At 38.8% G+C, this 72,089-nt stretch overlaps 2 protein-coding genes and 3 pseudogenes across 2 annotated transcripts; 1 reads left to right on the forward strand and 4 right to left on the reverse strand.

Moving 5' to 3' along the window:
- Positions 1–12,476: 12,476 nt before the first annotated feature.
- On the reverse strand, positions 12,477–14,133 carry LOC109114256 (mitochondrial arginine transporter BAC1-like; annotated as a pseudogene).
- Positions 14,134–25,126: 10,993 nt separating this feature from the next.
- On the reverse strand, positions 25,127–26,974 carry LOC148802567 (putative inactive purple acid phosphatase 29). Its single transcript, XM_088899305.1, has 2 exons — positions 26,630–26,974; positions 25,127–26,479 (listed from the first exon to the last, which is right to left on the reverse strand). Exons 1-2 carry the CDS (start codon positions 26,919–26,921, stop codon positions 26,025–26,027), a joined length of 747 nt encoding a protein of 248 aa, XP_088755431.1. The 5' UTR covers positions 26,922–26,974; the 3' UTR covers positions 25,127–26,024.
- A 14,307-nt stretch (positions 26,975–41,281) lies between these two features.
- LOC104589252 (pathogen-related protein-like) lies at positions 41,282–42,781 on the reverse strand. The gene is made up of 4 exons (XM_010247504.3): positions 42,512–42,781; positions 42,240–42,372; positions 41,822–42,120; positions 41,282–41,647 (listed from the first exon to the last, which is right to left on the reverse strand). The coding sequence occupies exons 1-4, from the start codon at positions 42,668–42,670 to the stop codon at positions 41,492–41,494; spliced, it is 747 nt and encodes a 248-aa protein (XP_010245806.2). The 5' UTR covers positions 42,671–42,781; the 3' UTR covers positions 41,282–41,491.
- A 6,323-nt stretch (positions 42,782–49,104) lies between these two features.
- On the forward strand, positions 49,105–50,725 carry LOC148802568 (uncharacterized; annotated as a pseudogene).
- A 20,891-nt stretch (positions 50,726–71,616) lies between these two features.
- The window catches only part of LOC148802569 (cytochrome P450 89A9 pseudogene), a 3,160-nt pseudogene continuing 2,687 nt past the window's right edge, over positions 71,617–72,089 (reverse strand).

Below are 72,089 nucleotides of genomic sequence, written 5' to 3' on the forward strand. Positions count from 1 at the left end.
CAAAACACAAAAATAAAATTAAAAATCCAGAAAATATATAAAAAGACTACAAACACCTACTACAATCCAATCTAGTCCAATTAAAATGCAAATGGACTAGATTGGGTCCAATTCAATCCAAAGTGAATGAATAAAAGCACTTCTGTAAAAGTACTTCAATAAAAGTGATTTTGTAAAACTAGTTTTGTAAAAGTGCTTTCATAAAAGAACTTTTATAAAAGTACTTTCACAAAAGTACTTTGGTAAAAATACTTTCATAGTCCAATTAAAATGCAAATGGACTAGATTGGGTCCAATTCAATCCAAAGTGAATGAATAAAAGCACTTCTGTAAAAGTACTTCAATAAAAGTGATTTTGTAAAACTAGTTTCGTAAAAGTGCTTTCATAAAAGAACTTTTATAAAAGTACTTTCACAAAAGTACTTTGGTAAAAATACTTTCATAAAAGTGCTTTTGTAAAGCAAATTTGTAAAAGTATTTTCGCAAAAGAGCTTTTGTAAAAGTGCTTTCATAAAAGTATTTTATATAAGTGTTTTCATAAAAGTACTTTTGTAAATTTGATTTCATAAAAGTACTTTTGTAAAAATATTTTCGTAAAAGTACTTCTCATAAAATTACTTTTACAAAAGTGCTTTTGTAAAAGTGCTTTCATGTAAAATGTACTTTTATAAAAGTTCATCTCATAAAAGTACTTTACTTTCATAAAAGTAATTTTCATAAAATTACTTTTATAAAAGTGCTTTTGAGAAAATGTTTTCATAGAGGTGTTTTTATGTTGGTGGTTTCTAAGCATTGGCATATAGTTTCTTTAAAGAATAAAATGGGCAAGATGGGGCGTGATTATTTTTCATGATGTAGGCTACCCCAATGTTCGTGCCATGGGCTGATTTTTTCATTTTGTCTAATTTTTCATTCTGAAAAGAATGAGGTCAATGGAAAGAATTTTGTAATCAAATGCTCCAATGTTATAAAATCTTGCTCATGAATGTGAAATAATTAAAAAAAATGAGGCCCTGAGCACCGAATCAGACATGGCCTACGCTGTCAATTTAGAGAACGACAAAACTGGTGGCAAAGATATATAGGAACTTTTGTCATCAAGTGCAAATAAAATTGAAGTAATAAATACATAAATATTTATTATTAAACATTCACTTTTCTTTAAGCAATTCTCTCTCTCCTTTGCATTTGTTATAGACTTTAGATTTTTATCATGGTTTTTAAAACTGAACCAGACTGGACAGTCAGATCGAAAAAATTGGTAACTGGTCAGGCCCCCGAGTTTGGTTATACTAAAAACTGAAAATCTCTAAAAAACATTGAAAAGTCAAAAAACCATTAACTCGGGCAGTCAGACCACTAAACCATTTGGCCTGGTCAATGGTTCATGGGTCCTCTTTTTTTTTTCTACTGTTCTAAATAAAATAAAAAAACAAAAAAATACTTTAATATCCCCATCCCAAATCAATTAATCGAATGTAGGGTTAGAACTCCATTTTCATTCTAACCCTTCATTCTTCCCTACTCTTAGCCCTCACACCCATCACCTGCGGTGGCCAGCACCTCCGACATTCAACGACGACATACAGCCAACGGCGATTAACTGCGACCGGTGATGGCGAGTTTGCAATGGCGCCCAAAGTTCTTTGAAATTTCCAGCATTTCCAAGCTTTTGCGGTAGGCGATTTTGCAGTGGCGCCCATTCCTCACACCCAACTGACCACCTTTGGCAACCAGCACCTCTGGCGTTCGATGGTGACACACATTGAACGACCGCGATTAACGGCGGCTGATGACAACGAGTTTGCAACAGTGGCTAGCGTTTTTTGTAATTTGCAGCACTCCCAGGCTTTGCGCCAGACAAGTTTGCAGCGGCGGGCAGTTCTAAAGATTTGGACATTGATTGTGAGTGTTTTTGACACCTAGGAGTAGTTCTAAAGAAATTCTTAGAAATTGAAGAAAAAACAGAGTTGTGAAATTTTTGCTTGGTTGAAGCTTAGGGAGCAGCATTTTTCATGGTGATTAGGTATAAATTAATATAATTTTTTTGATCAATTAGGTAAAATTAATGGATATTGAATTCTTTTAGAGATCAATCTTGGTTGCATAGTAATCTAACATTTTAGAGTGAATGCTCCTATTTCTCCCCTTTTATTGTAGTGCTAGGGGAATCTATCCCTATGAATCTTGATTTTAGGTCAAGGATTTCTGCATTTTAGGATTTAACATTCTAGAGTTTTTTTACTGTATTTTTTGCAATTTTTTTTTGTTCTATTTTCTGTTTTATTTTATATTTTTTTTGTGTTTTTTCTGTATTTTATTTTTATAATTTCTATGTATTTTGTACTGTATTATTTTTTATTTAGATAGTTTTATTTTCTGTTTTTATTTAATTTTATGCTTTTTTATTATATATAAATACTTTTTATTTTTAATTTATTTATAACACCATGGGTCAAACCGTTTGACCCAAACGATTGAACGGCTTAACCGAAAACCGGTCCCCTGATGGGTTCCATTTCCAGTTCGTTTTTAAAATCATGATTTTTATTAATTATGCCAAAGTCAACTTTTATTTTAACGTTATAATCAAATTGGTAATTTTATGATTATGACTATTAACTTTTTAAAATTACAAGAAATGATCCACGCTTTTAATAGAGTTAGATAGCTTTACTTTAGTGGGTCAAAATGGATTAGGTCAGTTCAAAATTGGTTAGACCCCATTTCTATACCACAATACCAAAAGCATGATTTTAAAACCAACCTCGGTCAGGGGTCCGGTTCCAGGTTGAACGGTCTGATTGTTTAAACTGAACGGTTGGCCTGTTCTAACAAAAAAATATAAAATTAAAAAAAAATAAATAAAAAACAGATAAAACGATTCAAACGGTTAATCGCCTAGATCAACAGTTTGCAAACCAAAATCAATAATTTTTTAAAAAATTCCGGTTTTGGAAAAAACTGAAACTAGTCACCTGACAGATTTCCAGTTTTTTTATCCGACCATCTGGTCCCAAAAGGGAAAATACGACAGCTATCATAGACATCCATACTTGAAAGGAAACCCAAAGCCCATTTAATGAGTTAGGCTGACACTTGCCTCTTCTTCTGCTCTTCAGCCCTTGATTGCCTTTCTTTTAAATCTGCTTTAAATGAAGCATATACATAATAGTCAAGAAGCCTTATTCGCTTCCTACTTCACGGAAGCCCCCCAAATTTGAAAGCCTAATCAGCCATAGCCGAAAGGGTATTGAAATCTTCCTCGTCACTGTCGATTCTTCCTTTTAGCTCATGCCTCTTCAACTTCCACTTTGAACCTTTGAAACGTCTCCCTAGCAAACTTTTCTCGGCCCCAAAAGACCAGACCCACTGAGTTTGCCACGTGGATATCTCTCTCTACATGAGAGTCACTGGCCCAAGGCTCTACACTTGGACTCCTAGACGGTTCCACCCCTAGTCCTGCAAGATTAGGCTCTGCCTGAACACCCGCGGTCGGAGTACCTTCCTCTAAACTAGGCTCAGAACTGGGGGGAGTGGAATGGCCGAGGGTGTTCCCCGGTCGTCTTTGGCAGCTTAGACTGCTGCTCGACTTTTGCTCCAAAACCTCCACCTCAGACCTGCTAACACAGTGAGCCTCATCTCGGGAACTCTCTGAGTCAAACCCTCTCAGCGTCTCAACCACATAATTCAAACGCCTCTCAATTGTTCTCTTACACATTAGCTTCAAACCTGCTTTCTTACAAGCCAATTTTGGCAGAAATAAACTTCTCAGTTTTCTAACCAGAGTGATCGGGAGTCTTGGTTAATTTCCTAGCGTCAATCACAGGCTTCAGTCTCTCCCAAATCGTAGCTATAGGAACTACACCTGTCCCATCTTCCACCTTTTAAATGGAGGCCCACTCCCCGGCCCAGCTCTAATGCATGAGATAGCCTCTTTTGGCCTAGCCCCCGAAGTCTCGCCTAAAAGACTCAAAAGACAAAACCCTGCTCGAAGATGTCAAATTCGATTTTGAATTGGCCTCACCACCAATGGGCATCCAGTCTATGGGTCCCAACTTCTCTGACACAGGGATCAACGCAAGCTCAACAGAAACCTTCTCTGACCCTGTCCTTCGACTATCTTCACCCTCTCGCTCCACCTCCGGCGACTACAGTTTCCACCAAGCCGCAAGCCCTTGCGACGCCGATGACATTTTACCAAACGAAACGCCGCCTTTCTACAAGATCCCCCACGTTTCATTTCATTCTCCGGAGCGTCCAGCTCGGCTTGCCTCTCGTTAACAGAGGAGTGGAGCTGCCTGAGATCAAACACCAAAGGGTGATTGCGACCATCTTAATGTTCTTGAGCAGAGGTCCTTCCAAGTTTCAACATATCCTAGAGAAGGTTGTACGCATTTCTTTGTGTCGAGAAGCCAGTATTATCCAGTTCTTGCATCTTAGTCCTTCTAACCATCAGGTCTGCAAACGTGTTAGATCAAATTTGAACAAGATAATATCTAAATCCAATCCAATTAGAATCCAATAAATGAGAATTCTAATATTCACAGGATAAAAAAAGTAGATATTCAAATTTGATTTATTTACATGTTCAATTATTTGGTTCAATCAAAACATTAGTAAATATATATAAAGTTAGCTAGTTTGAGTTTGTGGAGTTGAATATAAAACTAAATAATATATATTAGTTAGGTTTATAAAAATTTCAATATAATCCAACTAATTCTAAAGAATTTCAACACTAAAATTGGTGTTACATACTTGAGTATTTGTACGTATAAGAGGAGAGAGAGAGAGGATATAGTAGATCTCTCCTAGTTGGGAATCTTGGGATGCGAGATTGCGAAGCAAGTATTGACATTATATAGTACTAGATCAGGTCCCCATTGATTATATGAAGCAACAGTCCAATTCTGATACAATTGAAAAATAAAGACACAGAACCAATCATACCAGGATCAATTATGACACTGGAAAGGCAGCTAATCAACTGGTGTCATAAAAGATGTGACCAATCAGGTGGTATTCATGATAATTTTAGAAGGTGTGCTTCAGCCATGTCTTTACAATAGGGCTGCAAAGTCGGGTTGAGGCCAACCCTAGCCCAATCCTAATCCTAACCTCAACTAAATTTTTTTAACCTCAACCCAATCCAACCTAACCCAAAGTCAATTTCGGGTTTGGATGGGCTCCAACCTTCTTCCCATCTTTTATAATATTATAAAACTTCTTAATTAATCTCATATTTTAATTCAACTTTCACTATATATATGAATCCTAAGTTTTATTAGTATTTATTTGTTGATATTTTTATTGGTTCTTTAAATAAAAAATTTAGAAAAAAAAGTGTTTGAAATGACTATAGTTTTTTATGAGTTATGACTTATAATAGATCTTTTATGGGCAAGCAAGCTATGGGTGGTAAAACAAAAGAGATAAGATAAAGAATAAAATATTCAAAAACATAAAATATGTTATTAAGATTTTATTATTTCTAATTAGGATTAAGTGAAGTGATTATCTTAAAAGAAATAAATGATAATATGTGGTGGGGGCTATACAATTATCATGCATATAACAAATCAATGTATGATATATCATATATATATATATATATAATATATTTATATATGATATATACTATAGAATCAGGTTCGGGTTGGGTCGGGTTGCCCGAGGGGTTAACCCTAACCCAACCCGAAGTAAAGTTGGATTCATAAATTTCAATCCTAATCCTAACATGAGCATCAACTTGACCCATTAGGGTTGGGTTCGAGCCAACCCAACCCATTTTGCAGCCTTACTTTCCAATATCATAGATTTACCCATAGCACTAATGTGGCAGAGTTTGAATTAAAACGACCACAATTAATGTCTTTCATTATCTTAGTGGTTGTTGGACAACATGATTGGTTTTGTTTTTGAAAATAAAAGCAACTATTGTATTAGTAAAACAATATATAATAAAAGGGATAAATAGACTGCACTCCACCACATAATTCAAATTAAACCGGAGACTTACAACAATTCAAAATTATAAATACCTCCACCTATAACACCTATACCGACTCATGAATTGGCATCAATTCTGAGCTGGCACCTACCCCTAATGTAAGGTGGAGATAGGATTTCTGAAGGTGGACTGAACGGTAAAACCCCATTATAAAAACAGCTTAAAGATATTTTTGTTTAAACAAGAAAACCATCTAATATAAAAAAAAACAACTGTCATATCAGCAAAACAATATATAAAAACAAGTTACAGATATTTTTGTCGGAATCAAGTAACCAATCTAGTATAAAAAGCGATTTATAATTTTATTCAACTTTACACATTGCTCTAATTTTTTTTTTCTTTTTCTAAACTCTTCAAATGTGATGACAATGATAAAAAAGCATAGTGATAGTGGATCCAAGAGGATAAATAACTTTTTTTTATCCCATACCTTAATGTTTATTTTTAGGAAAACCTTCAAACAAACGACTCACCATAATTTTTCAAAACGTCTAGTAACCCCATCATGTCAGTAGTTTGATGTTAAACATTAAACAGATTAATGGGTGTTAATAAATTACCATTTTACCCTTTGTTCTATTTGTTTCATTTGTTAATATTCCATAAATAATCTTATTATTTTTTGACTATAATCCAAATTTTTACCTTCCATAGAATACCTTCAAACATCACAATGAGAGTAAAACGTCTGTAAACGAATAGAAATCTTATATAAAAGGCAGTAGAGCACTTAAGGGCATTTTATTCATAAAAATATGTTTAATAAGGTTGACTAGCCATTCAGGGGCAGTTTGATCATTAAAATTTCATTTATTCTGACATGGACAACTTCTGTCGATATACACAGTTACACTAATAGTGATTTAATGGATGATAAGTTTTGAAAAACAAAAATTTACAGATATGGGGTTTTTGGACGTTTTAAAAAATTATGGTGAGTTTTAAAAAATGCAATTACCCAAAAATTTTAGAACGCTGGTGCCAGTGAGTCTGGTTTAGTGTTAGACAGTTTCTAAAACATTTAGGATGCCGGTGCCCAGTGGGTCAGGTTACGTGTTAGAAAATTTCGATTCCATTCGGTTGTTCTAAACCTGGGTCCGACCCATTGACATCCTTTTCCCGAAAGAGATGCACTTCCAGGCTTTCATCGCGTAAACACAGACGACAAATTGTATTAATCTATGTCATTAGGAATTGACTTTCGCTGAAAATGCAGTGAATACTTCCTAAATGGTGGAGAACAAAGTCGCGCAAACTCTTCTTTCTTTCTTTTTTTTTTTTTTTTTTTGTCTCTGTGTGAGAGGGAGGAAGCTAAGGCTTATAAATATATACAAACGAAAGAGGGAGGGGAAAATATACATCTCTCCGTCAAGTGTAGAAACTTAACAATGGCTGTAGCTCGGGTTATGCTGCTGTTTCATCAGCTCCTACTCCTGTTGTTACTGTTATTGTGGAATCTCTGCATAGTAACTGCGATCTCATCACCAATAATGGCGAAGCCAGGCTGCCCAGACAGATGTGGGAACATCATCGTTCCCTACCCATTCGGCCTTGGAGACGACCCAAGCTGTTACAGAGACGATGGTTTCTGGCTGATATGCAATCACACTTTCAGCCCTCCCAAATTGTTTGCTGCAGACATTCAAATTATGGAAGAGAAAGAAAAGAACAGTTCCATCAACAATACTACATTGGTGGAAGTCAAAGAAATATCATTAGAAGAAGGCCAATTGCATGTCTACTCCTTCATGGACTATGTTTGCTACAACAAGGATTCGTGGGTTAGTGCTGACACGTCCAGAATCTTCATGAATATGTCTCAAACGCCCTTCACTTACTCCGACACTCGCAACATATTCACGGCTATCGGTTGCAACATTCTAGCCTACAGTACCTACGATAATGGGAATAAACCGGTTGGCATGGAAGACTTCAATACGGGTGTTACTTGTACTGCAGCGGCATGGGCCGTTACTGCCAGACCACCGTCGCCAAGGGACTAAAGGTTCTTCAAATGAATTTGCAGGTCCTAGATAACTCATCATGGGGTATTAATCCATGCAAATACTCTTTCATCGCTGAGAAAGAGTGGTACAACTTCTCCAAAAACGATCTCTCGGGCTTTGATTTCTACAAGAGAAACAGAGGAATGGTTCCAACAATACTCGACTGGTCAATAGAGAAAGAAAAGTCATGTGAAAATGTTACGACGAGAAACGAAACTACTTATGCATGTGGCAACAACAGCAACTGTTACAAGTCACCCAACAATTGGGGATATCTCTGCAAATGTTTGGAAGGCTACCATGGCAACCCTTATATCGAAGATGGATGTCATAGTATGTATATTACCTTCCTCTTCGCCAAAGACTACTGTTTCTATGTATCTGGTTGTCTTTGTTTAATTCAGTCCCAATTTAAATTCTGTTATAAATTGCTTGCAGACATAGATGAATGCGCGGATCCAAATATGAATGACTGTTCATCAACAGGGATTTGCACAAATACGCTTGGGAGTCACCATTGCTCTTGTCCAACTGGCACGGACGGAGACGGATTAAAAACTGGTCGCGGGTGCATCCCTTCACAGACAAAACTTCGGGCGATTCAAGCGTCCATAGGTAATTTAAAATCTATACAAGTATTATCTTCAATTACTCGGGAATCGCCATATGGCCCAGCTCCACCAGTCCCCCAACCCAAGTAGTTAGCTCCATTAATTATTATTTGTCAAATCTCAACTCAACTACATTATTATGTCCACATGCTATTTTTTAGGCCAAAATATGGGATTGTCCGTACTTTTAACAAAAAAAAAAAAAAGGGAAAGTTCCCTATCAATGCTCTATATTTTAGTTCGAATGACAATTTCGTAATCAAACCTTAAAATACTATAATTTAATACTCAAACTTTTAAAATGTGACAATCTAGTACCTTGGTTAATCAGTTTATGAATCAACAGTTAAGTGACATTTGAAAAGTAAAAAATGTCCTTGAATGTCATCTAATTCTCTTTAACAACCATTCAATCATTAACAAAAGAATGAACAATCTCAAATCCTAGCCTCTTTTGTTCAAAAAAAGTTGGTGATTGTTTAGAAGAATCTAGAATTTGGGATTGTTTATTTTATTGTCAATATTTGGATGGTTGATAAAGAGAATAAGATGACATTTAAAGGGCTTTTTTGATTTTTCAAATGTCACTTAATGACTGATTAATGGACTGGTTAACAGTAGGTACTGGATTGCCATATTTTGAAAATTTGGGTACTTGATTGTTACATCTTAAAAGTTTGGATACTGAATTGTTGCATTTTAAAGTCCGGGGACCAAATTGTCACTTGAGCCAATGTAGAAGATACTGATTGTAAATTTTTCCAAAAACAAATTCAGAAAAGACGAAGGATGGAGGGAGATTGCGAATGAAAAGGGGAAACAAACCGTAAACAATAGTGGAACCAATTGTGGCAGTCATGGAGGATGGAAAAAATCTAGGAGTTCTACCAATTATCATCACCCCTCTTCTTTTATCTATACCTGTTGATGTAGAACCTCCTTAAACCGTTGGTTTTTAGCCGTCACGACTTGCCTTCACTATGGCTTGGAGGATGAAGCCCGGATCTCCTGCTTATAAAATCTTGGCAAACACAGCATCCAACCACACATCAGTATTCATGAATATCTCCCATAATGTGTGTAAAATTTACAGGAGATATTCCCAATGTGTGAGTGAATGCTTGAGCTTTCAGAGTGTGTACAGAGTATTTGTTAGGAGAACCCGTGGCTGGAAGATGGATCCAATAGAGAGCTCAAATAATCTATGACTAGGTTGGAAACGCCAATGATAAATTAGAACTAGATTGTCACAAAAAAAATCAAAGTAGACCACTAGAACTCCTTTTGTTTGGAATACATTTTTATTTGCTCTAGTACAAATACATGGGAATATAAATCATATTGTAAATTCTGGTTTATTTTGCTTCATGTTTTATTTGTAATTCATTTGCTCTAATATTCTTGAACTAGTAGAAAATGCTCTAGATATTTGTAATTCATTTCCTAGGAGGTGTTTTTTAGATAAACATTTATCTGATAAACACTACTTTAAACATTTCATTTCCTAGGAGGTGTTTCAAGTAACACCCCATAAAGTTTCTTTCTACCACAGATAAAATCTGCCACATCAGCATTTCATTTCAAGAAATGCCGGGCATTGGGGAAAACATGAATTTGACATTTCCCCAAATGCCCCACTGACATAAATCAAAGTGTTTCAATTTTTCAGTGTATATTTGATAAATGTTGAAACCAAATAGTGGTTTCATATAAGCCAATGAGTGGAAATAGGAAAGAGGAAGGAGTTAGAATTGGCTAAAAGAGAGAGTCTGAGAGAAGAGGGGTCTAGAAGGCAACGTCTGTCGAGTGAGGGGTCTTTCTATAATTTATTATTTATATTTCTTATTTATTATGTAGAGAGGAACTTGGTTTTTAGAATATTTTAGTACATGCTTTCCTGGGTTGATAATTAGATTGGACTAGATCAGATGCACTTGCCATGTCTATTGTGATTTGGAAGTCTATGTTCTTAATAGATGATTTTGCTTACCTTTCCCTACCTTTTCCTTTAAGTAGTCAAGATAAATTTCAAAAACATTAAAAGTAAACATATCAAATAAATTTCTGGTGAGGGGAGGCTACACTAAAATCTTGCTAACCATTATCAAAGGGAACCATAATACCAATCTCTCAGCCTTTCCTTCTCACAGAACCCCCACCAAAGAAAGAAAGTATAGTCCTAGGCACAGGCTGAATTATCGACAAGAATGAGAGTTTTAACATTTATACTCAACTCAGAGAAAGATGTAAAATGAGTCATATTACCTCTAGCCATGCCAATATTAGATAAAGCATCAACTAGCCTATTGGCTTCTCTATAGCTATGCACCATAGCAATAATTAAATTATCAAGCAGGCCCGTCTCGAGTCAGGCTTGATCTGTCTAATCCAGGACCACCTGTACTGAAATTAGACATATTTGAGTTGGGCTTAGGATTGGGCCAGACTTGTGATTGGTTGGTCAGACTTAATCATGTCAACTGGGCCTAATAGATAAAGTTGCGCCAACTTATTGAGCATGATCACTCGGCATTCCACCAACTTATTGAACATGTCCACTAATAATGTGGATTGCATGGAGATTGTGGAACCAATCTCCATGCAAATGGTGCTCCAAAGGAAGGAACCATTTCCAACTCAGATGTCTTGGCTCTTATTTTGTTAGGCTGCATTTGGCATTTCTTACTTTGAAGACTTATCTCCTTTTTGTGTTAAAAACTCAATGTTCATAGGGGTATTTTAACTGCAAAAAGGAGAAAAGTCCTTAAAATAAGGAAGGCCAAATGTAACCTTAATCTCTTAAAGAGAGACCATGGGCCTGAGGTGAAGAACATATTACCAAATGTAGCCTTGTGAGCAGAAATGGATTGAAGCCCAAAGACAATATTAAAAGAGAGTCCGTTCAAATAGACTATGGCACCCAGAATCTTTACTTCTTCAATAAGGGCTGAGGTGGTTGGCCAAAATCAGCTCTAAAGTCGAGCTGGGATCTCCTACCCACACCTACAGCTGTACATTGGGAACATCTTCCATATTTACATGTTACAATTCATGGGGAGATGTTTCTAATGTACAGTTGTAATGCCTTGTGGGTAGGTGTGGGTAGGAGATCTGGATTGTCCAAAGTCAGGCATGAAAATTATATCTTGAAACTAGGTACCAAGGGAAGGGAGCACCCTTGTAGTTCGATATTTAAGATCACTCCTCCTAGTATTGGACAAGGTATTTTCTTCATTTCAGAAATGAAGTGTTATTTGACAAAATCATCTTATGTTTTGTGTTCTCTTAATAGTCCCAGTTTTATGTGGTTAAAGATATTAGCTTTTGTAAGAGGATTGTAATTAGGGTGGAACCAAAGCATTAATTACCAAAAGTCAGGCGACTATTTTACTATATCGGAGGCTTACTTTCAACAATTTTTATAGTGACGCAGCTCTATTTGTGCTGAATTTAATTTTTTCATGGCCTTCAGATTTGCTTATCTCACAACACTTTGGAAATAGTGGTTCAGAATGATAATCAAATGGCGACATATAGCTTACCCCAAGCAATGTTCAATGAAATAATAATGATTATCTATCTGTATATAAAGACTTTTGGTGGGGCTGATCTCAAAATAAAAAGCCCATGTATGAAATCGGAATCGGAACCTTCCGGAATTGGAATCGAAATGGTCCATTCCTGGCATCTGTTTGGTTCAACTAGAAGCTGGGATCGGAATCAGCTAAAGTTTTCAATTTTACCCCTGTTAAGAGAACCTCAAAAACATCCACTAATTATATATTTTCAACATATACACACATTGGGAATTCATGTAATTAAACCGGTTTTGTCATAAGAACTTCCATCTGATGACATCTTAAAAATCAAATCATCCTCACTAGCAATTATGACTTATGAATTATATCTAATAAAACATGAACAAATTCATGGTAGTTCAACACAGTACCTAAATATTGCATCAAACAAGAACAAAACTCACAAAAACAAAATTGCCATGCCACTCGAATGATTTGCCATTGGAGAAGTGCATGTTTACTATTAGGATGAGGACAGGAGCATAATGGAAGTCACTATCATCAAATAAGCCTTCAATCGAGCTTAATCTCTAAAAGTTTGGCAGTGAGCTCCCATGCAACAATTGCAGCAGCATTTGCAGGAAATGCTCTTGCTAATGTGGGACCAATGCCATTGTAGCATCCTTTAATTCCCTTCATCCTCTATATCTACAGAAACAGTCCTGATAAGAATGTACCATAAGGTGGTTTGAACATCCAGGGTTCCAGGGGGAGGAAAAGAACTACATATTACCGAGCTCAATATGCCAAATGGATTTCTACTAGAAGTTGAATCGGGTGCAGTCTGAATAAAAGTATTTGCCACATCAAAGGGTAGAACCACGGACCAGTACTGTCAAGAAGACCAAATATTATGAAATCCAGTCTCATATGATTCTTATATGCATTAAGTTGTCAAGTACTTACTGCAACACCGCCAAGTCCACCAGTGGTTGTACCAATCCCTGCATCAATCAATATATTTGGCAGATGGCTATAGACAGATGAAGCAGAATTCACTTGCATATATGTACATGTAGTAACGTGTATACTCATAAGTGCTGAAGAAGATCACATTTCAATAAAGTTGCAGTACCTCCATGAACTATACCCTTAAGCTGAGAATATAAATGACAATAAGTACCAATCACATCATTCTCCACGTTTCAAAGTATACAGAGATATTTTCTTATCCCCTCACTCTTTATTGTTTTAACAGCACAATCAAGAGGACTACTGTATTTGTCACATTTACCAACCAGCGAATCAGTCCCTTGAACTTGCACCCTACACTGGACGATCTCAGTGTCACATGCAGAGATATGGCCAACAGACAATTGAAATACAGGAGGGCAAAAATTCACCTACTTTTATCAGCTCTGATGAGCAATAGTACTAAGCTGATTATAGCTCCACCATAAGCTGCTGAAGGAATGATAAACTGAAGTTGTGGCTTACAGCTATTCAGTTCTCCCTTCACAAAAAAGACATAGTACAAGTGTTTAATTAACCAGGGATTAAAATTAACTTTTGTAAGTAAAAATATGTGCAACATCAACTAATGTGGTTATAGCCTGCAACAACTTGTTTCGGTGTTGAAAAAAATCATTGAACAGCATATTCAATCACTATGACAGAAAAACCTCAAGTGATTTTTTGGTTTGGGAATAAATGCCAAAAAGAATTGAGCTTTCAACTGTCACTCCAATAAAAGAAGAAGTTGCATCTTGATATAGTCCTCTAACCTGTATAATAACATAACCACACTTCATTAGCTAGAATCGAAATTATGGAAAAGGTTTAGGTTTCTCAACTATATTACAAATTCACAGATACAAGTACTATTTAGACCTTCTGACCTCAAAAGAACCACTAGATGCAAATGGTAAAGCTCTTTGTGATGAAGAGTTGTGGCTGGACCTTGAGGAAACTAAGAGGCCCATAGCTTTTCAACAGTAGCTCTTTGTGAAAAATGGTAAAGCTCTCTCTTTTAGTACCTTGAAAAGAGTAGCTCTTTGTGCTCTCATCATACAGGGAAGGGCATTCTGTGGTTGTAATCCAACTCCATCCCAACCCAAACGATAGGTTGTTGAAAACTTCCTTTCTATGCCCTTGCACTCTCTTACCAAACCTCCTAACTTTTCTAGTACTTCATTGGCCAATGCTTCCTCTGCTGCCTTTTACTCAAGCTTCGTAATTGTCCTATCAAAAACTTTCTTCCTGACTCGATGAGAACGCTGAATGCAAATAATGTCAGAAAAGCACTGCGATAGCATTTTTCATGAAATGCCATCATTAAGGGTTTCCAATCTTACTCACCCTCTTCCAAATTTTTCTTAAGAATTTACTGTAGAAACAGATGCTTGTGATATTTGCATAGGGGCTGTTCCTACTCAACACAACAGGCCAATTACTTATTTCAGTAAGGCATCTATCGGGTTGTAGTGGAGGCTAGAGATCAAATCCCACCTTCACCAAGGTTCAGGGTTATGGGTTTGGGAGACAGTCTACTACCCCCATTGTAATGCTATATAATTTATTTCTCTTGATTATTCTCCTGTTAAAAATATATATGTAAACAAATTAAATGCTGTCTTAACCAATAGCCCGTTTGGTTAAGGTTCTATTTTCAAATCAATTGATCCTCCATCTATCAAGGGTATCTCTTTATTTATTGCTTTTTGGAGTCAGTTTTGCTGTTTTATTTTGTCAATATAAACAAATTTTTTACTTTGTTAGTGAAACAAATATATTTATACATACATATATAAACACTTTTTTTATTCATGATGAGAGCTTTGGTGGCAACCCATAGTTTCACTTGTATTGGTATTAATTCCATCTTTCCACTTGGCTAGCTGGTTTCAGTAAGGCAATATCAACACAACAGGCTAATTACCTATTTCAGTAAGGCATCTAGCTGGTCTAACCCCATTGTGTAGCTTCATGAAACCCCCCCCCCCCAAAAAAAAAAAAAAAAAAAAAGAAAAGGAAAAGGTAAGGAATCATTGATGATGATGATCACATTGAGATGTGAGTAGATGGTGGACACCCTTCAGATGGTAAGAAGTTGAAGGTGATATAAAAGGTGGAGAAAATGGCATCTGATTATGGAACGTTTAGAGAATTACAATTTGAAGATCAAGCCCTGTAATTCTTGTATTATTAGTAGAGTTGGTTCTCAATCATCTTTAAAACATTTTCTTGTTCATGTTGGTTTAGCAGATAAGATGTAACTTCGTTAGCAGGTTGTGCTTGTGAATCCAGGCGAAGGTAAAGAAGGTTTTCTGTAGCTTTTCTCTCGCTGTGTACGGTATTTTAGGTTGCATTTTATACAATGATGGGCTGCATAAGCTATCCTATTCACTCTCATCCTCACTACAGCAAGCTTTTACAGACCTTGGTATCCACTTGAATGTGCAACTCAGATTGGCTTTCAATGTCCTAGCTTCTCTTAATTGGTTCCATAGATATGGCACAATACCATTGCCATGCCGACTGTCGTTTGGCCATTGACCAACCTCCGGCCTCTATATATCAGAGCAACCTTGGACTAGTTTTTTCTACGGTTACACAGATTACGATTGCTGGCCAATGGACATAAAAGGATAGCTGCAGTTTGGGGAAACAATAATGCTATGCTGATTAACTATATCTTGAATATCAGAGATACGTTCTTAATATTTGGTCCATCATGGGATGTAGTATCTGGCTGAGAACCTAGTGTCTGAATACTAGGTTGGTGCTTTAATTCACTGCACGTATACAGACCAATCAAAAAGAAAATAGAAGGCATTGCACATATAAATTGACATGTTGAGGAGGCTTGGCTTTGTATGATGGAAAAATCATGGGCTGACCAGGGATTTGAGCTTGGGAGCACCCACCTACGTGCAAAAAAAACCAAAGTTGGGTCATTGTCCAGTCTACACTTCTCAACAATCAACACATTGGATAGCAGGGGCCATCATTGGGTTGTGTCTGTTATGGACCGCGAATATGATCTTGTCACGGGTCGGTCCACGGGGAAAATCTCATGTTTTTCCTTGTTCCTCCCTTTTCATGAGGGACCTATCTTGGTGCCCTAATGGTGATTTGTTCAAGAGATCATCAACTCTCCTTTGTTCTCTTTCTTGACTGAAATTTTCGATGATTTTATTTAATATTCTCAGCTCCTTAAAGAGGAGATTACAAAAGATAAGAGTCCTACTTTTAGGAAGACTCCTTGCTAATTAGGAAGACTCCCTACTAATCTATCCTACTGAACTGATAAGATAAGATAAGATAAGACTCCCTTAATCTATCCTACTGAACTGATAAGATAAGATAAGATAAGACTCCCTTAATCTATCATACTGAAATGATAAGATAAGACTCCCTACTAATCCATACTACTGAACTGATAAGATAAGAACACTGAATAGATAAGACTCATACTAATCCCTACTACTGAAAGCAGATAAGGTAAGAATACTGAATAGATGAGATAGGATGAGAACACTAAATTGCTACTGCCGAGAAGACTAAATTACTGTTGCTGTTGCACTAAATTACTGTTGTTGCTGCCGGCGTCCACATCATTACTCCCCTCCTAGACTACGAACTTGTCCTCAAGCTCGAATTCAGGATGGGTGTCTTGAAACACAATCAAAGGAATTCAGGATAGGTGGAATGATTTTGCCCTCCTAGATCGAGTTCCAATGAAGAGGAGTCATCCTCACCTTCCTCTTGTTTCACCAAGAGGAAGAAAAGTCTCTTGCACTTGTGCCCTGCTTAGTAGAGTTCATCACAATTAAAACACTGTCCCCTCGCCCTGCATTCTGCCATCTCAGCCCTAGACAAGTGCCTAATAGGGGGTGCAACAACACTGCTCCCCACACTGAATGCTGATCTGAAATTGTTGCTTGTCTGTGGTTTCCGTTCTTGGCTGGATGCTGAAGATGGAGCCATTCTGAGTGGTTCCGGGGATGCCCATGCTGATGGAGGCCGCCCTACACTGATACTTCCACGGTTGAGTTGCAACTTACGTTAAAAAGCGCAAGCCAAATTCAGAGCAGTAACCCGATTGGGGGGATTCTACATCTCCACATCCACCCTCAAAATTTCTGCTAACCCTGCTGTGAACATGTCTACCTGCTAGTCTGGTCGTACCGATCATGCTCTTGCAAGGAGGGTCAGAAAGTGACGCCGATATTCAACCACCGTTCCCGTTTGTTTGAGGTTGATTAGTTCGCCTAATGGGTTGCTTGTTAATGGGGGCCCAAATCTGAGAAGGCAATAGGATTTGAATTGGGTCCAACTGAGCCCAAGTTCCTCCTACTCCAATTTATAAAACCAGAGCTGCGCCTCCTCTGTCATGTGGAATGCGGCTAAGCTTACCTTGTCGCTATCCCCTGTCCGTTGGTTGCGGAAGAACTGCTCACATCTGTACAGCCATCCCAAGGGATCGCCAGCGCCATTATAGGAAGGAAACTCCAGCCCGCTGTATTTGGGAACGATCGTGGCTCCCTGGGCAATGACCAAATTGTTATGGGCCCACGAATAGGATCTCGTCACGGGTTGATGCACACGGAAAACCTTCTGTTTTCCCTTGTTCCTCCCTTTTCTTGAGGGACCTATCTTGGCGCCCTAATGGTGATTTGTTCAAGAGATCACCAACTTTCCTCTGCTCTCTTTCTTGACTGAAATTTTTGATGATTTTATTCAATATTCTCAGCTCCTTAAATAGGAGATTACAAGAGATAAGAGTCCTACTTTTAGGAAGACTCCCTACTAATCTATCCTACTGAACTGATAAGATAAGATAAGATAAGACTCCCTTAATCTATCCTACTGAACTGATAAGATAAGATAAGACTCCCTACTAATCCATACTACTGAACCGATAAGATAAGAACACTGAATAGATAAGACTCCTACTAAACCCTACTATTGAAGCAGATAAGGTAAGAATACCGAATATACAAGATAGGATGAGAACACTAAATTGCTTTGCTGAGAACACCAAATTACTGCTGCTGCTATACTAAATTACTACTGCTGCTGCTGGCGTCCACATCATTACTCCCCTCCTGGACTACGAGCTTGTCCTCAAACTCAAATTTAAGATGGGGGGTCTTGAAATATAGTCAAAGGAATCCAGGATAGGTGGAATGATTTTGCCCTCCTGGATCGGGTTCCAATGAAGAGGGGTCATCCTCACCTTCCTCTTGTTCCACCAAGAGGCAGAAAAGTCTCTTGCACTTGTGCCCTACTGAGTAGAGTTCATCACAATTAAAACATTGTCCCCTCGCCCTGCGTTCCGCCATCTCAGCCTTGGACAAGTGCTTAATAGGGGGTGCAACAACGCTGCTCCCCACACTGAATGCTGATATGGAATTGTTGCTCGTTTATGGTTTCCGTTCTTGGTTGGCTACTGAAGATGGAGCCATTCCGAGTGGTTCCGGGAATGCCCATGCTGATAGAGGCCGCCCTACACTGATACTTCCACGGTTGAGTTGCAGCTTGCATTCAAAAGCGCGAGCCAAATTCATAGCAGTAACCAGATTGGGGGGATTCTGCATCTCCACATCCACCCTCAAAGTTTCTGCTAACCCTGCTATGGACATGTCTACCTGCTGGTCTGGTCGTACTGATGATGATCTTGCAAGGAGGGTCTGAAACTGACGCTGATATTCAGCCACCGTTCCTGTCTGTTTGAGGTTGATTAGTTCGCCTAATGGGTTGCTTGTTAATAGGGGCCCAAATATGAGAAGGCAGTAGGATATGAATTGGGTCCAACTGAGCTCGGGTTCCTCCTGCTCCAATTTATAAAACCAGAGTTGCGCCTCCTCCGTCATGTGGAATGCGGCTAAGCTTACCTCGTCGCTATCCCTTGTCCGTTGGTTGCGGAAGAATTGCTCACATCTGTACAGCCATCCCAAGGGATCGCCAGCGCCATTATAGGAAGGAAACTCCAGCCTGTTGTATTTGCGAACGATCGCAGCTCCCTGGGCAACGACCAAATTGTTATGGACCCGCGAATAGGATTTGGTCACAGGTCGGTCCACGGGGAAAACCTCCTATTTTCCCTTGTTCCTCCCTTTTCTAGAGGGACCTATCTTGGCTCCCTATTGGTGATTTATTCAAGAGATCACCAACTCTCCTCTGCTCTCTTTCTTGACTGAAAATTTTGATGATTTTATTCAATATTCTTAACTCCTTAAATAGGAGATTACAAGAAATAAGAGTCCTACTTTTAGGAAGACTCCCTACTAATCTATCCTATTGAACTGATAAGATAAGATAAGATAAGATTCCCTTAATCTATCCTACTGAACTGATAAGATAAGATAAGATAAGACTCCCTTAATCTATCCTACTGAACTGATAAGATAAGATAAGACTCCCTACTAATCCATACTACTGAACTGATAAGATAAGAACACTGAATAGATAAGACTCCTACTAATCCCTACTATTGAAAGCAGATAAGGTAAGAATACTGAATAGATAAGATAGGATGAGAACACTAAATTGCTACTGCTGAGAACACTAAATTACTGCTGCTGCTGCACTAAATTACTGTTGCTGCTGCCGGCATCCACATCACTGTCCCTTTATGTACATGTTTTGATGGGTTAAGTACAAGATCATGAAACCCATGTCTCAGTGATTTATTGATAAAAAACCATGTCTTAGTGATTCCTGCTTAACAAATCTAGACACGATCTTTTAATTATTTTCTACTAATATGCTTTATTCTGTTTCTTGGAATAAAATCCCAAGAAACTTTAACCATAATCTTTGCACAAACCTTGAATCAGCACCATGGTCAATGTACTTGGTTGTTTTTTGTCCAACTTCTCTGGAAAATGTATCTTATCATGCTGAATTGCTAATTTTTGGTCTCAAAGATCTCATGGGGATCCATGGAGTGATGGTTTCTAATCCACTCTATATACCATTAAATGCTCAAACTTGGAAATTTGAAGCCAACTTGATAGCTATGCTGTGATCTGTTTTTTTTTCCTGCCTCTGGACCCTGAATTTGAATTATTATTTATATCAAGAATTCATGGATCAAGGGAATGCCTTGATTTGGTGAATTCCTAGGGGACAATCTTGAGTTAAAATTTCTATATTACATTCGATCATTTTATTATTACTTGTCTTCTGTTCTCAATTACACAATATGCAGGTTATCCAACTTGATCTCCACGGGCATTTCCATTCCCTTGGTGCTGGAGTGATAGAAGAAGTCAGGATGCAAAGAGACATGGTTGTTCTTCTTTAATGTTGCAGTGCTCGTGGGGTAGTAAACCCACTCCACCAGAGACAATCTCAACTCCTCTGCCCCCATCTACTGGTGGTCCTTTGCCTATGTCAGGCCTTTCACTAGCTGAGCTTTTGGCCTACGAGAGACAGTTGGCAATGAGCAAGATGGCTGGTGTCGAGGCACTGATGCACCCCCCGGGTCAGCATGCACTCAAGCAGGCAGCTATGGGACAATGAATGATCTATTCTGACTCAAGAAGAATTAAAGTTGGAAGAACTAACTGAGAATATAATCATTGCCAGACACTAGGAAGTGGGAACATATAAGGCCCTAAATCGTTTCCTAATTTGAACTACAAATCAACAAACAATAAGAGAACATGTTGGACAACTGAAATCAGAAAGAAGAAGAATAATCAACTTCGAAATATAATCCAACCAGTATCCAAATTCAAGCAGAGCAACAAAGAAATCCAAATCCAAATTCCCAAGGGAAAGCAAACACAACAAACTAATTCACTTCATCCCATACCCGCACGCTGTGATACAGTAAATCTTAAATACATGAAGAAAACAAACTATCCCAAATTTATTTCTCTTCCCTCTTCTCTTGTTTTCTCGGTACATCATCCATTTTGCAATGCATCTGATGGTGTGCAATCCGGATGCTCCTAGCTGTAGGGCAGCTCGGACGCCTGTCGCCAAGTAGGTCACTCGAACTGCAGGGAAAGGGAGGTATTAGAGAACCCGGGGTGGCTAACCCGGCGAGGTCGCTCCGATGCTTAAGTTAGTAATAGCATATGCAAGCTGAGAGTTTGAGAACAAGGAGAGCTAGAATACACTAAATCGTGCATACCTAAGTCCAGGGGGGTTGATGCCCTTATATAGTTGAGTTGCCGTGGGTCTCATGAAACGACTCCGGGATCCTCAGCCCATGTAGATGAGATCCATTTCCGCTTTAGAAGGAGAGTAACATACTAGTCAATGAAGTCTATCGTTATCGTCTGATTCGGGCGGAGAGAGGATAAGGCCTACCATTACGCGGCATGATCCCGGTAGATTCGGAGTCCGCTAAGAAGATTCTGGATTTGATTACGTGTCACTTCAGTACTTGGGTGTCAAACATGCTTTGGTGCCGAGGTGCCCGAACACCTGGGCTCCCGAACTGCTGACTAGGCTCCCCTTGCCGAGTTGTCATCTTGCTGGTAGGTCATGTCCACGTGGCCTTTACTTACTAGGTCGGGCCAAATCACCTCTCTTCAGAACCTATTGACTACAAAACAAATATGTACAGATATACAGAGAGAAGATGAATCAAAACTAAGTTGTTGAATATAAAAGAAATCATGGCCTTATATAATCCCAGAAATGGAGACACCTATGAATCACAGAATAAAATAAGAGCAGATCCATTGGTGTATGAATATTTTGTAGACATGAACTATACTCACCGATTGCCTAGATTTGGTGTGAAAATCCATTAATGGAAGCAGTGAAGTAGATCAATCCCAAAAAAGAGTAGGAGCAGATCTGAAAAAGATAAAACTAGTCAGTTAGTGAAAGGAAAAAAGAAGGAAGAATGAGGAAGAAGAGGAGAGGAAGAAGAAGATTCAATCAGTGGGTAGTTGATTTCGAAGAAGAAGAAGAAAAAGGAGGAGGATAATGGTTTAGCAGTGGTCTTACCTCGCTGGAGGTTGGTTCGGCCCTCTATTCGACGATGGAAGATGAAAAATGAGGAGGGAATTTTTGTCCAAAAAAAAAAAAAAAAAGATATTCATATCTGGAATGGGAATCACATTCCCTGGGGAGGGGTCAGGAGTGGCCATTCCCCTATACGAGGGATTCCCATTCCCCCTAGAATGGGAATGGGATTCCAATTCTGCCAAACCAAACATTTGGAATCAGAATGGATCATTCCGATTCCGATTCCGAACCCTTATTCCTTCGAACCAAACAGACTCTAAGACTACTTTTTTGCACCAATGGAAGAGGGAGGAATTGGTTTCCCAAAGCCAGCTCTAAAGAACAAGGCCTTAATAAGATTTCGTAAGGAAGAGATGCACTTTGGGTTAAATTTCTCTAACTCAATGTATCTTGGTGGAAAACTGTTCTGCCAACCAAAGGGAGGCTCAAATGCCTCAAGTCTGTGGGCTAGCCTATTGGACTGTAGGCATGATCTAGCAAAGGGTTCCACAGGTGAGATCTTTCTCTGGTGATGTTGTATTGGGGTCCTCCCCACCGGCGATGTTGGATTCCTTTCATAGATTAAAATCCTAGGTATTTTCACTTGGTTGCATCCAATAAAAGAAGAAGGAATCGCATACATTGGCTGTAGTTGACTAATGGTGATTAGATCACTGATGAATGATAGATTTCACAGCTGTTAATTATTTTATTAAGCTATTTACTTCATCTAATACTGGTTTGTCTACTATTGGTTTGATCTATATTTCACCTTTAATTTCTAATGGAAAGAAACATATTCTTGTGGCATACCTTCTATGGAGGGGATCAAATAGGTTCTACTAGTAGAGGGTCTTGTGCAATGATACATGGGAAAAACCGATTAAAAGAGCAATTTAAATATTGGTTTTGTTTTTGTTAGGAGAAATTGAAGCAAAATGAGCTTTGTAACATTTTCAAACATATTCTCCCTACAAATGTCGGTAAAACTATTGCAACACAAGTTAAAGCCTTTGCTTCCTGCTCTTATCTAGCCATTTCAAAATACCTTCACTATAGGAGGGCAAGTTATGGACAATACTAACCTTGCTAAGCAACTAGTCCTTTCAAATCCAATGAAGGCAAGCATGGTATGCTTTTGCTCAATCTTGAAATGGTGAAGGCATTAAACATTAGAGTGGGCTTTTCTTTTGCAGGTCCTAAAGAAATGGTTTCAATAAGTGGTTTTGCAACTTAGGCGTGGTTCCTTGTTCCATAACACTAAAGTAGTGTTTTGTCCGTGAGAATAAGGGTCTGAAATCAAAATTAGAATGGGTCATTCCATTAACAACTGTTTGGTTGGACAGAATCAGAATCCCATTCTCATTCCTGATAGAAAGCCTAGAACGACACTCCTCCATTTGAAGGAATGGTCATTCCCTCTCCCTCCTTTGAAAGTAAAATTTTATTCCTGTTGATTCTAATTTCCATTCCAATTCCTATCTGAAAATAGACCATTAATTCCATTCTCTCCCACCTTCCTCTCCTGATTTCTCTACCTGGCTATGGACAGGAATCTGAGTCCAAATTGTGGTCATATATATCTCTTATTAACTAATCTATAGAGACCGTGAATTTAAACTATAGCGTCGTAGGAAAAGAAAAAACGTATTGGTCAAATCAGAGATCATTTGATTATGGTTTTCTTTTTAATGGAAAATGTAACACCTTAAAGTTAACCTATAAAACAAATTTCAACTTAAACTTGTTGATCTAAATGGCCAGATGCCTTCGATTCAGAATAACCTATTGCCACATTAGCATATTTCGTGCTTGGTGTGGTCAAAGTTTAATAGTGTAGTTGATAAATTGATTCTAGGTGGTTGATGAAATCTCGGATTAGAAGGGGTCTCTCTCTCTCAACAATAAACTTTTGTAATATTTTGTGCTAGAGGTCTCAATATATGTAGGGTCCTCTAGTCTATCAGCAATATATGAAAATCTGAGAAAATTAAGCTTCACTTGGGACTGCTGCATCCTTGGCTCATAATCACATTCTCTAGTTTCATATTAGAGGAACTGAGCAAGTGTAATAGCCCATTTATTTTGTGTGCATCTGCAATTACATGGTCTTGCACTCTTTTATCATAGACCCTGTCACACCATAAAAACGCCCTGCTTTTAAAGTTTAAACCCCTCTTTCTCTCCTTCTAGCTTTGCCCTAACAAATTACATGAGAGGGGAGAAAGCACTCTCTTCGAAAGGAGATAACCACATTTTTGCTTCAATCAGCACTCTTTTTGCATTAGGAAATCACATTATTTTCTCATCTGTCTCAAACTAGAGCAGATCTGAGCATTAGGAAATCAAATCAAGCATTGTTCATTGCAATCAAACTTAGAAAAGTTCCTATTCATCCATAGAAAACTCTCTGTTCAGTCTACAACGAAGCGATCTGACCTTTTTCCTCTACTTTTCGATTGGAGATACACACACATCTGATCTGATCCCAACACCCTTGGTTATTTCGAATCCAATCCTATTCGGTGAGCTCTTTGATGTTATTGTCTGTGTTTGAAATTTTTGTTTTAACAAAACCTTCACTTTATTTTGTTTGTTGTACATCTTCATTTGCATCTGAGAATTAAGCCAAAGAGGGGTGAATCTTGTCTCCTACCTTGGTGGCTTATATGATCAAATGGAGAGATTTTGATCTATATGGTCAGATGCCCTCGATTCAGAATAACCTTGGTGTGTATGGATAAATCCTGCACCAAGGAAACATATTTGTCTTGTCTCCTACCTTCATTTACTATTTGTTATTCATATTATCAAACTATTGCCACATTAGAACGTTTCTTACAAGGTATTATCAAAGTATAGTAAGAATAGTTGATAAATTCTGGTTGGTGAATTCTCATATTAGAAGGGTCCCTTCAAACAATAAACTTTTATCTTTGGGTCATAATCACTTCCCTGGTTTCATATTAAAGGCACTGAGCAATTGTCAGAGGACATTTGTAATATAAAAAATACAATTGAAAAGCTACGGATTGTATCATGTAAAACCTTATAGGGTCAACTCAGATTTGGAAATTACAAGTTGCTGAGTCGGGTCAGGTTTGGGTGTAAAGATTGAAGGGTTAGACTAGGGTTGATGCAAATCCATGCTGAAAACAATCAGTTGGCATCCCTTGTATTCCTTCAACTCTTTCCAGTGGAGCTCTTGCTTTGGTGTCCAGATCCGCTACCCACAGAAGCTACCCATAAATGTACCCACATGAAAATACAGGTGCAATCACAAAACCCACCCACATAAAAATACAGCCGCATATCGCGAAGGTCTTCCATGGATGACAACACACGAGTAAGGGAGATGCTCCCGACATTGACATTGTTGTGATTATGTGGCCGTGGTGTCTTCTGGTTAGCGTCTGGTTGGTAGTAGATGGGGGCTCCTTATTGCTCCATAGGACCTGGGAATCAACGAGGGACAGATCACTGTCGTCGAGGCGCTTCTACGTTTTGATGGAACTCACCGCTCCCCAGGCCCCCTCGTCTGTCTGCTCCAGGGCGGCCAACACCACCCTTGCTCTCCTTGCCCACCCTTCCTTCCCATAGCCATTGTACCCAAATCCTCCACCATAACACAGATGAATACCCATTAGATTTCCACAGAAATCATTGATGTGGTCATGGCCTGTGAACACTGCCTTCACGTCCCCTCTTTCTTTCATGGTTGTGAAGAAACCCGAGTTCATAGAAGCTGACTTAACATTCTCCTGCTTCACACTCACTATGTTGGATGATTTTACCGTCGCATATTCAGGCAATGGGATGTGGAAGTACACAAGTCCCGGTGCCGACTCTTTCTGGGGCTCCGGTTCTTTTCTGAATGCTTTCTGCAGGAAATGTATTAACAGAAAACATTAAATCGAGTGAAATTAGTCGAAAGGAGTAAAACTAATTTCTGAAGCAAAAGTACCTCAAGCTCGTCAGAAGTTCTTTTGAACCAGAGCTGCTGTGAGAGTTTGATCCAATCATAGCCAGGAATGGAAGGAACGTCACTGGTGCCTCCGCTGTCAAGAAAGTATAGATTGAGAACTGACTTGTTGTGGAGACTGGAGCCCTCAACCCCACCTACCTCCAGGTTGTAGTTCCCAAATCCATCGATGGTGTATCCTGGAGGGTTGAGCTGAGACAAGCTGCCGTTCATGGTAACGATGTGTTTCATCACTTCCTCACTTGACAGTGTCGATGGACGGTCATGGGTCCCAAGGACGGCAGCCCATGGGATTCTCGACGACACAGCTGGGCTAAACGCTGCGTCCATGGATGTTGCATTCCCCGCGTAATAAAAGATGTTATCTCCTGCTCCACAACCCAAATCCAATAGAAAGGTGTCAAATTAATTTGAGAACAAATTTTAAAAAGAACAGTTCATCTGATCGGGTTTCGCCAACTAGCTAGCTATAGTAGAGACGGAAAACAAAAGCCAGAAGAAGAGGAAGAGAATACTACCAGTGAAGACGATGAGATCGGGGCTCTCAAGACGGATCAGGCGCTCAAGGAAGGCCGTGGTGTTGAGGTCAGAGCACGATGCCATCTGCTCCGGCAATACGTCCTGACAACGTGTTTTGTTTCCATTGGCGTAATGCATGTCTGCAACCTGCAAGATCTTAAACTCTCCATTTCTGTGGAAACGGAGCTGAGCCTGAGGACGTGGATCAATGGCAGACACAAATATCGGAAGAGTGGAAAGACAGATAAAGAAGATACAGGAGGAGTAGGAAGGTGAATCTCGGGATTCCATTTTTGCTGATTTCTTCCGTTCTCTCTTGCTACTATTTATAACCTTCCAGCATGCGGCCGCCTAAACCAACCTCATCGCATAAAAAGAAGTTTACTTTTGTATAAGATTATAGTAGTCTGGACCAGTGCAATGCATGGGCTTAAGCAAAAATTGAAGCCAAAGAAGATCTATGATATTCCTAATGAACTTAACCACACCAACTCGAGCATTATTCTTCAGGTTATATGAAGCTAGTTTCATCAAAATCTAAATTGCACCCTAATGGTAGTGGCCAATTTCCTTCATTCTGCTCTTTATTAATTATTACTTTTCTTAATTTTCATTAACTTTATTAATGAATTTATTTTTTAAATTTTTATGGGATTTTTAAATTAAAATAAAATAGTTTTAATTATCAAAATATTATTTTTAACTTTTACTACTTTTATTAATACTTATTTTGTACTAATTTTTGTTAGTGATTTTTATATTTTCCTTATTTTTTTTGTTTAATAAATTTCATCTATAATTACTATCTTTTATTAATTCTTTTGCTCTTAAATGGACTTTAAATTCATAAAAATCATTTGAAAAATAATTATATAATTTTTAATTTTACATTAAATTATTTCTTTTAAATTTTTTAATCTTTTACTTCATTAATTTTGAAGCATTGTTAGGTTTCTAGCTGTATCTCCATATCTTTAGATGAAGCCAGGGTTAGCAGCTATTATAAAGGGCTATACCCTTGCCTTGAGCCTAGACTAACCTAGGTTTTGGGCTTGAAACATAAGCCTAAGGCTCAAGCCTTTGACTTATATGTTCAATTACTTAATATATATTATTTTTTATTGTATGTCATGCAATGTATATTAAAATTCATTTTATACATTATATAATATAGAATATTATATATAATATATATTATAGGCATTATATTATAAAATTTATATATAGAATATTATATGAATATGTATGTGGGCTAGGTTAGGCCTAAAGTTTTGACCATGGCCTAATCTTTAAATTTGTGGGCCAAATGCGAACCCAAACCCAATCTGACCCTAAAAATAAAACATTGGCTAAAGATCAACATCTCCATGCCAAGATGAAAATGATCTTGGAGGAATTCCATACACACACACATATATATATATATATATATGGAATTCCTAACCCTAAAAGTAAAATACTACTGCAAGTTCCGGTTTAGAAAGTGATTATCGATAAATTCCATTCTGCCTTTTTTATTATTTTCCAACATTTGCTACACTTTATATGATTAGGGCTAGTGTTTTAAAATAAGACCTTAGAGGCTAATTTTTTTTTTATCCAAGTTGCAGGTCAGTGGTTCAACCATCCAAATTTAACAAGTTAACTTGCGATATCATATATTCATACCATTTTTTTATAAATTAAGAAAGCTAAAAATTGATATAGTATAGTTGAATAATCCAAAATTTTTCAGTCTATAACTCACTGATAAGGGCTCTCCCTGCAAATGGATCATGTGACCTTCTGACTAATAGAGAACAAGGGTTTAGATCCATAATTCAAGCTACTTTAATTATCATAAAATTAGAAGAAAAAAACAATCCATAAACTCGGGTCAATAGACGGAACCTCAAAGGTCATAACCCTTTGGCTCCATGTCTTTATAGTGCAATTTTATTTGTATTAATATAAATATATGGGAGTATAAATCAACAAATGAGAAGAATGCAAATTCTAGTTTATTTTAGCTTTGGGTTGTCTTACATTATTAAAGGTTTTACTTCGTTTGTATTGCAACTAAAAAAAATAAGGCAAATAAAAAAAACAAAAAAAATAGATTGGAATTTGCACCACCCATTGTTTTGCGCCAGTGCAAATAAAATTGCACTGGAACCAAACCAGGCCTTTAGATTTTTCACATTTAATTAATATATTTGGTCTGTTGTAAATGAATATACACTGCAAAAGAACATTAGCCTTCGTAACAAATTAAATCTATATTTGTTTAAGGATCAATCTTTTATTAACTGCTCTCGGTAGAGACAGAATGAATGGATGAAATCAAGTACCGTCAGTTCATGCCAACTCCACACAGATGACAATCATAGATTATAAATTAATTCAAACCTGAATTTAAGCCCATTTAATATACATGGCATCCAATTATAATGAGCATATGGGTCCAATAAAAGATCATTTTTTGCACATGCTCTGCCATTTTAAAATGAAGTCAAATGGAATTAAGGGGCGCTGTCATTCAGAATTCTGTGCCAAATCACAGGCAAGATGCAGTTCATATGGGAGGCTGTCATTCAGAGTCATATACGCCACCACAGTTCAGATTTTCTACCTACAAGAACTCTACTCACACTTATACATATGATATATGATATAGAAGCTACACAGGAAACATCTTTAGTGCATACATGTTATTATGCATGGGAGATATTCCCAATGTAGGGATGTAGTATTTTCTGGGTAGGTGTAGGTAAAACTCTTATGGGTAGGAGAGCCAGAGTTGCACCACCAAGCATGAGCTACACACCTGTAAGGCCTCGTTTTCTTTTTGGAAAGTAACTTATTCCGGTAAATGTTTATTTAATTGGATAAATAATACTTAAGAAAATAATTTTTTCTTGGATTCCACATAAATCTAAAAGAGGAATATTAGTATATCTTGATCAATAAAAATCAAAATCTCATTAACCAACTTTCCACTATAACTGACCTATTCATCATTATGATAGTCTAGTATTAATCATACACCAATACCTTTGGCATAACCAAATTAAAAATAAAGGTTCGACTATTCTACCAAAAACATTAGGGGCTGTTACATAAACATGCATGTCTGGATTGTTTGCTTGAAAACCAAAACAACTTTGACGCCCACAAATAATATTGACGGAATGGGAAAAATGCAATGAAAAAGAATAATCTTACAGCTCAATGCAAAACATTCCACCTGATCTTGTGAAGCTACATAAACAAGACTATCAAAGACTTCATGTTCTTTGTATTACTTAATTACTAGCGGAGCGGACCTGCGAAATGGAATCGTTGGCACGTCAACCCGTTGATCTAGTCCTTGGCCAAAAATCGTTGAATCGGTTAATGACCCATTAACCTCAGCAGTCGAACCATTGACCCGTTGACCTATTCAATGGTTTTTAGCTATTTTTTATTTTTTTAATTGACCATTCAGGCAACCGGTTTTGTCTTATCCTAATCTCGGTCCGCAGCAAAAAATCATTGAATCAGTCAATGATTCACTAACCTGGGCAGTTGAACCATTGACCCGTTCAATGGTTTTTGATCATTTTTTTATTTTTTAATTTGTATTATCAAAACGGGCCATCCGTTCGATCTGAACAGTCAAACCGTTAACCCGAAAACCGGTGGCCAGAACGATTCCATTTTTTATGTTGTATAAGTCACACGTTCGAATGACATAACACATATGGTAATGCTTAATGGACCTCACACTCAATTTTTTGCATGTCATTTTTGTTGTCAGAATGGGTCGTCCGTTTTTTATTATTTTTTTTAATTGGAAATTGTCCAAGCAACCAATTCCGTTTTACCCCAATCCTGTTCCATGGCCAAAAACCATTGAATTAGTCGACGATTCATTGACCTGAGTGGTTGAACCGTTAACCCATTGACCCGTTCCATGGTTTTTGGCTGTTTTTTTTTTATTGTTTTAATTTTTATTGTCAGAACGGGTCATCCGTTCGAATTGGACGGTCAAATCGTTAATCCGAAAATCAGTGGCCAGAACTATTCCATTTTTGGGTCATATGAGTCACACGCTCGAATGACATAACATGTATGATACTGCTCAATGGACCTCACACACTCAATTTTTTGCTTGTAATTTTTGTTGTCAGAACAGACTGTCCATTTGAACTGGACGATCGAACCGTTGACCTGAAAACCGGGGGCCAAAACGGTTCTATAAATTTTTTCTTATAATTTTTTGTTGTCAAGACAGGCTATTCGTTTGAACCGAACGACCGAACCATCGATCCAAAAACCAATGGCTAGAACGGTTCCGTTTTCGGGTCGTATGAGTCACACTCAAATGACATAACACGTATGATACTACTTAATGGACCTTGCAAACTCAATTTTTTGCCTATAATTTTTGTTGTTAGAACGGATTGTCCGTTCGAACCGGATGATCAAACCGTCGACCCAAAAACCGGTGGCCATAATTGTTCCATAATTTTTTGCTTGTAATTTTTGTTGTAAGAACATGCCATCTGTTCAAACCGAACGGTCGAACCATTGGATGTTAGAATGTTATTAACAACATTTATCAATAATGGTAAGTAATTATACTATTTAATTAAATAATCATTAGTTATTTTTAATATAATTAATAATTTATAAATAGGATTTATTAACAATATTCATTAATTAATAATTACCAAATTTAAATTAAGTTAACAATATTTATTAGTAATAGTTAGTAATTATATTAAATAATCAATAACAATACTTTTAATAACATTTTTAATTATTTTGAATATAAAAATAATTACTATATTTATTAACAATATTTATTAATAATAGTATTTATAATTTTGTTTTAAAGTAAAATTTAAGTAAATATCTATTTGTTAACAATATTTATAATTATAATAACTAATTATATATTTATTAAATTACTGTAATAATCAGTAATCATTAAAATTGGGTTACTAAATTTATTAACAATATTTTTTAATAACAATATTTATAATTTTGATTTAAAGTAAAATTAAAATAAATATCTAGTTATTAACAATATTTATAATAACAGTAATTATTAATTATAATCACTAATTATATATTTATTAAAATACTGTATTAATCAGTAATTATTATTACAGTAATTATACAATTACACTATTAATTAGTAATTATTGTTATTAATTAGTAATTACGTAGTAATTATTTTTATTAATTAATAATTAATTATTAATTAATTACTGGAAATGGGTGCATGTTATTACACTATTAATTACTGTAATTAATTCATAATTATTGTTATTAGTTAGTATTAAATAGTAATTATTGTTATTAATTAATAATTAATTAGTAATTAATTACTGGAAATGGGTTAATTATTAATTATAATCACTAATTATATATTTATTAAATTACTGTAATAATCAGTAATTATATAATTACACTATTAATTACTAATTAATAGTATTAATTACTGGAAATGAGTGCATATTATTACACTATTCGTTATTGTAATTAATTAATAATTATTGTTATCAGTTAGTAATTAATTAATAATTATTGTTATTAATTAGTAATTAATTAGTAATTAATTATTGTTTATGATGTATTGTTTTTCTTTTTATTGCTTTTTGGGCTGGATTGAGATGGTAAGATTGTGTGTTTTGTATTTCGGTTTTTCTTTTTATTACCTTTTGATAATGGTTAATTAATAAAATTTAAGGTGGTTGCCCCTCCACCTAGTGTAAATTTTGGGGTCTCAAGAAAAAAACGAGAATAATCTTGAAAGAGAACTCAAAAATAATCTCGATGGAAGAAATTTCAAAAAGCATGTAGAAGAAGAAGGAAAAAACCTATACCAATTCTATAAACAAATTAACATTAGAATAATGTCCCATATGCTTATCCACCTCTATTATCCATCCTGTCCCATTTTTTGGGAGAGATACTGAGTCACCATCTTGTCATGGGGTTAATCAATGAAGCCCCTATATGGCGCTTGATTGTATTGAAAAAGCTTATAAAATAAAGCAATAAGCAACAAAGGTAACAATGATAGTACACAAATTAGTCAAAAGGCACTTTGTATTGCAATTGAAATGACAAGTACAAGCATATAAATTCGTGTCAAGGGGACGGTTTAACAATTACACATTCTTAGTGCCACTCAACTACCTACCTCCCCTCAAAGAATAATTTAAGCTTTTCATGGGAGTGACAAAAAGATACAATAAGAGTGGTGAAAAATCATACTTATAATTACAATAACCCCACCCAAGAGACATTCAATGACAAACTAAGAGATCTGTTGTTTGTAGTCTCCTCCACTTAATTCGATCTTCATCCTCAAAGATCAATTTCTACTTTCTATTTGAATCTGTTCTTTGAATCTACGGTCTTCATCCTAGGGTAGGGAATCCTATGACTGTTTTAGATTAAGTCCTTTCCTAACCGCTTCAAGGTATGAAATGTAATGATTTGGCTTAGTTGAAGGGGATGTTGGGGCTAGGTTTAGCTTAAAATGAGTTTTTGGATTATTGGGGCACTTGTTCCAATGATTTTTCCCCAAAGGTCTTTCCTCACAGGGCCACTACAAGGATTGGATTTAGGCCATATTGGGCTATGTTCCCTAATTAGAGTGGTTGGCACTCTCTCCTTCCAGTTGGTTTGATAGTTGATGTGTGTTGTTGGAGATGGCTTTGGGTCTTCTTGACATCTTCTTCATTGGATAATTGTTGCACTAATGCTAGTGCTAGAAAGCCTTCAATGGAGATTGCTTCCTTGTGATGATTTCTTGATTCATCCTAGTGTTGGTGTGAAATGTTGGAGTGGGGGTCCTCTCTACTGTTGGCATGGCATTGCTGCTAGGTTTGTCTTCTTGGTATAGTTGTGGGGCTAACATTTGCTTCCCATGTACCTAGAATGCAGTTGTCACTTAAATCATGCAAGGGGAACGTTTGTCTAGAATGAATAGGCTATCAATGTGTGTGGCATGAAGGTTGTTTCTTCCTGATCAAAAACCATATTCTAGGGACAAGTTGAAAATCATCCAAAGGTACCAGAGATCAGTCGATAATTCTCCTCCATGGTCCCCTTAGAACTTTATTCCACGAATCATGTCTTTACTACAAGAAAAATGACTTTTAGTGATAGTTAAAACTGCCACTAAAACCTTTATCGATTGACAAAGTGCCACTAAAACCTTTATCGATTGACAAAGTGCCACTAAAGCAAGTATCTAAAAGTTTTAGCAGCAGTTTTAGTCACTTTCAGTAAAACATAGAAAACTGCTGTTAGAAATCGGAATTTTAGTCCAGAGCCAACGGGGGAACAATGTCAACAAATTGGTCTTTGATAAGATCCTTGTCCTTGACCATAACCTCTACTATAGATGATTGCCATATTTTTGGAGGTTGATGCATTGGAGTCTAATGGGAAATTGGATATGTGAATTTTTTATACCTATGAAAGTCTTTATCCTTGTTGGAATTAAATTCTCCTCATCTTGTTAGTAAACATGGGATTAAATTTAAAGCAAACAATGTTGGAGATATTTCGGTGTTTGGCTCCTTGTTAAGAATCTTGTGCTTTGTGCATGATAGGGAATGGAGCAATCTAACTACATCATCATCAGTCAAATTTAATTGTGTCGTGATTTGTAAATAACTCAATCTATTTGAAGGATTGAAATAGTAGCAGGGCCAAACAAAGAGAACCGGCATGCAGTGGCTACACCAACAATGAAGCTGTTCGCACAAAAGGAGGATAAGATGAAATAGTGGTGTCATCACCCCCATTTTTCTCGGCGCGCCACCTGGACCCCAATTTACCCCTTCATCCCAAATTCCCAAAATCCTCTTTTTGCAAATTTACCAAAATACCCCTCCATCTCAAATTCCCAAAATCCTCTTCATCCAAAATACCAAAATAGCCCTCTTTCCCAAATTCTCAAAATCCTCCTCATCCAGATTACCGAACTACCCCTCATGACAAATTCACAAAATACTCCCTCATGCCAAATTACCAAAATACAGTCCATCCCAAATTCGTAAAATCCCCTTATGCCAAATTAACAAATTATCTCATGCTAAATTGCCAAAATGCCTTTCCATGCAAATTCCCAATATCCTCTTCCTCCAAATTACTAAAATACCCCTTCATCGCAAACTTCTAAAATACCCCTTATACTAAATTATCAAAATACCCTTGTCCTAAATTGCAAAAATCCTCCTCATGCCATATTATCAAAATACCCCCATTCTAAATTCTCAAAATTCTCAATAAAATTACCAAAATACTCTCGATGTTGAATTTCCAAAATACCCCTTATGAACCAAATTACTAAAACACCCTTTACTTTTCTAATTACCAAGATACCCCCATTTTCCAAATTGCCATTAATACCTTCCACTTCCTCCAATTGCCAGAATATTCCCCCTTGAACCATGGGCCATCTAGCTCCTCAACATTCTTGAACCCCCAAAATCACTAAAATGCCACTTGCCTCCCCTTAGACTTAGAAATCAGCATAGAGCCCTCAATGTAAACCCTCCTAAAACCTTGAGACAAATCCCAGCCATCCCATCCCCCTTTTACTGACCATGGATCGTGTGACGAGGATTTTTGAATTCTCTCTTCCCTTTAGGCTGAGTTTGGAAGGAGTATGTATTTTGTATTATTTTGTATGTATGTACGTTGTACATATTTACGTTTGTACTGCTTCAAAAATAGCCTTAGCATTTTAGTAAAAATCGGGAAGAATAATTCCCAAGGGGAGGAGGGATATTTCTTCGAGAGAGGCGAGAACTAGGGAGCAGGGGGCGAGACAAAAAAAAGCAGAGTGATGAGACCCCGAGAGGCTGGGGAAATGGAGGGGTAGTCGGTCTTCTCGTTTCTTTTCTAGAGGTTGTGCCATCGTAGCTTCGTTCTTAGTAATAAAGCACATGTTTTGAGGGAAAAGGCTTGATAATAGCCATATGAGATCCATTTATTATATAGATATTAAAGTATGACTAAAATAGGCAAGGTTGTTTATTCAAGCACTCGATTGTCTTCATACCTCACTAATAGCGAAAGGGAGGGAGTCTATTACACATTTAAACCTCGTGTGGAAAGAGGGAATCCATTGAACCTTACGTGGAAGGAGGGAACCTGTTGTGCATTTCTCAGAGGTAATGTATTCGAATTACAAGCATTCACCACTTTACCTGTATTCAAGATATACAAAAGTAAACATTTTCATGTTTATAAAGTATTGTCAATGTTTTTGTGTTTGTCATTTTCAGCTAGTTCTAATTACCAGTACCCAAGTTATTGTTCATTAGCTTTGTTGCTTATAGTTTTTCTAAAACAATTATACATTGTTTATAATGCAAATTAATTGTCTTCGATTTGTTTAATCTTTGATTGAATGTTTATGCTCTAAATTGTTTTTTCTTACATATAAAGGTCTAAACCATCGGCTGTGGATGTGGCTCTGCAATTGAAATAGTTGATAGGTAAGAAATTTGAGAATAACATAGGCTTGCAATACGTAGGAGGGAGGGTAAAGCTCATTGATAACTTTTGCAATACGTAGGAGGGAGTCAGGTCAGCTCATTTTGAGGAACCTGAACCTCTGACAAAGTGGTGACCTCCAGAGAGGGGGTCTCGTCTTCTACTCGAGGTCGGGACCCGGACAACTCCGGTCCTAACACGATGACCTCGGACAGGTTACTGTCCTTAATAGCTCGTTACCGTCTCCCCGACACCCTTGTCTTCAGTATTCCCTTGGGTCAGTACCCTTGGGATCACAATCATTATGATGTCGTGGTTTTTAAGGAGCAGCTCGTGGTCGGGCTGTGGTTCTCGCTTCACCCCTTCATCATAGAGATTATTATGTTCTTTAACATCACCATCAATCAGCTTCACCCAAACTCCATCCGTACTATTATTGGTATGATCTCACTCTTCCACGAGTATACCGACCTCTCTCTAGATACCTTTAGCTCGATTTGTTCCATTAAGAAAAAATCCTCTTGTCTGCTCAGTGACACCCGGAAAAGTTACTAATTTTCACCTCGCATCGGGTAAAAGGTTCTATTCGGTAATCCGAACAAGATATCGACTTGGAAGAGAAGATACTTCTTTGTTCGGAACCCCGAAGGATGGCCATTCCTGACTCACTGGCAAGTGAACATTAAAGACCCCGAGGTGATGCTGGATGTAGAGACTAGGGCAATCATCCATTTTGGGAGGGACCTTGGCCTAGAGATGAGAGACTTCCCGGCCGAGGAGAAGCTTGTGCGAGTTGGGCTGAATCCTCCTAGTAGACCTCTACTTCGGCACGCACATTACTTCTCTCTTTTTCTCTTATTTGCACTTACCTCATCTCATAGCTGACAATAATTCTTTTTCCTTTGAAGGAGCTATGACGGGTGTCGATGCCGCTAACCTCCTGAAGAGCATTCAAAAAGTCGACGAGCGGATCTATCCAGTTCGGTTCCGCTACAGACATAGGAGCCACCTCTTCTGCCCCCGCGAAAATGCTAGGGCGAGGCAGGTCTTCGACGTATATTGTCCGCTTCGCGTTCTCCCTGGTATTGGCCAATCAAGACAGTGCATCGGCCTCAGCGTTCTCAGACCTCAGTATCTGCTTAAAGAATCACGAGTCAAAGTTCAGTAAAATCTCTCTAACCTTGGTTAAGTATGCTGCCATGGTTTGGTCGCGAGCCTCATAATCACCGTTAACCTAGTTGACCACCGATTGTGAGCCGCTGCACACGACGAGGTGTTTTACGTCCATTTCCTTTGCTAAGTTGAGCTCGGAAATCAGCGCTTCGCACTCTGCCTCATTGTTCGACGCATCAAATCCAAACCGAAGAGCATACTCCAACTCCACCTCGCTTAGGCCGTACAACATCAGCCCAATGCCGCTGCCTCGCAGATTCGGTGAGCCATCTACATGAAGAATTTAGGGCTCTTGGTCCCACATTAGTCCAATCCTAATGGGACAGGTGCCATACTGGATGATGCTTCCAACGCAATAGCGTGCTTAGTCAGTATCGAGGTTCGTGCGCTGAACGTGCATTCTGCGATTAAATCAGCCAAGACATAGGCTTTGAGCATTGGGTGGGGCTCGAACTGGATGTTATATTCACTTAGTTTGATGGACCATTTCGTCAGTCTCCCAAACACCTCGGGCTTGAGCAAAATCTGTCACAGAGGCTTGTTGGTGAGGGTGACAATGGTGTATCTTGACTATGGGGCAGGGAAAGGGATGGGGTGCCCTGCCTTGAACCTACCCCGTTGTCATTCCTATATAATTGTTAATTACTAGTGGAATTAATAAAAATGTTAGCTTTTATAATTATTTTTATTTATTTAAAATTAATTAAAATTTCATTTAAAAATAATAAAAAGAATAAAAATTATTAAAATTACTACAGATTATTAATAAAACTAAATTTATTAAAAAATATTTATTCATATTCAATTAACAATAATTATTTTTTATATATCAACATTGAATGAAAAATAAAATTATTAAAAGAGTTAGGTGGATGTAGTGAGAAATGATTTAAGCGCCTAATTTGACTACGAGTAGGGCACCGAACATATAACGATACAGAATTTGGTGACGATGTCAGAAGTCAGAACTATCAATAATGTGGGTCTCTTGGCTATAACATAGTCAGGATCAGCTGTTCAACAGAAACATACACGATACTTCATCAAACAAACTACATGAAATATTGTTAATACTTCATCAAAAACCTTTTAACCTAACTTATCAAGAAAAAAATCATTTTCATGTAAATTCATTATTATAAATAATAGTCCTTGGAGAAAATGAATATCACTGGTCTGAACTCTGAATGCATAAAATTATAATAGGCACTTAATGTGGTGGACGCCAAATTTGATGGAATTCCAAGGCATCACGCCAAGGTCTGTTTCTTTTGATTTGTAGACTTTGTAAACTTTATGTTCCTTACTTCCATATAAGACTTCCAAAGTATCTAATTTCCGACTCAGAGTTTGATTTTAACAACCCAATTAGACTGTAGTTTTTTAAAAAATCTGCTCGATCTAAATTTAATACATATTACTATGACTGTGCATTTGTTTACATTAAATTAACATGGGTTTATTAATAAAGTTGATTAAAATATTGAATTTTTTTTAAATGGAACAAAAATGCCCCTTTTAATAATGAATTTTTATGGTTAAAATGGTCATTTCTATTTTTACTTGGGAAATAAAAGAACATGGGTAAATACACTTACCCGGGTAAGTGTTTCCTAGGAAAAACTTACCCAGATAAGTAACTTACCGAAAAGCGAACGGGCCCTTAATTCACTTATTAACGAAAAATCTACCAGAAAAGACATGATACCAGATAGGAGTAGCAACAGGGCCGGTTTCGAGTGGGGTTGGGGATTATATTTCTTGTCCCTCACACCGACTTTGAAATAAATCTCAGTCCTTGACTCTTATCCCTGTCGGAGATAAAAATTGCTCTCCATCCCTGATCCCTGAAGGAAATGGATTTCCAGTCAAGACTCTGAACGCTTACAATTTTTAAATTAAAATAAGTTTGAAAAATAAATTTACATAAAATAAGGAATTGGTCACGTTTATGATACTGACTGATTGATTATAAGTTTTCGGGCATCATAGTTGAATCCAACATTAATATACATAAAATAATATAATATAATATTGTATTTTGATGATTTTTTTGTTTAATTTTTTACTGATACACAATACTTGAATCTGATCCAAGCCCAATAAAAATCACATGGATATGGATAAGATTCGATTCTAATTCAACTATAATTGGCTTAAACTCAAACCTGTCCAAATCCGACCCACTTATATTCCCAATTCTATACTTATTAACCATGCAAATTAATAATATGGGTCCCATACAATCTCTGCAACTTAAGAATAAGGTTCAAAGTATCCACATATATCAGTCTGTGACGGCCGATAAATATAATACTGAGAACACCCCGTACACCCCTATAGAGAGTGTATCAGAGTTCTGACTGATTCAGGAGGTGGAGGAGCTCTAAATCGACCTACCGGCATATCGGGCGTATCAATATTTAAAACCTTACTTAACAAGATTAATGCTCAAGAAGCTTATCAAATCTGGAGTGTGTATATTGCATTTGTTCTGATTACATTTCACCAAAACATGACTAATTGGTAATAAAAGGTTGATTAGATTCATTGTAGTTCTCCTAGCTCCTTGGTCTATTGTCTTGTTCTTGATTGATTTTGAATTTTTGATAGTTGCGTCTACATTTCCACGTTACATATTGTCACGTTGGTCAATGTCGCCACGTTACATAACTCAGCAACTCATGCCTCGAGGTCGTGCCTACTAGGCGGTCAATCTTAGGCAGAGGGAAGCAGTCTTTTGGGAAGGCTCTGTTCAGGTCGGTGTAGTCGACGCACATGCGCCACTTTCCGTTGGCCTTCTTCACCAGCACAGGGTTGGCAACCCAGCTCGAGTAATGGACTTTCTTAATGAAGTCTGTTGCGAGGAGCTTCCCGACCCCTTCATCGACTTCCCTCCATCGTTCCGGGGCAAGGTTGCGTTTTCTTTGTCTTAGTGGTCTAACTAGAGGGTCGACATTAAGCTTGTGAGTTATTATTTTAGGGTCAATTCTGGGCTTTTAGATTTTTAAACTCTTCATTCACCGACACCTAGGAACAAGTCTTCGCCACTACTTTCTGCACCACCTCTTCTAGGCTTTTAGATTGATTATAGAAGATAGGGCTGTTCACGGGTCGGGTTGAGTGAGTTTATTGGCGTTTTTCCAACCAACCCGACCTGGTCGGTTTATCTAGAAATGAAACCGAAACCGACCCAGTACTAAGTAAAACCGACCTGGTCGGTTTGAATCGGGTTGGGTCGGTTTTGGTCGGTTTTGTGAATGATTCTCTCGGTGTGAACGGTAAAAGATTCAAGTCTAAGAAGGCAAATGTTGGACGCCTGAAAATTAAAAATGATTGGATGGATTAAAAATGATATTTTATATATCAGAAATTTTATATATAATTTGTATATTTTTGAAATAAAGCTGAAATATATATATATATTAATAATATCTGAAATATATTATATATATAATATATATCTAAGTCAGTTTGGGTTGGTTCGGTTTCGGTTTTCACACTTGAAAACGGAAATCGAACCAACCGGTGCTGAAGAAAAACCAACCAACTCGGGTTGGTCGGTTTGGTCTGTTTGGGTCTTATTATGAACAGCTCTAATAGAAGATTCTGTTGTTTCTTTCATTCCAAATGGACTAAAGAACAACATGCAGAATGGTATTCCAAACAAGATTACCTTTCTTGCTAAAACCCTCCAATCTCCAACCCAATAGCAGCTCCTTCACAAACTTAGGCATAGACCAGTAAACCACCAAACTCTTGAAAAAATGTCCCCAAATTGAAGAGGAAACCGAACTGTGGATACACAAATGCGTTTAACCGGTGTTGTTGATGTTCATATATGTAAAGAACTTAGTGAGAAAGACTTGAATCAAGTGAAAAGTAGTAATTCAAATTACATTTTTGCTTGATGCTTAGAAAAGGACAAAATTCAAAAGTGTGGGCGTTTTAGTTAAGGAAAAGTCCATAATGCTCCCCCCTAATTATTTGACAATGTAAGCAAATAAGTTTCATTTATTACAACATTACTTCTCATTATTCCAACTTTCACTTCAACATAAATGATGAAAAGAACAAACGATGCAGAAATGCCATTTATTCCACCTACACATTACATGCAGTTTCTCACATAGAGTCATGGCATTTTATTAATTAAGATATATAAGAGAACATATATGCATGCTTCAAAACGGCAGTTAAGCTTGAGTAACTTTGTTGAAGAATGGGCAACCCCCAGATGCTTTGGTTGAGGCCTCTGATCCATCTGTAGAAGGCCCTTTGATAAGACTTGCCAGCAATTCGTTTCCATCATAAAAGAATTCTACCCTCTTAACGCGCATCAATTCATCCATCTGAAGAATAAGATCGATGGAACCCCACACAACAAAATGAGTAAGCAATTCCATTCCTAATTAATCTCATAAAGAAATTACATACTAGCTACTAATAAGATGAAAATGGTGCAGAAAACTAAGAAGGAATTGAATAAGGTAGGTGAATAGAGAGAGAGAGAGAAAGAGACGTACATGAAAGATGCCAATTCCATGGAACTCCACCAATTCCCCAGTGGGAGCATGGCCTTTGAAAGGACCCTCCATGAAAGACCAGTGCCTGAACTTGTAGGCAATCACCGGAGGACCTGAATATACTTGAAGAATTTCCACAGCGAACCCACGAGAGAATGTGGTGAGGAAAGCCTGAGACGCCGATTGACTTGTTTCAAGGGATGGATCATAAACACGTAAGTTCGGTGGCAAGGGTGTTTGTAGGAATAAATTGTAACTTCCAATTCTCCCAACCTCTTCAAGTGGCACTGGTTTACCTCCTACATTTCACCCACCGGTTGTTTCAATGAGAAGTTTAGTTTGCAGATAGAAATATATAGTTAACTAATTATATGAAGGGAGAAAGAAGAGATATCAGTATGCAGTACTTAGATTGTACCATTTATGCTGATTGTAAAGTTTGTAGTGTTTATAGTTTTATAATCAGCCGGATCGACCTTATGCACGATCTCCATTTCCCATGTCTTCACAAGATTTTGGACTCTTTCCTCCAGTGACCCTTTTGGCCATTCCTACAAAATGATCAGAAGAATATAATATTAAATACTGATCAGAGTAGTAGTAGTCAAAGCTAGCTATTTCATTGCTAATAGAACCTTAGAGCTGTGAGTGATATGTTAGAGAGAGAGAGAGAGAAGAGAGAATTGAAACCTGAGTTCGGCCTTCTTCGAAGAGCTTGTTCACAGCATCGTAGTTGGGAGGAGCACCAAGCCTCCATTTGGTATTCTTCTCTCCTTCTCCATACATATGTGATCTGTACTTGTCACCCTCAACCACGGGTTGATCAGTAGCAGCATTAGAGGAAGCCATCGATCTTTTGCTTGCAAAAAGGTATAGCTTGTTGTCTGTTACGTTGGGTGTATTCTGTATTATGTGAGGGTGGAGAGACCGAGAGTCTATGATGAGGTGACCGATATATGTAGATATCGAAGAGGAAAGATTATATATATAGACAAATCCATGCAAGCATGTAGAGATTAGAGACCATTCAAATGGGTTTGGTTTTCATTACTCCATGCTTACACGACTTTCCCAATTAGGAGACCAGATCCGAACGAACCCATCCACATCTGTACCACGTGTACTTTTGCTTTGCACCAACCATAAGACAGCTCCCGGCCGCCTCCCGCCGGCGGTTAGACCCTCTAACTAATTAGGAAAGAGTCCAATAAGTATAACAATGACACTAGTAATTAAATTACTTGATCATGAAAGAACAATTCGCTCAATTGATTTCTTATCCAAAACTCTCTCACCTACACATACCAATTTTTAACTCTTGGAACTGAATAAACAAAACCCGTTGATTGAGGACTGGATTTCACAGTCTGACCTGCATGCCCTGAAATTACTCTGTTACAACAACGTGCACAAAGACCTATACGGCCAGCCCAAGTTTTTTTTTTTTATTATTATTATTCGGAGCTAATTAGCCCCATCATAATTTTGTAATCACTATGAAGATGAGAATGTTGTGTAGTCATTTTGTTTAATTGTTCGAGTAAAGATAAAACCGAAGTTTAAAAGGGTACGGTGGATTTTCCAAATAACGGTACATCGATCGATCGTTGAATAATGCTAAAGAATACAATCAAAATGCCGACAAGAATAGACAACCAGCAAATAATAACTAATTAAGGAAAAGAATATGTGACATGGAATTAAGGAAGAGATTTAACTGACTTGACTTTTCCATTAAGGTGGCGACATTGACCAACGTGACAATATGTAACGTGGAAATGTAGACGCAACTATCAAAAATTCAAAATCAATCAAGAACAAGACAATAGACCAAGGAGCTAGGAGAACTACAATGAATCTAATCAACCTTTTATTACCAATTAGTCATGTTTTGGTGAAATGTAATCAGAACAAATGCAATATACACACTCCAGATTTGATAAGCTTCTTGAGCATTAATCTTGTTAAGTAAGGTTTTAAATATTGATACGCCCGATATGCCGGTAGGTCGATTTAGAGCTCCTCCACCTCCTGAATCAGTCAGAACTCTGATACACTCTCTATAGGGGTGTACGGGGTGTTCTCAGTATTATATTTATCGGCCGTCACAGACTGATATATGTGGATACTTTGAACCTTATTCTTAAGTTGCAGAGATTGTATGGGACCCATATTATTAATTTGCATGGTTAATAAGTATAGAATTGGGAATATAAGTGGGTCGGATTTGGACAGGTTTGAGTTTAAGCCTATTATAGTTGAATTAGAATCGAATCTTATCCATATCCATGTGATTTTTATTGGGCTTGGATCAGATTCAAGTATTGTGTATCAGTAATAAATTAAACAAAAAAGTCATCAAAATACAATATCATATTATATTATTTTATGTATATTAATGTTGGATTCAACTATGATGCCCGAAAAACTTATAATCAATCAGTCAGTATCATAAACGTGACCAATTCCTTATTTTATGTAAATTTATTTTTCAAACTTATTTTAATTTAAAAATTGTAAGCGTTCAGAGTCTTGACTGGAAATCCATTTCCTTCAGGGATCAGGGATGGAGAGCAATTTTTATCTCCGACAGGGATAAGAGTCAAGGACTGAGATTTATTTCAAAGTCGGTGTGAGGGACAAGAAATATAATCCCCAACCCCACTCGAAACCGGCCCTGTTGCTACTCCTATCTGGTATCATGTCTTTTCTGGTAGATTTTTCGTTAATAAGTGAATTAAGGGCCCGTTCGCTTTTCGGTAAGTTACTTATCTGGGTAAGTTTTTCCTAGGAAACACTTACCCGGGTAAGTGTATTTACCCATGTTCTTTTATTTCCCAAGTAAAAATAGAAATGACCATTTTAACCATAAAAATTCATTATTAAAAGGGGTATTTTTGTCCCATTTAAAAAAAATTCAATATTTTAATCAACTTTATTAATAAACCCATGTTAATTTAATGTAATCAAATGCACAGTCATAGTAATATGTATTAAATTTAGATCGAGCAGATTTTTTAAAAAACTACAGTTTAATTGGGTTGTTAAAATCAAACTCTGAGTCGGAAATTAGATACTTTGGAAGTCTTATATGGAAGTAAGGAACATAAAGTTTACAAAGTCTACAAATCAAAAGAAACAGACCTTGGCGTGATGCCTTGGAATTCCATCAAATTTGGCGTCCACCACATTAAGTGCCTATTATAATTTTATGCATTCAGAGTTCAGACCAGTGATATTCATTTTCTCCAAGGACTATTATTTATAATAATGAATTTACATGAAAATGATTTTTTTCTTGATAAGTTACGTTAAAAGGTTTTTGATGAAGTATTAACAATATTTCATGTAGTTTGTTTGATGAAGTATCGTGTATGTTTCTGTTGAACAGCTGATCCTGACTATGTTATAGCCAAGAGACCCACATTATTGATAGTTCTGACTTCTGACATCGTCACCAAATTCTGTATCGTTATATGTTCGGTTCCCTACTCGTAGTCAAATTAGGCGCTTAAATCATTTCTCACTACATCCACCTAACTCTTTTAATAATTTTATTTTTCATTCAATGTTGATATATAAAAAATAATTATTGTTAATTGAATATGAATAAATATTTTTTAATAAATTTAGTTTTATTAATAATCTGTAGTAATTTTAATAATTTTTATTCTTTTTATTATTTTTAAATGAAATTTTAATTAATTTTAAATAAATAAAAATAATTATAAAAGTTAACATTTTAATTAATTCCACTAGTAATTAACAATTATATAGGAATGACAACGGGGTAGGTTCAAGGCAGGGCACCCCATCCCTTTCCCTGCCCCATAGTCAAGATACACCATTGTCACCCTCACCAACAAGCCTCTGTGACAGATTTTGCTCAAGCCCGAGGTGTTTGGGAGACTGACGAAATGGTCCATCAAACTAAGTGAATATAACATCCAGTTCGAGCCCCACCCAATGCTCAAAGCCTATGTCTTGGCTGATTTAATCGCAGAATGCACGTTCAGCGCACGAACCTCGATACTGACTAAGCACGCTATTGCGTTGGAAGCATCATCCAGTATGGCACCTGTCCCATTAGGATTGGACTAATGTGGGACCAAGAGCCCTAAATTCTTCATGTAGATGGCTCACCGAATCTGCGAGGCAGCGGCATTGGGCTGATGTTGTACGGCCTAAGCGAGGTGGAGTTGGAGTATGCTCTTCGGTTTGGATTTGATGCGTCGAACAATGAGGCAGAGTGCGAAGCGCTGATTTCCGAGCTCAACTTAGCAAAGGAAATGGACGTAAAACACCTCGTCGTGTGCAGCGGCTCACAATCGGTGGTCAACTAGGTTAACGGTGATTATGAGGCTCGCGACCAAACCATGGCAGCATACTTAACCAAGGTTAGAGAGATTTTACTGAACTTTGACTCGTGATTCTTTAAGCAGATACTGAGGTCTGAGAACGCTGAGGCCGATGCACTGTCTTGATTGGCCAATACCAGGGAGAACGCGAAGCGGACAATATACGTCGAAGACCTGCCTCGCCCTAGCATTTTCGCGGGGGCAGAAGAGGTGGCTCCTATGTCTGTAGCGGAACCGAACTGGATAGATCCGCTCGTCGACTTTTTGAATGCTCTTCAGGAGGTTAGCGGCATCGACACCCGTCATAGCTCCTTCAAAGGAAAAAGAATTCTTGTCAGCTATGAGATGAGGTAAGTGCAAATAAGAGAAAAAGAGAGAAGTAATGTGCGTGCCGAAGTAGAGGTCTACTAGGAGGATTCAGCCCAACTCGCACAAGCTTCTCCTCGGCCGGGAAGTCTCTCATCTCTAGGCCAAGGTCCCTCCCAAAATGGATGATTGCCCTAGTCTCTACATCCAGCATCACCTCGGGGTCTTTAATGTTCACTTGCCAGTGAGTCAGGAATGGCCATCCTTCGGGGTTCCGAACAAAGAAGTATCTTCTCTTCCAAGTCGATATCTTGTTCGGATTACCGAATAGAACCTTTTACCCGATGCGAGGTGAAAATTAGTAACTTTTCCGGGTGTCACTGAGCAGACAAGAGGATTTTTTCTTAATGGAACAAATCGAGCTAAAGGTATCTAGAGAGAGGTCGGTATACTCGTGGAAGAGTGAGATCATACCAATAATAGTACGGATGGAGTTTGGGTGAAGCTGATTGATGGTGATGTTAAAGAACATAATAATCTCTATGATGAAGGGGTGAAGCGAGAACCACAGCCCGACCACGAGCTGCTCCTTAAAAACCACGACATCATAATGATTGTGATCCCAAGGGTACTGACCCAAGGGAATACTGAAGACAAGGGTGTCGGGGAGACGGTAACGAGCTATTAAGGACAGTAACCTGTCCGAGGTCATCGTGTTAGGACCGGAGTTGTCCGGGTCCCGACCTCGAGTAGAAGACGAGACCCCCTCTCTGGAGGTCACCACTTTGTCAGAGGTTCAGGTTCCTCAAAATGAGCTGACCTGACTCCCTCCTACGTATTGCAAAAGTTATCAATGAGCTTTACCCTCCCTCCTACGTATTGCAAGCCTATGTTATTCTCAAATTTCTTACCTATCAACTATTTCAATTGCAGAGCCACATCCACAGCCGATGGTTTAGACCTTTATATGTAAGAAAAAACAATTTAGAGCATAAACATTCAATCAAAGATTAAACAAATCGAAGACAATTAATTTGCATTATAAACAATGTATAATTGTTTTAGAAAAACTATAAGCAACAAAAGCTAATGAACAATAACTTGGGTACTGGTAATTAGAACTAGCTGAAAATGACAAACACAAAAACATTGACAATACTTTATAAACATGAAAATGTTTACTTTTGTATATCTTGAATACAGGTAAAGTGGTGAATGCTTGTAATTCGAATACATTACCTCTGAGAAATGCACAACAGGTTCCCTCCTTCCACGTAAGGTTCAATGGATTCCCTCTTTCCACACGAGGTTTAAATGTGTAATAGACTCCCTCCCTTTCGCTATTAGTGAGGTATGAAGACAATCGAGTGCTTGAATAAACAACCTTGCCTATTCTAGTTGAGGAAGAAGAGTACGGGGATTCAGGGTTCTTCGTCGGCAGTCAAAAGACAATGAAGATGACCAAAATGTCTTCTTTCTATAGGGTTATTTTTTCCATTTTTTTTCATTTCGTGGTTCAGGGGGTTGGGATGGTCATGTGTTTTGAGTGGGGCCCACCTTTTAATCAAATTCCCTGATTAGGAATGCTAGCTCAACACTTAATTATGTATGTGTTTGTTTCTATTTACGTTTATTGAATAAATGTTTATACTTTATTTGCTGATAAAACCGAGAAAGATAATAGTTACAACCGTTTATGACAATTAGGTGCCACTAGGCTCCACATCAGCATAACAGTGAAAAATCGCCTGACTGTTTGTGAAAGCTTTAAAAAATAACTTCCACAAACAGTTGGCGTGCACAAAACCTGAAGTCCACTTTTATCATTTTCGATGCATACAAAAGAGCAAGAGAGAAACGGCTGAAGTGGCACTTTATGTGGCAGCATTTATTGAATAAATGCCCATGGAACAAAACACCCTATATATTTCAATGATTGAAAGAGCCATGCACAATGCCTAATGCCATGTGTTTTAGCTTAATGTTGGCCTTTACATGTTAGAGGTCCAAAATGATCCTTTTAATTCTTTAGATCAAAAGTGGATGTTTGGCAAAGTTTGAGAGTAAAAATCATGATAGTGATTTTTTTTCTGGTTAATCAGCAATAACTTCCCCCTTTCCCCTTTACCCCCTTTTTTTCACCACCAACGAGCCAGCACTCGATTGGTATCATGATACTGATTTAAGTTTTATGTTTTGCATAAATCTATATAGCATATATAACATATAAATAAGGGTCTATACCATTTTAACCTCTTTTCAAACAAAAAACTTTCAACTTATGCACATTGTGCCTGTACACTTATATTTATAGTAAAGAAAGATCGGAGCATTGGCTTTTACTTAAATAAAAATGATTAATTAGTTAAGGGTAAATTCCAAAGAGCTCCCCATACTATGGGGTCTGTGACAAAGACCCCTATACTTTGTTTTGTGATAAGACCCCTGTACTATAACCGTGAGACAAAAAAACCCCTTCAGCTTTCTGTTGAAACTACCATTACAATATTTTTTAATCCCCATATTACCCTTGTAGAAAAACACTACTCATCTTCTCGAAAGGGAGATTAGGGATTACCGCCACTGCTGTTCTCTACCTCTGCAAATGGGGTTCCCGTGATGACCAAAAGCAAACGGTTTTTCGTCGTGATTAAAGGGGTGACTATTGATGAGAATGGATTGGATGTGTTGTATTGGAGGAAGCTTGAGGGCGGACAGAAAAAGAGAAGTTTCCGTAAGGTCAGACAACAGCTCGACAATGGAGAAGAAGCATTGGACTCCCTTAAACAAGAGCGACCCAGGATAACTGAACCAATTCAAGAAATTCCTCTGCTTCATGAGAGCTCTTCAGCTTCCTCTTCGGAAATTGGGCAAGGAGCACGAGATCCACATTGAGAAGAGGCTAGCTCACCCGTATATGATTGGATTCCTCTACACGAAGTGGACAGACCACCGATGCCAACTCCACCACCAACTCCACTGCAAGCAGCCTCAGCTGCTGACCTCCAGTATCAACACCCTCGCCTAGACCAATTCCAGCATCAGTGCCCCCACCTTCATTACCACCACCGCCGCCATCACCACATCCACTATCAGCGCGCTCACCCATGTCATCAACATCACCACCACCACCTCCTCCTCCTCGTCCTCCACAAATTTAAGAGGTGATTCCAGTGAATAGAAGCCCTGTAGCGCCTCCTCCTCCCACTCCTCGTCCTTCTCCACAAACTTCAGAGGCAATACCAACAAAGAAAAGTCCTACACCTCCTCCTCCTCCTCCTCCTCAGCCGCAAAATTCGAAGGCAATTCCAACAAAGAAAAGTCCTACAGTGCCTCCTCCTCCTCCTCCACTAGTATCGCTGAAGAAAACGCCAGCACCACTGGCACCACCACCTAAGCCTGGAGGTTTCTTCACCGTCCAAAGATGAACAAGTCATCACACTAATCCATATTTCTTCTACAAGTTTGACAACAATCTCATGGAAGCCCTGTTCGGTTATGTTGCCACCAACCAGAAATCCCCTGAAAGAACCAGGATGTCAACGGATCCAAGTAGCTCCAACTCCATCCAGCCTGCGCGCACCTTCATCCTCGACCCACAGAAATCCCAAAACACAGCGATAGTGCTTAGATCTCTTGCCATTTCTCGCCAAGAGATCCTTGATTCCATCCTTGAGGGTTGTGGCCTTAGTGTTGATACCCTTGAAAAGCTTACCAAAATTGCCCCAACTAAAGAAGAAGAAGCCTGTCATTCTCGACGGCTGGTACCAAAACCACTTCTGGTGTTTTTTCTGTGTGGAAATGGATCGGTTCGGGCACTGATAAAACTTCTGGATTCCTTGCCATCGTCTATAGATATCGCATGCCTCGTCATTTTGGAAGAATGTTACTGCCTTTTCAGGGAAATTCCATCAACGAACTCCAAGAAGCGAACCAATTATCTACTAATAGACTTTTTCCCATCCCTAATCGTCAGATCGCCACCCTACAAAGTGCAAGTTAATAAACAAAAGAATAGGGGGGTAATGCTGGTGGAACCCCATTTGCAGAGGTAGAGAATAGCAGCAGCGGTAATCCCCGATCTCTCTTTCTCTCTCTTATTTGCCACTACTGTTTAGGAAGATGAATAGTACTTTTCTCCCAATTGTTTATAAGGGTAATATGGGGATTAAAAAATATTGTAACGGCAGATTTCAACGGAAAGCTAACAAAGGGGGGTTTTTGTCTCATGGTCATAGTATAGGGGAGTCTTTGTAATTTACCCATTAGTTAAATACGCCATGTCTTTTAAGTAAATTATTTAAATGTATATATATATATATATATAAATAGAGAGAGAGAGAGAAAGAAATCTTCACTTTACCTTTCCTCACAATTTTACTTGTTTTCTAATTTTAGTTTTCAATGAAGGGATGGAAGATCCATCATATGGATGGCCGAACCCTGCAAAAGGTTGGGAAAATTTTCAAAAATTTCTTTCTCTCCAATCCGGGAATCGTATTCCCTAATGTAGAAAAATGCATTTTCAAAGTTCGTTCTTGAAACAAAACTAGACCAGATCCGAAACCAAAAGAAGGGAAAGGGAAATACTTGATACGGAATTAAAAGGAACTCCCAACATAGGTGTTCACGCCCAAAGAGGATACCAAATCTGCTTCCACTGAAGGTGACATAGCGAATGTTGAGGCAAGATCAACAAGAACTTGGGATTCTTCACCAAGAATCGAGTAGGGTGGTGTGAGCACGACTTCTTATTGTTTCTTCACCAAGAAACAATATCAATAACACTTCTTGATCACTTCTAGTTGGTGGAGATCGAACTGGGATGGCGCCAAGAACTGATTGAGCGAAAATAATGCAGATAGAATTGTGTTCCTTTTATGGAATTCGCCCCCTATTTATAATCCCTTTATGATCAGCTTCCTAATCTGATTATGAATGAGATTTTCTAATCTAAATCTTGTATTTAGATTTGGACTCTTAAGTTGATAAGACTTATCTTATCCAACTACTAATCCCAATCAGATTATAAACCCAGAATGGCCTAATTTAATTAAACTTTTTAAGCCTAGTTCGAAATGGGCTTAGGCCCATTAAGTCATATCGCTTACTTTACCCATTAAGTGCTGGCTAGTTTGGTTCTCTTTGTATGGCGTGGAACCCTAACATTGATCTACACAACAACCACATGGGTTCAGCCTAGCCTGTTACAAGGCCTGGCCGAATTCACTGTAGGTCACAGTAAACCCCTAAGTCCAACACCATAAGCTCTTAATGGGCCCAACAGTTATACTAAATGGTCATTGGGTTGAGCCATCTTGTGAAAACCCAAGGATTGTGGGCAGATGCAAGATTAGCCCATCAGGTATTACCTTCAATGGCCTTACACTTAACCTCTCAGCCCTTAATGATCAAACACTGCCCAACAAGAGAGGACCTCCCCGTCGGCTGCAAGGTACAGTGCTGCACTCTCTACTCACATGGATCCTGGGAATTAAAACCTTTTGCAAACCAATTTGAAACCATAATATATAAGTATATCTCTATATAAATATATTTTGCAAAACCAAATTTCAAACACATTTGAAATCCACTACCGGTAGTTTAGGTTTCCATCAGAGACAGTGCACTCCCCGATCATTCACTTTGCCCAACAAAGGGGCTAATCCTATTACTATAATCTGAAGGGATGAGATATCCATCGTATAGACGCCCGAATCTTGCGGAATAGAATGGGCGAATTTCAAAAATTTCTCTCCATCCTACTGGGAATTGTATTCCCTATTTTAGAAAAATCATATTTTTCAAGGATCAATCCTGAACCAAGAACCGAACCATATCTGAACAAAAGCAGTAGGAAAGGGATATACCTGATATGGAGAAATAGTATCTTCCAATGGAGGTATTCACGCCCAAAGAAGGAACCAAAAACTGCTCCCACTGAAGATGGCACAGTGCAGGATGGAGCAGAATCGGCAGCGTTCTTCAAAAGAACCAGATCCTTCGCAAGTATAAGCCGGATGGCACGTGAGCACTTCTTCTAATCAGCCCTTTGACAAAGAACTGATATCAAGATCCAATCTTGTTCACTCCTACTAACAAGAGGAGATCGAACTGGCAGATATGGCGGCGACAAGAAGGTGGCGGCAAAAGTGATTTAGCGCAGTGATGCTGAATTCTTTATTTTGTGATTTCAGCTCTGAAGATGATGTAAATAAGAATATCTTCTAAAGGTTGCCGCCCCTTCTTCATTTATAAGCTTAAAGGGATCAACTCTTAATCCCATTAGAAGTTGCTGATCCAAATCATATTTGGATCAGAATTCCCTTTAAGTGATAAGGGTAAACCCTTATCTTATCTTCAGATTAGATCAGCCCCCTCCTAATCCTATTACGAGGTTTCCAGATCTGAATCACATTCAGATCTGGACTCTCCGAGTAGATAGGGTGAAGACCCAATCCTATCTGCTAATCTAATCTCAGAATTCGCCCCTAATTTAACTGATCAAATCAGCCTAGTTTGAAATGGGCTTTACGCCCAATAAGGTTATGTGCTCACTTAGCCTTCCAAATTGCTGCCTAGTTGGGTTTCCTTGTATAGCGTGGGACCCAAACAATGATCTACACATCAGACACATGGGTTCAGCCCAGCCTTTGTTACAAGGCCTGGCTGAATACACTGTTATGGATAGTGCACCCCCTGAAACCCATCACATGGGCTCTATGGGCCCAACACTTACCCTAAGTGGTCCCTGAGCCAAGCCACCTTGTAACACCCAGGGACTGTGGGCAGATGCAAGATTAGCCCAATAGGTATTACCCTTAATGGCCTTACACTTAATCTCTCAGCACATAATGATCAAATACTGCCCGACAAGAGAGGACCTCTCCCTCGGCTGTAAGGAACAGTGCTGCACTCTCTACTCACATGGATCTCGGGAATTAAAACCTTTTTGCAAACGTTTGGAAACCATAATTTATATACTTTTATATCTCATAAAAAATATATTTTGCAAAAACAAATCTCAACGATTGAAATCGGCTGCCGATAGTCTTGGTTTCCATCAGAGAAAGTGCATCCCCAATCATTACCTTTGTCCGACAAAGGGGCTGATCCTGTCACTATGATCACCCACTCAGATGCATTCTCAGACTGTCCCAACATACCCAGGTTTTAACCCCCGCTAAGGATCTCACTGATTGGCATATCAAAGACAGCCCAATCCGACACCTAGTGCAGTATCATAATCGAGTCTAGGGGTCAGGTGTAACTTTCCAGTTTTGCCCATCAATCTCCAAGGTCTAGGGCAATAATAGAAATCAGGTCCGGTTCAAAGATTCAATTAATCCTACACTGCATGTGCCTTGGGTCTCACCCTGGCAGCTGAGACAGGCCACCCCAACATTTGGCAGCACACCAGTGTCAGCCTTGAGAGGATAAATCTCCCCAGACTTATCCAATGGCTGTGAACATTCTAAACTAACATGAGTCTCATAAGTGTCCAGTTTAAGGGTATTACACAGAAACACACCACAGGAACATGAATCAAATATGTACTTTATTCATTTACAATAAATTCATAATGTACATCATTCTGATTGGAGCTAAGGGCATACAACTGTCTAACAGCTCCCACTTGCACTTAGGTTCAATCTGGTACAAGCCGGAGTACCATACTTTCCACGTGTTTCTCAAACACTTTCTGTGTCAGTGGCTTAGTCAATGGGTCTGCTACATTCTCCGCTTACGCTACCTTCTGAATAAGGACGTCCCCTCTACCAACAATCTTCCGCAGTACATGGTACTTCCTCTCGATTTTCCTTCGACTTCGTGTGGGCTCGTGGCTCCTTAGCCTGAGCAATCGCTCCATTGTTGTCACCCAACAACGAGATGGGTGATGTGCTGGACGGAACTACTCCCAATTTGTGAATGAACTTCATCCTCACGGCTTCCTTGGCAGCTTCACTTGCGGCAATGTATTCGGCTTCGGTTGTGGAGTCTTTCGTGGACTCCTGTTTGCTGCTTTTCCAACAAACAGCACACAATCCTATCGTGAAAACATACCCAGATGTAGACTTTCTATCATCTGAATCTGACTGGAAATCAGCATCAGTATACCCCTGGATCTGTAGTGAGCTACCATCGAATACCAAACAAAACTCTTTTGTCCTTTGAAAGTACTTAAGTATGTTTTTCACAACAGTCCAGTGCTCCTACCCTTGGTTGGCCTGAAATCTGCTTACCACACTCACTGCCTGAGCAATGTCAAGATGAGTGCACAGCATGGCATACATGATGCTCCCTACGGCTGAGGCATAGGGAACGTCCTTCATGCCCTCAATCTCCTCATAGGTCTTGAGAGACATCTTCTTGGAGAGAGTGACTCCGTGCTTGAAAGGAACATTTCCCTTCTTAGAGTTCTCCATGCTGTATCTCTTGACAATTTTGTCAATGTAAGCAGATTGGGATAATCCTATTATCCGCTTTGATCTATCTCTATAGAGTCAAAGACCCAGTATATAGGAGGCTTCTCCAAGATCTTTCATGGAGAATTGTTGTGAAAGCCATACTTTCACCGTAGTCAACATTCCTACATCATATCCAATGAGTAGAATGTCGTCTACATACGGAACCAAGAACGTAACCTTGTCCCCACTGGTCTTCCTGTAAACACAGGGCTCATCCGGATTCTACTCAAAGTCAAACATTTTGATAGTAGAGTCAAATCGGATGTTCCAACTCCTAGAAGCTTGCCTAAATCCATATATGTATCTATTTAGTTTACATACCATGTGTTCCTGACCCGCAGCAATGAAGCCTTGCGGCGGCTGCATATAGATATCTTCAATAAGATCTCCATTCAGGAACGTAGTTTTGACATCCATTTGCCAAATCACGTAGTCATGGTATGCTGCTACAGCTAGCAGGATCCTAATGGATTTAAGCATGGCCACAGGTGAAAAGGTTTCCTCATAATCGATGCCCTCTTTCTGAGTGTACCCTTTCGCCACCAAACGAGCTTTGTAGGTCTCAACCCTACAATCGGGGCCCTTCTTCCTCTTATAGATCCATTTGCAACCAATTGCTTTTACCTCGGGGGGTGGATATACTAGAGTCCAGACTCCATTGGTCTCCATTGAGTCCATCTCAGCTCTCATGGCATCTACCCACTTAAGGGAGTCTATGTCCATCATAGCTTCCGCATAAGTCACAGGATCCTCCTCACTAGTCAAGGCTTCCACCAGGTAACTGTCGTGGTCATAACCAAAACGGACTGGTGGCCTGGATACCTGAGTAGATCTTCTAGGTTGGTCACTACCTGGAACTTGTGGGACACCTCCCACTACCTCTGAGCTCTCCTCATCAAGAACAATTTTCTGACGATGATTGTTTAGGATATAATCATTTTCCAAGAATTGTGCATTTCGATTGCAGAACACCTTCTACTCACTTGGGTCATAGAATAGGTAACCCACAAAGCCTTTTGGGTAGCCTACAAATAGGCAACGGCTGGTCTTGGATTCCAATTTGTCCGGACTCATTTTTTTAACGTGTGCCTGACAACCCCAAATTTTCAAGTGTCGTACACTCGGTTTCTTTCTAGTCCAAAGCTCGTAGGGAGTCTTCGGAACTGATTTGGTTGGAACCCGGTTCAGCATGTATATCGCAGTCTCCAATGCGTATCCCCAAAAGGATGTGGGTAACTCTAAATGGATGAGAAGTGACCGAAACATATCCAATAAGGTCCTATTCCTCCTCTCTGAAACACCGTTAAGTTGTGGTGTAGTAGGAGGAGCCAACTGTGATACTATCCCATTGACCTTCAAGTAGTCCCTGAATTCGTCAGAGAGATACTCGCCACCTCGATCCGATCAAAGGGTCTTAATTTCTCTCCCTAACTGTTTGTTGACCTCTTGTGTGAACTCTTTGAACTTTTCAAAGGATTTAGACTTATGTCTCATTAGGTACACGTAACCATACCGAGAATAATCATCGGTAAATGTAATCAAGTACACGGGATGGTTACGGGTCCTAACACTCAGGGGACCACATACATCAATATGTATAAGGTCAAGCATGCATGTACATCTTTTAAGCTTACCGTTAAATGGCCTCTTTGTCATCTTACCTTGAAGGCAAGGCTCACAAGTGGGAAGATCTTCTACAGTTAGAAAATCCAAAGGACCATCCTTTACCAGTCTTGTGATTCGGTTAATACCGATATGGCCAAGTCGGTAATGCCACAGGCACGTGGGATTAACTGTATCACATACTCTTTTCTTGGGGATATCAGCTAACGTAGTTTCGGCTATGTTAGTTTCTAGAGAAGGATGTAGAACATAGAGACTGTTCTCCAGTTCTCCATATGCGATGAATTTATTGTTTCTTTTAATAGTAATCATATTACTGAAAAAGACAGAATATCCATCTGCACACAGTTTAGAGACAAAAATCAAATTTCTTCTTAAATTTTGTACAAAAAGATAATCTTTAAGTACAATGGATCCTTCTCTAAAAAGTAACTCTACGGTTCCTATCGCCGTAGCTGCAACACTTGCAAAAGTCCCCAAGTAGAGCGTCACTTCACCTTCATTCAGCCTTCTGCTTACCTTGAACCCCTGTAGTGAGTTACACGCATGAGTTGAAGCCCCGGAGTCAATACACCAGGACGCAGAAGCCACCAATAAATTGGTTTCTATGACACAAGATTCGAAATTACCTTTCTTGGATTCTAGGTATTGAGGACAATTCCTCTTCCAGTGGCCGGTCTGTTTGCAGAAGTGACATGCATCCGATGCCCTATCTTTCTTCTGCTTCTTAGGTTTGGCAGCTTTCTTCTGAGGCTTCTTTGCCTTCCTCTTTTTCTTGCCTGATTTGCTAGCTTCAGCAAGCATAGCCACAGACTCATCCTTCTTAATCAAATCCTCGGCCCTCTGCAACATGTTGGTGAGTTCCTGGACGCTGACATTTAGGTTGTTCATATTGTAATTCATTATGAATGGATTGAAGGAAGCAATCAAAGAGTTAAGGATGGCATCCACTTGCGTGCCAAGATCTAGCTCGGATTCAAGGGCTTCAAGCTCGTTGATATAACCCATCATCCGAAGACAATGGTCGTGAACTTGTTGCCCCTTGGACATTTGAGCGGTCATGAACTGTTTCAAGACCTTCTGCCGAGTAGAACGATTCTGCTCTTCGTACATTGTCTTTAAACTATCCAATATGTCATTGGCTAGTTCGATCTGATTGAACTGCCTCTGTATCGGATTGTCTAGGGAGGCAATGACATAGCAGCGGGCTAGGGAGTTCTTATCCTCCCAATTTTGGAATTCTGGCCTCAGAAGCCCTGTCACTCGGACACTCCGGGGCAGGATTTTTGACTACCTTATCCTATTTTTCAGATGTTAAGGCCAGCAAGAGGTTACGGTACCAATCGGCATAGTTCGGGACCTTAAGCTTGTTGTCATCAACAAGCTTTGCAAATTGTTCGTTTTCCATTTTCTAGTAACACAACAAACATTAGTCCACAACCTAATTTGATTCATGTTCATTACATAGATATGACTTTTAATCTATGTTCCTTTCCCATTTGTTCATCTCTTAGATTTCCCTCCCATCTCAATGATGAAGACAACAACTTGTCTCTAGAAATGTGGGAAACCACATAGGGTGCATGGAGCCAATTGTTTCAGCTGCAAAACCCCACCACATTTCTATGAAGGATCATATCTACTCATCATATGAGTTTTCCCTTTGGCCTTTGTCAGACAAGGTTCAGAGCCATTTTCATGTAAACCTTTCTGTCCAATGAGTGCTCACCCATCATATTCATGAATGCCAAGGTACCGTGAGAGAGTTCCCATTTTCTGGTGAAGCCCCTCCCACATCGGTCTATGACGCCCCTATCATCTTATGAAACACTCAAACAAGCCCAACAGCAAATGGATAGCCCATTTTCTGGTGCGTTTCCTCATTACCAAAGGACCCATCCTCATGCTGATGATGGAAGGCCTTTAGAGAGTTCATCATATGAATCTCCCTATCACATGCACTCATATTTGCTAGAGGGAACAAAAAAATTACGCCCTAAATTGATTTAGGTCAAACCATAGTGGCTCCCACTAACTTTCATAAAGCCAGATTTTGGTGGGCCCAAATCAGCTAGGGTTCCGCACGTTTCCTCTTTAGGAGGTGTGGAACCCACCACTGAGGAAGGTCATCCAATGACCAACAAGGACACCATGGCAATGATGTGCATTCAGCCATGGTGTGCACAAGAGCCACTATTGAATCAGCATGGGCCAAGCACTTATGGCCCATGAACGTAGCACATCATACATCCATACATCAATGCAGGGAAGAATTGATCTAATCAATTAATAACTATAAAGCCCATTTAAAGCCCATAATATTAACCAGTAATATTATCTAGGTATATGGGCCAAAATTAGGGTTGATCAATTTGGTCCATATAGCTTTATCTGCGAAGTGGGCTTTTTGCAGTTTTAACAATTTAAAACTGGGCCTTTACAGGTTGGGCCGAATTAAACATTCAATTAATTATCAATCCTTAGGCCCATTAGTGGGAGAATTAGGGCTGACATTCAGCCTTGATCGAACCCTAGATTCGGTCCAACCAGTTTGGACCAATTTGGTTCGAATGAGTCTAGGGTTTGATCTTTAATTAAAGATTTAATTCAAGAAATTAATCCAAAATTAAATACTGATAAATGAAAATCAAGAATCAGTCAGATAGGGCTGTTCGCACAATCCATCCTGCAAAATAGAGGTTAGATCACAGTTTGCAGTTTCATAAACTGCAAATCGCAGATAACGATTTTCCCATCTGCGAAATCTCCTTCCTTGCGCCACCATCTTCGATCCAAAAATAAAATAAATAGAAAACCTAATTTCTATTAATATTACATTAGATCGAATGCCTATACATTCAGTTTAAAAAATAAAAAAAAAAAATTATTTTACAGATCAAATGTAATAAAATAATCAAGAAACTGCAAAACGCAGGTTCCCTGTGCCAATCAAGATTTTGATCTCCATGTGTACGAACAGCCCATAAATCAAGAAAATTATAAAGAACAATTCTAAATATAATCAGATTTATAAAATTTAATTTCAGATCAATCGCCCATCAACTGCAAACAAATTTTCCAGAAAAACCTTATATCTATGCAAATCGGGTAGAACGCCTTCTGCCCATTTGTGCAGGTTCAGATTTGATCCAATTCAGTTCAAGATTTGAACCTAGCTCTGATACCACTGAAGGAATGAGATATCCATCGTATGGACGCCCGAATCTTGTAGAATAGAATGGGCGAATTTCAAAAATTTCTCTCCATCCTACTGGGAATCGTATTCCCTATTTTAGAAAAATCATATTTTTCAAGGATCAATCTTGAACCAAGAACCGAACCAAATCTGAACAAAAGCAATAGGAAAGGGATATACCTGATACGGAGAAATAGTATCTCCCAATGGAGCTGTTCACGCCCAAGGAAGGAACCAAAAACTACTCCCACTGAAGATGGCGCAGTGCAGGATGGTGCAGAATCAACAGCATTCTTCAAAAGAACCAGATCCTTCGCAAATATTAGTTGGATGGCACGTGAGCACATCTTCTAATCAGCCCTTTGACAAAGGACTGATATCAAGATCCAATCTTGATCACTCCTACTGACAAGAAAAGATTGAACTGGTAGATATGGCGGCGGCAGGAAGGAGGCGGCAAGAGATATTTAGCGTAGTGATGCTGAATTCTCTCTTTTGTGATTTCAGCTCTGAAGAGGATGTGAATATGAATATCTTCTAAAGGTTGCCGCCCCTTCCTCCTTTTATAAGCTTAAACGGATCAGCTCCTAATCCCATTAGGAGTTGCTGATCCAAATCATATTTGGATCAGAATTCCTTTTAAGTGATAAGGGTTAACCCTTATCTTATCTGCAGATTAGATCAGTCCCTTCCTAATCCTATTAGGAGGTTTCTAGACTGGACTCTCTGAGTGGATAGGGTTAAGACCCAATCCTATCTGCTAATCTAATCTCAGAATTCGCCCCTCATTTAACTGTCCAAATCAGCCCAGTTCGAAATGGGCTTTAGGCCCAATAAGGTTATGTGCTCACTTAGCCTTCCTTGTATGGCGTGGGACCCAAACATTGATCTACAAATCAGCCACATGGGTTCAGCCCAGCCTTTGTTAAAAGGCCTAGCCGAATACACTGTTATGGACAGTGCACCCCCTGAAATCCATCACATGGGCTCTATGGGCCCAACACTTACCCTAAGTGGTCCTTGGGCCAAGCCACCTTGTAACACCCAGGGACTGTGGGCAGATGCAAGATTAGCCCATCAGGTATTACCCTTAATGGCCTTACACTTAACCTCTCAGCCCATAATGATCAAACACTACCTGACAAGAGAGGACCTCTCCCTCGACTGTAAGGAACAGTGCTGCACTCACTACTCATATAATATATATACCTTTATATCTCATATAAAATATATTTTGCAAAAACAAATCTCAACAATTGAAATCGGCTACCGGTAGTCTTGGTTTTCATCAGAGAGTGCATCCCCGATCATTACCTTTGTCCGACAAAGGGGCTGATCCTGTCACTATGATCACCTACTCAGATGAATTCTCAGACTGTCCCAACATACCCAAGTTTTGACCTCCGCTAAGGATCTCACTGATTGGCATATCAAAGACAACCCAATCTGACACCTAGTGCAGTATCATAATTGAGTCTAGGGGTCAGGTGTAAATTTCCAGTTTTACCCATCAATCTCTAAGGTCCAGGGCAATACTGGAAATCTGGTCCGGTTCAAAGATTCAATTAATCCTTCACTACATGTGCCTTGGGCCTCACCCTAGCGGCTGAGACAGGACACCCCAACATTTGGCAGGACACTAGTGTCAGCCTTGGCAGGATAAATCTCCGCAGACTTATCCAATGGTTGTGAACATTCTAAACTAACATGAGTCTCATAAGTGACCAGTTTAAGGGTATTACACAGAAACACACCACAGGAACATGAATCAAATATGTACTTTATTCATTTACATTTAATTCATAATGTACATCATTCTGATTGGAGCTAAGGGCATACAACTGTCTAACATAATCACCCACTCAAGTGAATTCTCGGACTGTCCCAACATACCCAGGTTTTGACCCCTTCTAAAGATCTCACTGATTGGTATATCAAAGACAGCCCAATCCGACACCTAGTGCAGTACCATAATCGAGTCTAGGGGTCAGATGTAACATTCTAGTTTTGCCCATCTATCTCTAAGGTCCAGGGCAATATTAGAATTTGGTCTGTTTCAGGGTTTCAAGAAAACCCACACTACATGTACCTCAGGTCTCACCCTGGCAGTTGAGACAAACCACCCCAACCAACATGACCTATCCAATGGCTGTGAAGATTTTAAACGAGCACGAGTCTCATAAATGTCCAGTTTAAGGGTATTACATAGAAATACACCAATATAACATGAATCAATTATGCACTTTATTCATTTACAATAAATGACATAGTGTACATCAATCTGATTGAAGCTAAGGGCGTACACTGTCTAACAGCTCCCACTTGCACTTAGGTCCAATCGGGTACAAGCTAGAGTCCTAGACTTTCCACGTGTTTCTCAAAAACTTTCTATGTCAGTGGCTTATTCAATGGGTTTGCCACATTATCCACTGATGCTGCCTTTGAACATCAATCTCCTGTAGATCTAGTGTTGTCATACAACAGTGGAATGGGTGATGTGCTGAATTTCAAATTCTAGAATGAATACCTTCATTCATTAGGCAGCCTCACTTACGACAATGTTCTCGGCTTAGGTTGTGGGATCTACTATTCTTACTACACAAGACCCCATCGTGAAGATGTAACCAGATGTAGACATTCTACCATCTGGATCTGACTAACAGTTGGTATTAGTATACCCGATGATCTGTAGTGAACTACCATCAAATACCAGACAAAACTATTTTTGACCTTCGAAGGTATCTCAGTTTGTTTTCACAGTTGTCCAGTGCTCCTGGCCTGGTTTAGACTGAAACCTACTTACCACACTCACCGCCTAAGCATCGTCGGGTCGAGTGCACAGCATGACATACATGATGCTCCCTACAACTGAAGCATAAGGATTCTCTCTCATGCCCTCAATCTCCTTGGGAGTCTTGGGAGACATGCCCTTGGAGAGAGTGACTTCGTGCCTAAAAGGAACATTTCCTTTCTTGGAGTTCTCCATACTGTATCTTTTGACGATCCTATCAATGTAAGTACACTGGGATAATCCTATTATCCTCTTTGACCTATCTCTATAGAGTCGAAGACCCAAGATGTAGGAGGCTTCTCCAGGATCTTTCATGGAGAAATTACTGTGAAAGCCACACTTTCACCATAGTTAACATCCCTACATCATTCCTAATGAGTAGGATGTCATCTACATATAGAACTAGGAATGTAACCTTATCTCCCATTGTTTATTTGTAAACACAAGGCTCATCCGGATTCTGCTTTAAGTCAAACTATTGGATAGTAGAGCTAAACCGGATGTTCCAGCTCCGAGAAGCTTGCTTAAGTTCATATATGGATCGATTAAGTTTACATACCATGTGTTCCTGACCTGCAGCAATGAATCCTTGTGGTTGCTGCATGTAGATATCTTTAGTAAGATCTATGTTCAGGAACGCGGTTTTGACATCCATTTGCCAAATCTCGTATTCATGGTATGCTGCTACAGCTAGTAGGATCCTAATGGATTTAAGCATGACCATGGGCGAAAAGGTTTTCTCATTGTCAATTCTCTCTTTCTAAGTGTACCCTTTTGCCACAAGACGAGTTTTGTAGGTTTCAACCTTACCATCAGGGCCCTTCTTCCTCTTATAAATCCATTTGCAACCAATTGCTTTTATCCCAAGGGGCAGATCTATTAGAGTCCAGACTCCATTGGTCACTATTGAGTCCATCTCATCTCTCATGGCATCTACCCACTTCAAGGAATCTATGTCTAACATAGCTTTCGCATAAGTCACAGGATCCTCCTCATTGGTCATGGCTTCCACCAAGTAACTTTCTTGGTTATAGCCGTAACGAAATTGAGGCCTAGAAACCTGGGTAAATCTTCTACATTGGTTATTTTTTGGAGTTGGTGGGACGTCTCCCACTACCCCTAGGCTCTCCTCATCAAGAACAACTTTCTGATGAAGATTACCCAGGATGTAATCTTCTTCTAGGAAGTAGGCATTTCAATTGCAAAACACCTTTTTCTCTTTTGGATCATAGAATAAGTAACCTATAGAGCCTTTGGGGTAACCTGCAACGGCTGATCTTGGATTCCAATTTGTCAACACTAGTTCTTTTAAAATGTGTTGGACAACCCCAAATCTTCAAGCGTCTCAGAAATGGATTCTTACCGGTCTATAGTTCATATGGAGTCTTAGGAACGGATTTGGTTGGAACTCGGTTCAACATGTAAATCATAGTCTTTAATGCGAAACCTCAAAAGGATGTGTGTAAGTCTATGTGGATGAGAAGTGAACGGACTATATCTAATAGAGTCTGATTTCTCCACTCTGACACACCATTTGATTGTGGTGTAGCAGGAGGAGACAATTGTGATACAATCCCGTTTTCCTTTAAATAGTTCATGAATTTGTTAGAGAGATACTCGCCGCCTCGATCTAATCGAGGGTCTTAATTTCTCTCTCTAATTATTTCTTGACCTCTTGTTTGAATTCTTTGAATTTTCAAATGATTCAGACTTATGTCCCATTAGGTACACATAACCATATCGTTCATTAGTAAATGTTATAAAATAAACGTGTTGGCTATGTATCCTAACATTCATGAGACCATATACATCAGTATGTATAAGGTCAAGTGCACTTGTAAATCTTTCAGGCTTTCCCATAAATGGCCGCTTCGCCATCTTACCCTGAAGACAATGTTCACAGGTTGGAAGATCTTCTATAGTTAGAAAATCCAAAGGACCATCCTTTACCAACCTTGTGATACGATCAATATTAATGTCGCCAAGTCGGTAATGCCACAGGCACGTGGGATTAACTGTATCATGAATTCTCTTCTTGGGGATTACTTCCGACGTAGTTTCAGTTATGTTTGTTTCCAGAGAATGATGGAGAATATAGAGGTCGTTCTCAAGTTCTCCGTATGCGAGGAATTTGTTATTCTGTTTAATAGTAATCACATTACTAAATAAGATAGAATAACCATCCAAACACAATTTTGAGATAGAAATTAAATTTCTTCTTAAACTAGGTATAAAAAGATAATCTTTAAGCACAATTGTTCATTCTCTAAAAACTAATTCTACAGTTCCTATAGTTGTAGCTGCAACTGTTGTAGAAGTCCCCAAGTAGAGCGTTACTTCTCTATCACTCAATCTTCTATTTATCTTGAACCCCTGCAATGTATTACATACATGAGTTGAAGCTCTTGATGAAAGAATGGTAAGATCCATCTAATGAATGCCAAAAGGTTGCGGAATGGGTGGGCGAATTTCAAAAATTTTCCTACCTTCTCCCAACTGGGAATCACATTCCCTAAATTTAGAATACAATATTCAAGGATCCTACTTGAACCATAATCGAACCAGATCTGAACCAAAAGCAAAAAGGGAGAAATATACCTGATCTGGAGAAGCAATATCTCCCAAAGTTGGTGTTCACGCCCAAAGAAGAAACCAAGATCCACTCCTGCTGAAGATGACACAGCTGTGGATGGAACGGAACTAGTAGGGTGCATCCTATACACTGGATCCTTCATAAGAATCCTCTGGAAACTCTGAAAACTGAATCTTTCTCAGTCTTTTTCGCAAGACTAATGTCAAGAACTGATTTCTTGACTTCCTATTGCTGCAAAGATCAAATCTTTGCAAGAGGGAATGGCGACGGCTGGAAGAGAACTCCTAGGACGAAGATGGCTGAACTGCTTCTCTTCCCTCTGGAGTATGAAAGAGATCTAATCTCTATTCGCAGGATGTATCCTTGCACAAAAACCCTAGTTCGAAATCTGATGTGTTTTTCTTAGGGTTTCTCCTCTTTTCTTCTTGATTAAGAAACCTCCTAATTAGGAGTTATCTCAATCCAAATCAGTATTTGGATAGGGGATTATCTTAATCCTATCTACAGATTAAGTTAGCTTACTCCTGATCTTATCAGGAGGTTACCAGATTCAAATCTAATTTGAATTTGGTCTCCTACAGTGGATAAGGTTAAAGGCCCAATCCTTTTACTAACATTAATCTCAAATTCGCCCCATAAATGGGTGATCATATCAGCCCAGCTCGAAATGGGCTTTTGGCCCATTTAGTGTTCAGTGTTTAACTAGTTTCCAATCTATTGCCCAGTTGGGCTTCTTTGTATGGCGTGGGACCCAAGCATTGATCTACACACCAGCCACATGGGTTCGGCCCAGCCTTTATTACAAGGCCCAGCCGAATTCACTGAAAAACTCAGTAAACCCCTAAGCCCATCATATGGACCCTATGGGCCCAACACTTACATTAAGTGGTCCCTAGGCCAAGCCATCTTATAAAAACCCAGGGACTGTGGGTAGGTGCAAGATTAGCCCATCAGGTACTATCCTAAATGTTCTTACACTTAACCTCTCAGCCCTTAATGATCAAGCACTGCCCGACAAGAGAGGACCTCTCCCTCGGCTGCAAGGAACAGTGCCACACTCTCTACTCATATGGATCCCGGGAATTAAAACCATTTGCAAACATTTCGAAACCATACATATACATATATATAAATTAATTTTGCAAAACAAAATTCCAACGATTGAAATCAACTGCCGGCAGTTTGGTTTCCATCAGAGAGAGTGCCTGTCCCGATCATTACCCTTGTCCGACAAAGGGGCTGATTCTGTCACTATGATCACTCACTCAGATGAATTCTCGGACTGTCCCAACATACCCAGGTTTTGATCCCCGCTAAAAAACTCACTGATTGGCATATCAAAGACAGCCCGATCCGACACCTAGTGAAGTGTCATAATCGAGTCTAGGGGTCAGGTGTAACTTTCCAGTTTTGCCCATCTGTCTCCAAGGTCTAGGGCAATACTGGAAATCTGGTCCGGTTCAAGGATTCAAGTAATCCCATACTGCATGTGCCTTGGGTCTTACCGTGGTGGCCGAGACAGGCCATCCCAACACTTGGTGGAACACCAGTATCAGCCTTGGTAGGATAAATCTCCCCAGACTTATCCAATGGCTGTGAACATTTAAAACTAACACGAGTCTCTATACGTGTCCAGTTTTAGGGTCTTACACAGAATTATACCAAACAACATGAATCAAACATGCACTTTAATTTATTTACACTAAATAACAAAAGTACATCAAATCGGATTGAAGCTAAGGGCATAAAAACTATCTAACACTTGAGTCAATACACCAGGAAGTAGAAGTGCCCAACAAATTGGTCTCTATCATAAAAGATTCAAAATTACCTTGTTTCTTAGTTTCCAGATATTGAGGACAGTTCCTCTTCCAATGGCCGGTCTATTTGCAAAAGTGACAAGCATCCGATTCTTTGTCTTTCTTCTATTTTTTCAGCTTGCTAGTCTTCTTTTGAGACTTCCTTTTGGCCTTCTGCTTTTTCTTGCCCAAATTGCCACTTTCCACAAACATGGCTATCGGCATATCCTTTTTTATCATTTCTTTGGCCCTCTGCAACATATTGTTGAGTTCCTGAAGGCTAACATTTAGCTTATTCATGTTATAGTTCATGATAAACTAATTGAAAGAGGGAGGCAATGAATTTAGGATGGCATCAACCTTGGTGACATGATCTAGCCCTAACCCAAGAGCCTCCAGTTCGTTAATGTAACCCATCATCTTAAGACAATGGTCATGAACCATCTTGCTCTCAGTCATTTTTGCGGTCATGAATAGCTTCAAGACCTTCTTATGAGTAGAACATTTCTGTTCTTCACACATGGTCCTCAGACTATCCAGGATATCCTTGGACAATTTGATTAGATCGAATTATCTTTGTATCAGATTGTCGAGGGAGGCTATGATGTAGCACTGGGCAAGAGAGTTCTTTTCTTCCCATTCTTGATACTCTCTCCTATGTGCCTCAGAAGTCCTCTCACTCGGACGATCCAGAGCAGGGTTCTAAGCAACCTTATCCAATTTCTCGGACGTTAACACCAACATAAGGTTACGGAACCAATCAGCATAATTTGGGCCCTTAAGCTTATTATTGTCCAACAACTTGGTGAATTGTCCATTTGCCATTTTTGATGAAAGGCAAGGCAAATTATTAGTCCACAACCTAAATTGATTCATGTTTATTACATAGATATGGCTTTTAATATATGTTCCATTTCCATTTGTTCATATCTGAGATTTCCCTCCTATCTCAGTGACGGAAACTGCGAAATATGTCTCTGGAAATGTGGGAAACCACATACAGTGCATGAAGCCAACTGTTTCAACTGCATAACCCCACCACCTTCTGTGAAGGATCATATCCACTCATCTTATGACCTTTCCCTTTGGCATCTATTAGACAAGGTTCATTGCCATTTTAGCTTAAACCTTTCTGTCCAGTAAGTGCTTACCCATCATATTCGCGAACGCCAAGGTACTGTGAGAGAGTCTTCCATTTTAGGATAGGCCCCTCCTACATCGGTCTATGACGCCCCTATCATCTTATCAAACAATACAACAGATCTAACAGCAAATGGATAGCCTAATTTTATGGTGCACTTCCTCATTTCTGAAAGACCCATCTTCATGCTAATGATGGAAGGCCTTTAGAGAGTTCATCATATGAATCTCCTTATCACATGCACTTATATTTTGTTGGAGGGAATGAATAATTAAGCACTAGTATTATTTAGGTCAAACCAAAGTGGCTCTCATTGACTTTCTCAAAGTCAAGTTCGGATGGGCCCTAAACGGCTAGGGTTCCGCACAGTTCCTCTACAGGAGGAAGCTAATGTGGGGCCCATCAAAAAGGGAGATCATCCAATGATCTTAAGGACACCATGGCAATGACGTGCGTTCAGCCATGGTGTGCGAAAGAGCCACTATCGAATTAACATGGGCCAAGTGCTTATGGCCCATGTACGTAGCACATCACTCATCCATACATCACATGCATCACAATTGATCCAATCAATTTAATTATCTATAAAACCCTAAATTAATTAGGTTAAACTAGTATCAGCCCATTAAAGCCCATAATATTATCCTATAATATTATCTAGGTATATGGGCTGAACTGTAAAGGGCACTTCGACCCATATAGCTCTTATGCTGAATTAGGGTTGATGCGGATTTAACTTAATTAAACTGTGGTTTTACAGGTAGGGCCGAATTACATCTTCCAATGGGCCATCAAATCCCTGGTTCATAATAAAAATTTTAGGGCTGATAACAGTCCCTATTGAACCACAGATTTGGTCCAATCTGTGTTAAATGGGCCTAGGGTTAGGTGTCTATAGCAAGATTAATTCAAGAAGATAATCTGAAAATTAAAAGGCTGAAAACAAGACAATCAAGAATCAGCAAACAACAATCAGGGGGCTATTTGTAAAGCTGCAACCCTGCAAAACAAAGGTTAGTTCATAGATTGCAAGTTCCATATCTGCAAAACACAGATGGCTGAATTCGACTATGCAAAACTAGAAAATCCTAATCTTATATTAATTACATCAAAATAAATCCTATACATTCCGTCTAAAAAATAAAAAAAATTATTTACAGACCAAGAATGAATAGAATATTACAGTAGGGGCGCAAATTCTTGGTGCCAAAAAAAAGATTTCGATCTCCACCATACGAATAGCCCATGATCCAAGAAATATGAATAGAACAATTCTATAAATATTGCAGATAAATAAAGATTTAATTTTCAGATCATTCGCCCAAAATTTGGGAACCAATTCCTAGAGAAATTGTAATTTGCACAAATAGGATAGAACGATTCTGCCTATTTGTGCAAGTTTTTAATAAAGTCTGATTTGGTAAAAGAATGTGATCCTGGCTCTGGTACCACTGAAGGGATGGGAGATCAATCATATGGACGGCCGAACCCTATAGGATGGTTGGGCGAAATTTCAAAAACTTCTTTCTCTCCCATCCGGGAATCGTATTTCCTAATTTAGAAAACTGCATTTTCAAGGTTCGTTCTTGAAACAAAACCGGACCAGATCTGAAACCAAAAGAAGGGAGAGGAAAATACCTGATATGAAATTAAAAGGAACTGCCAACGTAGGTGTTCACGTCCAAAGAGGATACCAAATCCGCCTCAACTGAAGATGGCACAACGAATGTTGAGGCATGATCAGCAAGAACCTGGGATTCTTCACCAAGAATCGAGTAGGGTGGTGTGAGCATGACTTCTGATTGTTTCTTCACCAAGAAACAATATCAAGAACACTTCTTGATCACTCCAGTAGGTGGAGATCGAACTGGGATGGCGCCAAGAACAGAGGGAGTGAAAAGAATGCAAAGAGAATTGTGTTCCTTTTGTGGAATTCGCCCCCTATTTATAATCCCTTTAGGATCAGCTTCCTAATCTAATTAGGAATGAGATTTCCTAATCAAAATCTTGTATTTAGATTTGGACTCTCAAGTTGATAAGACTTATCTTATCCAACTACTAATCCTAGTCAGATTACAAACCCATAACGGCCCAATTTAATTAAACCTTTTAAGCCCAGTTCGAAATGGGCTTTAGGCCCCTTAAGTCATATTACTTACTTTACCCATTAAGTGTTGGCTAGTTTGGTTCTCTTTCTATGGCGTGGGACACTAGCATTGATCTACACATCAGCCACAAGGGTTCAGCCTAGCCTTTGTTACAACGTCTGGCCGAATTCACTGTAGGTCATGATAAACCCCTGAGTCCATCACCATGGGCTCTTAATGGGCCCAACATTTACACTAAATGGTTATTGGGTCAAGCCATCTTATGAAAACCCAAGGACTGTGGACAGATGCAAGATTAGCCCATCAGGTATTACCCTCAATGGCCTTGCACTTAACCTCTCAGCCCTTAATGATCAAACATTGCCCAACAAGAGAGGACCTCTCCCTCAGCTGCAAGGTACAGTGTTGCACGCTCTACTCACATGGATCCCGGGAATGAAAACCTTTTGCAAACCAATTTGAAACCATAATATATATCTTTATATAAATATATTTTGCAAAATCAAATTTCAAACACATTTGAAATCCACTGCCAGCAGTTTAGGTTTCCATCAGAGAGAGTGCATTCCCCGATTATTCACTTTGTCCAACAAAGTGGTTGATCCTTTCACTATGATCACCCACTCAAGTGAATTCTCGAATTGCCCCAACATAGCTAGGTTTTGACCCCCTCTAAGGATCTCACAAATTGGTATATCAAAAATAGCCCAATCTGACACCTAGTGCAGTACCATAATCGAGTCTAAGGGTTAGGTGTAACATTTCAGTTTTGCCCATCTATTTCCAAGGTCCAGGGCAATACTGGAATTTGGTCTAGTTCAGGGTTTCAAGAAAACCCACACTACATGTACCTCAGGTCTCACCCTGGTAGCTAAGACAAGCCACCCCAACCAACTTGGCGGCACATCAATGTTAGCCTTGGCGGGATAAATCTCCCCAGATCTATCCAATGGTTGTGAAGATTCTAAATTAATACGAATCTCATAAGTGTTCAGTTTAAGGGTATATCACAGAAACACACCAATATAACACAAATCAATTATGCACTTTATTCATTTACAATAAATGACATAATGTACATTAATCTGATTGGAGCTAAGGGCATACACTGTTTAACATTCAAAATCCTACATACAATACAGTTTTACCCCCTTTAGTGTGTTAGATTCTCCCACCTCACTATTTCCAAATTCTAACTATAAAAACAAATAAAAAATTGTCATGTGTGCAGGTGGGTGCCTTCATATGAACTCGGATGAGCTGGAGACAAAATCATACTCACCCAGCTGAACTACCAATCACAATTGAACATACCGGTGCTTAGTATGGGCCCCATGTGGGACCTAGATGTTCTGAACACTGGCATGTTCAATCATGATAGGTAATTCAGCTGGGTGTGCATGTTTTTGTCTCTAGCTAATCCACTCCCCCTTCAGGTATGACATCTTCTACAGGTCTTCCTCTTTGATCACTCCGTCGGAGTTTACCACTCCTTCGATCTCTAAGAACTACTTTACTTTGCTTGGATATGTGGATACTTCTCCAAGTTTGCCATGACCCACTGCAATGTGGTGAATGATGTATCTATGCCGATGGTTAGAAATTCCGAGCACAAGCTCACTATCTCGTCCTCCATCAGCTTCCTTCCTCCATCTGGGATTTGAAGGCTGAGCAATGTATCGACATAGCAGACAATGGTCTCATCCATTTTCCCTTCGTTGTTCTATAATTTCTTCTCTTGCTCTTGTCAGGCTCTTATTAGAGGAATAAGAACGCTTTCCTGATTGTGCCTTAGCTAATAGAGCTTGTTCCACTTCTTTCTGAATATAATCTTTCCCAATCTTGGCATGTAAGCCAGTACACTAAATCGACCAAAACTAGTATT

Source organism: Nelumbo nucifera, chromosome 2 (assembly GCF_055504915.1).
Source record: "Nelumbo nucifera cultivar China Antique chromosome 2, China Antique-T2T, whole genome shotgun sequence".
NCBI classification, from domain to species: domain Eukaryota; kingdom Viridiplantae; phylum Streptophyta; class Magnoliopsida; order Proteales; family Nelumbonaceae; genus Nelumbo; species Nelumbo nucifera.

Bases quoted from the DNA above. Each gene is read 5' to 3' on its own strand.
- LOC148802567 (XM_088899305.1), bottom strand. From the start codon at position 26,921: ATGGAATCCCGAGATTCACCTTCCTACTCCTCCTGTATCTTCTTTATC. The intron at 26,480-26,629 runs GTAGTATTCTCT...GTTGTGGAGCAG, and splicing joins CGATCTCATCGTCTTCACTG to GAGATAACATCTTTTATTAC.
- LOC104589252 (XM_010247504.3), bottom strand. From the start codon at position 42,670: ATGGCTTCCTCTAATGCTGCTACTGATCAACCCGTGGTTGAGGGTGAC. The intron at 42,373-42,511 runs GTTTCAATTCTC...ATCATTTTGTAG, and splicing joins TCGAAGAAGGCCGAACTCAG to GAATGGCCAAAAGGGTCACT. The intron at 41,648-41,821 runs GTACGTCTCTTT...CTTATTCTTCAG, and splicing joins ATGGAATTGGCATCTTTCAT to ATGGATGAATTGATGCGCGT.